At 44.5% G+C, this 72,089-nt stretch overlaps 2 protein-coding genes and 2 pseudogenes across 2 annotated transcripts; 2 read left to right on the forward strand and 2 right to left on the reverse strand.

Annotated features, from left to right (window-relative positions):
• The first annotated feature begins 16,955 nt into the window (after positions 1-16,955).
• LOC146199864 (alpha-(1,3)-fucosyltransferase C-like) lies at positions 16,956-25,527 on the forward strand. Its single transcript, XM_084592820.1, has 2 exons — positions 16,956-17,340; positions 24,744-25,527. The coding sequence occupies exons 1-2, from the start codon at positions 16,964-16,966 to the stop codon at positions 25,423-25,425; spliced, it is 1,059 nt and encodes a 352-aa protein (XP_084448946.1). The 5' UTR covers positions 16,956-16,963; the 3' UTR covers positions 25,426-25,527.
• Positions 25,528-29,449: 3,922 nt separating this feature from the next.
• Positions 29,450-33,439, forward strand: LOC146199865 (uncharacterized; annotated as a pseudogene).
• A 788-nt stretch (positions 33,440-34,227) lies between these two features.
• Positions 34,228-35,215, reverse strand: LOC146199866 (uncharacterized; annotated as a pseudogene).
• Positions 35,216-40,977: 5,762 nt separating this feature from the next.
• LOC146199867 (carbohydrate sulfotransferase 2-like) lies at positions 40,978-59,512 on the reverse strand. The gene is made up of 3 exons (XM_084592211.1): positions 59,476-59,512; positions 49,073-49,566; positions 40,978-42,074 (listed from the first exon to the last, which is right to left on the reverse strand). The coding sequence occupies exons 1-3, from the start codon at positions 59,510-59,512 to the stop codon at positions 41,565-41,567; spliced, it is 1,041 nt and encodes a 346-aa protein (XP_084448337.1). The 3' UTR covers positions 40,978-41,564.
• Between the last annotated feature and the right edge of the window lie 12,577 nt (positions 59,513-72,089).

The following is a 72,089-nucleotide window of genomic DNA, read 5'->3' on the forward strand; positions in this document are numbered from 1 at the left end:
CGGAGAAAAACTTCAGCACCGTATGAAACAGTGGGTGCTTGACAAAAGTCTAAATTACAGCGCCCGCCTGTCTCTGTCAGACGTAAGAACGCCCAACTGGTTTGCGATAAATTTGTTGGCTTTCTTCGGTGTTTGCTGCCGTGTTTTGCCACTGCAGTGCGATCATGCGATGCTGATAATGGGGCGATTACGGTGGCAGAACTGAAGTGCTCCAGCCCCGGCTGCTAAAAGCACTCGCTTCACCTATGCAGCTCACGTCGGTTTTCGACAGCATAATCAGGCTGTGGGAGCTGAGATAAATTGGAGTTACAAAATAACGAACGCGAATACACGGAAACAAAACTGATTGCAAACCCTATAAGCACCCGATCTCGAGCGTCAGCAGGCGGGCGGCATTAGCTTCACCTATGACAAGGGGCTCTACTTTTCGCATTTTATTTGCTACTGTTACTAACATCTATTAAATTCATAGTATTTTTTTTATTCCCGGCCAACAGCAGCGGCTTTCAGAAGGTAATTTAAGTTACGAACTTATTTACCATACGTATGAGCAATCAGACCCTGGAATTTACAGGGTCATCCACTTCTAGCTAAAACACGGTCGCTGCTTTCAAAGCAACATTGGGTCGCCAGCAGACGCATATCGATGCCAAACGATGCAAGCACAGAGGGAGCTGGACGCGCTGCTTCACATAGCCTGCCACTTAGCTTTATTGCGCCGCTTCCTCGGAGACAGCAAAAGTGTGTGAGCGTTAACGCTCTATTCCAGACAACGCGGAGTGAGGCTGCTCTCCTGAGTCGATTCACATGCCGCCAGCGGAGCGTCAGAACGCTGCGGATCCTGAGTTCTGGAGGCACGAGCAAGATCACCTCTACAGACATCCCATCGGCATCAATCTTACTTAGCACTTGGGCTATTTACATTATTTGTCATTTGCTTCCTATGGTCAGACAGCATGCTAAGTATCGCTGTTATTTCTTAATTCATCGATTCATCGGCATGCGGGGTTTTTTATTTGTCGGTCATGCATTATTATCCGCTTAGAACCAGCCTTTTCCACTCAGGTATTGTAGTTTTAAACACACCTCTCTGTAATTATTTTTTATTACTCGAGTTGTAGACGGGAAGTGGCAGGTGCTCTAGTTGGGGGGTGTAAGCGACCCACGGTGCCGGCGGCTCGCAAGCCGCACGGGTAATATCTTTCTCCCTCCCCCTATTCGGTCCTACTCTGCTGTGTGCGTCCGATGGGACGCCCCGCGGTGACAGAAAGACCATCGCTCGAATGTTGTGTGCTGGTGTGCGCGACTTAGTCGATAACTGTTAGCCGGCCGCGCGAGCCCTTCGAGTGCTGAGAAGAGACGTGCCTGGTGGCCGTTCAATGATGCGCCGCGCGCAAAATGACCCGGAAATAGAGAGGGAGTGGGGACCGCGATTTCCGCTGCACATGCGGTCCCTGCTACGCGCTGGTATTGTTTGTTTTTTTGTGTCGGTCGGAGGAGCTGCAGCCGTTGCATAAATGCTTAAAAGGCAACTCTGGCAATTTTTTGATGCTCATATATACAAAGAAACTGCATCAAAAGGTTTTAATGTCACGATTACGTATTCCAAACACCACAGTTGAGGACACATTAGCTTTCTCGCTAAGTAATTTTCAAGATAGCACCCCGGGACTCGCGGGATTGTTCGATGTGGGTCACCTGTAAGACCTTAATCGGTACAGGGCCAGGGAGACGGCGTTGCTACTCTAAAATATCCTGGCACAACCCAGACACGATCGACAGCTTGCTTTAAAACGTCATCAATCGTTTAATAACTGTCTTATAGTTTCAGCTCGCACTTAATACATTCTTTACAGTAATGGGTGTATGGTAGCTAGTACTGTATTGATGGACGCAGGAGTTATTCAAAAAAAATCAGTTATATACAACCGATTTCCCATGGACTAGGAGCTTCGCGACAAATTCTATTACGCGATTCAGCGTCCCCGATTCTGAGAGCGCATGTGTACTCAGCACACTTTAAACGGGAAAGTTAGCAACACGAGATGCTTCTGATGGAAGAGTAAGGCCCTGAAAGTACCAGGAGATAGCTTGAATCGAATCTCGTGCCGACGATCTTCCCGCCTGCTTGTCGCAGTCCGTCGATGCCGACACGTCGGATTCTTTGCGCCACTGTCGGAAAGGCACACTAAAATTGGTTGTTCTCTTGGTTAATACGCGGTTAGATAAAGCAATGTCAAAAAATAACCCTTAAATACTGAGCATGGCCGATCTGCAGCGAGTTTCTGGTACGAGTGATTACTACACAAGCAAATTTTTTTATCGCAGCCTCGTATCATCTGCCAGTGTGGTGGAGCTCATATTCAATCTCGTACTCTAGCTCCACTGCTGATCAATTCATTTCTAATCATTTTCTAATCAAGTCATTTCTACTGTCGCCGAAATGTGATTATTTTTTTATATAAATAGATTTACAGTAAAACAGCTCCACAAATAGACCATTTACTATAACGCTTAATCCCAAAGCGCCGTCCGCCGTAGCTTCAAGGTGAAACCATTTGGCCATAGCGACGACTAGAACGTACATACATAACGCACGGCCAGACCGCCGTCGTCCGGGCTCTCGCGGGCAGCACCATTGCGGTACGCTAGCAACATCCTGGGCAGCAAGCGTTGCGAATCAGTCGTGTAGCTTCTTGATGCGGTAAGCTGGGGTATTTTTCGACGTACCGCTTAACAGTGCGTCGAGCAAAGCCATTATGCACGCGAAGACGAGGGAATGAGGTAGCATTGCCGCGAACTGTTTAAATATATATTTGTTCCTGTTCGACAGCCTCTGGCATGCGGCTTTATCATTGTTATTCTGGCGCACTTATCAATTCTGAATCCCGTGTTTGTTCATGCTCGGTTCGCGATACGAGGCGTTATCATTTTCTTTGTCGCGAACGATGCGCCGAGATCTGTCTCGAATATTCCAATCACTCGCGTATGTTTCTACAATGTTCCAGGTTGTGCTACTAGCAGTTTGCGACGTTATCTAGATTGTTCTGAGCAGCCTTTAAGTTGAGCGTTGAGGAGTGCGACGGGCATTCTTTGTTCGACGATTGACGAGCACGTTTGTTGCATTCGGCGTCGCCGAGTTGCTTAGTTCTTTTGCGGGCACAAGTCAGCCCAATAGAGCTTTTTCAGTCCAATCACCGACTCTTCGTTTGTGTCATCGACCTTGTCACCACCACGTGACAGTATGCTGGCCCGTCGGGCGATAATCGAAAGTTATACAAAACCGTCATCGGATGGTACACTACAGTCTGCCCATTTGACGTGTTGCTCTTGAAATTTTATTTAGCCTGCCAACTGTATGCAGCTAAACTGCACATCTCGTTCGCATTTCCAACCCACGGACGCGCCCTTTCCTTCCGTACCGTGCTCTTCCGTAAACAAAAGCCGGCATAGCTGCTCAACTTCGTAATCGATTGTCGTGATCAACAGGTTGGTTACAAGAAATGCAACAATTAAATTCAAAATAGCTTAATAATTTTAGTGAATGCTTCAGCAGCCGCAATTTCGTCGCATTCAATATTGCTCGCTTGTTCTGCCCTCGTTGGTTATGCGCGCCCAGTACTCCTCGTCGTTGTTTTTCTCTCCTGCAACTGAACGGCGAGTCCTGGCTGTCACTGTCCGGTGCCGTCAAGGACGACTTCACGAAACCAAATAAGAGGTTCCACATGCTGCAGTTACAGTGAATGACGTTCGCACACCTCGACAGCATGGCAGCGCGCGTTCGGCTTGCCTGCACGCATGGTCGTTATCATGTGACATCAAGCCAAGCATTGCACTTCGGGACCCGCAGGAAAGTTTCAATTTTGATTGAAGTTCCTTTTCTCATTTATAGTTATTACTCACATTTTATAAAGGAATGATGTCATATACTGTGAATTGGCCAAGTATACAGCGAATATAAATCAACCACTAACTCACTACGGTCGAAAAATCGCCGGAGTTGCCCTTCAACGGCTTTAGAGAAAGCGTGCGGTGCTTGCAAGCAAAAACAATCCTGTCGGCACCGGAGCGCCAGTGACCCATTTATGTTAAACTAAAATCCATTGATTGGCTGTAAGAAGCTTGATGTGAGTGTTGTGTAGAGTGTGCCAAAAACCCTTGCAAAAGCCTTTAAGGGCAGGTTTTGTCGGGAAAAAGATGAGAACGTGCCAATTCTGGGGCGTCTCTTGGTCTGCCTTTCTTTTAACTGCCCTTTACTTGGCTTGATCATCACGAAGTCTGTCTCCAACACCAACGTGTCGCCGGGCAAGCGGACGAAAGAGCCTCGCGCTTTTCGTCCAACTGCCTGTAGATCATTCTGTCCGACCATCATCACCATCCAGGGGTCACCCATTCTGCCATCTCGTTTGAGTTTAACTTGTTCTTTAACAATCGTTCGTTCGATGGGACTATAACTCCACCGTGTACAATGTGCACTGTGTGCGTTCAAACGCGCAGATTTACAGCGAAGCAATAGTTGTTTCTGCGTTCGTGCTGTCACTGGTGCCATGTTTCCCTTTGTCTGGAAGTGCTGTGTATGCATCGAATACGTAGTTTTTTAGTTAGAAAGAAGCGATCGAATGCCTAGAACACCTACAGTCTACTTCCTTGCTGTGCTTCCAGTCCCAAAGTCGAGCAGGCGCGCATGCGAATCGCAAATAAATATATTTTGCAGATGGCTCGGTCATTATTTCTAGCGATAGACGCTTTTGACAGATTTGTAGCACGCGGATTCAGCTGCGGCCTTCACCGCGGTTTACGGGTAACGGAAATCCGCCCTGGGCAGTGTCGGTGGCCGTCGGGTAAGCAGCAAACGCACGCGGCCTGTTTCGCGCGCAGGATGCCGTGGTTATTAGGAAGATGCAGAAGCGGTAAGTCTGGAGTTAGTCTTACTAGTGCTTCAGGCAAATTTTCTGTTCGTTTAAAAGCTGTATTGCTTTCCCTTGCCGAGATTCCGCTTAAAGTGTTCGTCTTCTCGGTACTGTCGATGCGCTAAGATTCAACGCGACTCACCGAAGCGACAGCTTAGGTGGAGTTGCAACAATCCACTTACGTGGTTCCGATTCCTGCGATGTTTATGCGGTTGAGCTGAGAGAGCATCAAAGCACAGTAATCACGAGTGGCCTTGCGCTCGTAAGTTGTGGATGTTTAATCTTCGCATCCTTCTGAGGCAATGACACCCATGGCATCAGCGTACAGCAACACAAAGCCAATAGACTCACTACATCGGCGTCATCGAGTTATTATTCAGCTCCGATCGAGCAGCAGCTGCTATTCGCGAGAAACAAGGCGCATCTGCTCCTTTGTTACCCCGCCGTCGCTGTACTCCAAACACTATATCGAGCGGAATGCACACGGAAAGAATGGGTATGGCGAGCGAAATGCACGCGGCGCGAGCAACGCTGTCTCGTCGCTTTGTACCTGTAGAAACGTGGATGCTCACATAGAGGAAACACGGCAAAAAGCAGTGATCATAGTCCGACCATACGCTAACCAGATTCGTCTTATATGCATGCAAGCTAGATCTGAAATAATAACAGTGAGAAGGAAAGTGCAAGACAAAGGAGACGTAACAGTCGTCCTGCACAGGCTACCCATACCTACAGTCGATACTGTTAGAGTACTCGGGCTCTACATCCAGAGCAATAGGATGCGCATCTTCACTATCAACAGGATGAGAATGACTATGGCAAATATCACTAGACTGATGCACTGTGTAACGGCTAGAAAGAGAGGAATGAAAGAGGCTCGCAACTGTTGTTTTATTCACGCCTTTGTACTGGGCAAATTCACATACTCAGCCCCTATGTCTAACTCATTTAATCTGCAAAGAGAAATTAGACTCATCCCAAGACCTACAAGGCTGCGCTGATCTACACAGAAATAGCTCAACAAAGAAACTTCTCTCGCTCGGGATACACAACACTGTCGAGTAGCTGATCACAACATATAAATTAGTACAGCTACAAAGACTAGCCACAACTCTAAAGGCGGCAGAATAATTCTCAACCGCATAAGAATCAATGCCCAACCACTAGCCAACCAGCCCTGCCTACTACCAAGAGGATTGAGCGACAACATTATCCCCAAACCTTAAAAAAAAAAACATGCATCCTTCTTTTCGTGAAGGCAGGATGAAATCTAGGGCTAGGGCCCTGAGCAGAAAGTACCTCAATCACGACGTGGTGGTGTACACAGACGCACGCCTCGGATTACAATATGGCTTAAGGTGCCTTGGTCATCTGGGTAATTAAGCAGTCCAGTAACTTTGGCAAATATATATCAGCCGTTACGGTCAAAGGCTGCTACTCGGACCAAGTGGAAGAAGCCGCGCTCGCTTGACATCGCTACAACAGACGCGAGCATAATTGTCAGCGATTCAAAAACTGGATACATAACTTCTCACTTGGCAGCATATTGCCGCGAGCCTCTGCACCGAGGACAAAGAGGACGAAGCTGTGTATAGTGCGTGGAACTGATCCGATAAGTGTTCGCTGCCTTGTACTCGTTGCATTATCAACTACCGCCAGAAAAATCCTCGCAGATCATACTGGGCAGAGAGATAGAACTAAATCAAAGCAGCAATGGGGGCTAGTTGGTTTACCATTTTCAAGAATGTTCGCGCTACGATATACATAGATACACACGAACTCGTATACACAGATACACAAGAACAAGATAGAGCTCGTATGGACACCAGCCCACTAAGGGCAATTACATGACACTTCAAACTCTATAGGAGAGTATAGCCATCACTAGACAATTAACTAACAAGACGACACGAAATCGTCTGGAAGAAACTACTGACCAATTCCTTCCTCAAACCTGCGGTTTACGCACGCATATTTGCCGACAACATAACCTCATCCTGCACTAGATGCGGGGTAAGTGAATCAGGAAAAAAAAAATCTGCTGGTGAATGCGGTCAGGCAGTTTCCGGGACTATAGCAGATTTTTCTCTGATGCCAGCTGATTGTAATGATAATTGCGAACAGAAGAACTTTTATAGCAAAACAGCTTAGAGTAGAGAAATTCCTGTGCAGATACCGTTGGATAATTGAGCTTACAAAATGTGTTGCAGAATCAGCATGCTCGGAGGAATTTGGCCATGCAAGATTTTTGTTACCTGACTAGGCATCACAGAAACATTATTAAAACTGGTTCGTGTGGTTCAACTCACTATTCCTCAAAGGCCCAGCGTTCTTACGATCGACACTACCCATGTTATGCTCTCATGTGATCTCTCTTTTTCGCAGGACACCTTACCAGATTCGCGCGATGTCTGAAAGGATCGAGGCTACGGATTAGGCTCTTAGCTGGTGCATGTCTGATTCTGGCTCTGCATGCTTACATCCAGTACTCTCCGTATACCGGCAAAGATTACACTGCACCGGTGCCTATGACAATATGGGATCATGCTGTTGGACCTAGTGTGCAAAATGGATCTGACAACGGCAACGAAGTAAAGGCGACCAGTGATGGTGCGTACAAAATACAAATATGCATCATTAAGGAAACCACTTTGATCAAGAGACCATTTCGAGCCCTTGGTCTTCTTGGGGGTACGCTGTGACGGCTGAGACAGTTGATGCATACTTTTATGTGTGAACAGGTTCTGCATTACCACTTGGATGCAGTGCAAAGGTGCATGATCTCAGATCAAGGCCGCACAATTTTTACGCCATGGACGTGATGCAGTACGACGGCACACGGCCTAAACAGAGAGCAGAAGGAAGAGTAGAAACGGACACAGCATGGCGCTTTACGTTCACCACGCAAAACAAACTGACCCCCAACCGTTAGTTCTTGCTTTAAAACTTCGTTATGTACAAGGAGGTCCCTTTCTTTGTCATTGTTTTCATTGACTTCCTGCAAACTTAAAATTCTGGCTACTGCGTTCGGGAAACATTTCTTCCACCATCGCTAAATTGTATACATTTCTACTTTTTCATTTTCTCTCTATTTAGGTGATAACGTCTTCAGTGCTGTGTTGTGTCCATTTCTGTCAATATATCTGTTCACTTAGGTCTTGTGCCGTTGCGCTCCTTCAAGTCTGTAATGCCAAACGACATCTTCCAGTATTTGTACTTTCAAACCTTTGTGGCACCAGCTGCTATGGTAAAAGTCGGTTGCCAACAAGTTATGGTAGTGGCCTCTGTCGTCAAAAAGAGAGACACTAAAAACAGCGCTTGACAAAGCTGCGCTCGCCAAATTTAAGCGAATCCGAGACGCTTGCATCCCTGATGCTCACTCTACATTGAAGACCACCAATGTTGGCGTTCCCCAAGCTTCCATCCTTACACCACTTCTTTTTCATTATACATTAGTGATCTGCCATCGTGCCTTAAATATTCAGAATTTATATTATACGCCGATGATACCACATTACTGTCATCTCACACTGCATAGTTTTTTAACACATAAATTGAATACCCATGCAGCAACCTTAGCAATCTAGTGTCGAAATAACATTCTTACAAATTAAATCTGGCTTTGTCATCTCATCTTCTCATAAGACTATTCCTGCATCTCCATCTCTACATATTTCCCTCAACTCTCACATACTCCTTGTGACTGATCATGCGAGGTTTCTTTGCATATATTCATCGCCATTAAAAATATAACAGGCATATATATTTCCTTCTAAGAAAAACAGCATACGGCATAAGGGTAGTCGTCAAGATGCGAAATTACTTCAATTTACAAACGCTCTTTTCACTCCACTTTGCTTTCATCCATACTCGTATTAACTTTTGTATTTCTTCTTGGGGAAATACATACAGAACACACATAGCACCGCTACAACCCATAAAAAATCAAGCCATACGCATAATTACATCTAATAGCCATTTGTGATGTGCTGCTCCCTTACTGAAGCTCGTAACAACCTTAGAGTTTCATTAAAGCTTTATTGTTCTATTGGCATCCTCATATTTAAATTCCTAAATAGATCACTTCCCATTTCAATAAAAAAAGCCGTACCCAGGTCCCGCAACGTGGTTTCACTCGGTTTTGATGCCAAAACAATTTTTCTACCATAACCAAGAACTAACTACGCTAAATTCGCAGTTAGTTTCCCTGCCTCATTTTTGTGGAATTCATTACCATTCAGTATAAAGCAAACATCTAACATTGATGCTTTCAAGCGTAGTTTTCGTACTTTTCGGCTATTGCGCTAAATAATTTTTTTTTCATTGATAAGAAATACTTATCGCACATTCAATGGTTTTCCTCTGTTTTGCATTAAAATAACACGTTCCCAAATTATGTTCTGTTTATATTTACGCCATCCTGTATGCCTGCGTATTCTACATTTATATTACATAACAGTTCCAGCTTTCGCCCACTGCAATTTGTATGTCATTATATTTGTTTTGCATGCTTATAACAGGAGGTCCCCTGTACAGCCATTGGCTTAGGGACCTCCTCCTGCATTTACCAAAATATTTGTATTCAATCATTGCGCGTTGAAAAAAAAAATGATTCTGATTCTTAAAAAAAAACTTACAACAAGACAGCATTCTAAATAAAAATGAATAACACCAGAATAAAAAGTAAAGGAGAAAGAGCGCAATCACAAAACAGGGAAGCATTGTATCCAGTTTTCTCTAGCTGAAGGGGCAAGCCATCGCATTACTGTCCGCAAAGGTTTAAATACAACCCCTAATATAAAGCCGATGTTAAATTATAATACTTTGCGCGGTAATACAGATCACTTAGGCGAACGCCTTTTTTTCTGTCATAGAGAAGTTTTCTTCAAATGATCTGTACTTTTCCACAACTTCACGAAATGGTGCCTGAAATTGACAGCGCAGCCTCCCATTTAGACATCACCTATTATCACTGGGATTTTAAGCATTCAACGATAAATAAAAGAGCAATTTCGATGCCATTTTCGTGAAAATTAACTTCAGGGTACTTGAAGAGCATGTTGATGTTGATTCATTATGAAATTTAAAGCCTCCAAAAATAAATACGAAGCACTAAAAGAGCCGACAAGCTAGGGCACCACTCTTAACTGGACAAATTACATGAGATGTATACATCATTATGAGCGCGAAACGTTCACCTATAGTTTAAAACAGCATGCCAGACCAAGCTAAAATTATTTTGTCGCGCACATTGCATAGAACAGGCCTCATCAACACGCAGTTGGCCTTTATTTCAGAGAAAATTGTTTTTCCTGGCTTGAGTTTTGAGCCTTTACTTCTGCCGTGCAACTTTCGTCTCAAGCGAAGGTTATACTAGGAGGACCGTAGCTGAGTACGAACATATACGAAGGCAAGCGGGAAACAGCCGCCGCAGCGAAGACATCGCTTAGCCCGGCTGTGCAGCTAGTCGCTCACCCTGTCAAGCCATGCTTAACTGAACTTTCAAAATTCAATGCACTTATTCTTTCTAAAATATTGGATTTATTGATGCTTTTGATTTTGAGGACATGGCTTTTTACTTCTATATTCCTTTCAGAGCCTACTTGTATAAACTTGTGCGTGGGATTCTTAATTCATCCACGGGTGAAGGCGGGGATTGCGAAAACGAATTTGCGGCAGTTGATTATTGAGCTTAGATGAAGAACACCTTTACTTCCAGAAAATCAGTTCCGCCGATGGCTGCTATACCGGTGACGACCGTATTACTCTGGATAATAATGACGCTTTCGTCATTGACGCCCATCCTGTTACGGAAACTTTCTTCTCATCCCTTCTGGTGACAAGTTGTTGCATGTGGTTGGGAACGAGTGCGTTCCGAGCAGTGGTTGCCATGCTCACGCTATAGTTTCGAGCGATTGTCAACCATGTAGCAACTCCGTCAAAGGCTTACGCGCTTCCATTGCTAATCCCGCGCCATTTTGCAAAACTTCGTCGATGTGAACGGTGCAAACCGCTCGTCGCTCCTGCTGTGTGTCGTAATCGAGAACGGAAACGGTTAGTCCGCGCTTTCCCGCAACGGTGCTCTCTACTTGTTACGAACAACCAGCGGCTGAGAGCTGTATGAACATCTCTGTTTTATTTCAGTGGCTACACGCGATGTTGGTGCACCACAATTTGAAGTGGCCGTGAATTGGCGCCGCATGTGGCGACGGGCTCCTCTCAAAAAACGCTCAATGTGTACGCGCGTACCCTCGCAGCGCTTTTGCTCAGGCTCCCACTGCAAGCAACAAGCATGAACCTTATGAGCTTCTATTGAAATGTCGCATTAACTCTCCGTGCACACCACGCAGACAGCCTAAACGTAACCCCACTGAGTAAACCTGCAGGCAAGACGTAGAATACGTAGCTGCAATATGCATACTTAATGTGCTCTCGGTCACTTTTTCTGCCACCTCATCAGCTTTTATCTAAGTTGGCTGGCCTGGTAGTACCACAACGAACACCGTCTTCCACAGCAACGGGTACATAAAAACTTTAAAACAATCAAGGACGATGGAATTAAAAAGGAACAGGCGAAAGTGTAAAATTAACTAGGCCAACCATTTGTATTCGTGTAGAAACTGAATTTGGACCCACTTCCTAAGGTGCAAAACTGGTAGTTATCCACATTTGAAAACTCCCTGGAATGTCAATATATTTTTTTTTTTTGTGGAGATATGGCACAAGATAGGTTGAAATATTGCACTTCTTTTTCATTTCATAATAAAAAATGAGGAACATAAAACACAATATGCATTAAACTCAATAGAGCCGCGTTTATGAGAAACGCTCAGCTATTACGAAGGAGGGCACTGCGGTCGGCAAAATATTTATTTCGTGTATAATGCTGCGTTTTGAATTCATTGAATAATTATAGGTCGCGCCCTTCACTTGCAGCAAACCAGCTAAAGCAGAAAGGCGCGCCTACGTCGAAAACTTCGCCCTCCCTGTCAATGCAGGGAATAAAGAGCGACCTTGGGCTCCCGTGCTTCCTCCCAGTCAAAGTGGAGAACCGTCAAGAAACCATAAGAAAACAAGGCATTGTAAGCGCAGCTAACCGCTCGCCGAGCCCTCTATCGTTAGGCTACAAGGTCAAACGGTGCGTGTGAGCGTCCCGGCTCAGGAAAGCGTTTATAGGGAAAGCACAGTAAAATCCTGGTCAGTGCGAGACAACGGCAGCTATAAAAGCGGAGCTACTCCGCACGGCCGGTGATGGATGACAGCAGTTTGAGAAGTCTGAAAGCCCGTCGCTATGAAAACCAGGAAGACCCCACCATTAAAGGGGCATGCGTCGCCTTCCCAGTAGGAATTCCTCCTTCTGAGCTGCTGCCGCCTGAATCCAGTCTGAAGGAAGCAAGAAGTATGCGTCGCCCATGAGTAAATACATACATACATACATACATACATACATACATACATACATACATACATACATACATACATACATACATACATACATACATACATACATACATACATACATACATACATACATACATGAACTTTATTGCGAGAAATATACATGCAAAAAAATAGCGGGTGCCCGCAGAAACGCAAGCGCTTGTGGGCGGGCAACGGCAGTCACAGCGGTATGCATTCAATATAAAAACGCTGATAGTACACAGTCAGTCAAAAAAGAGAAACAAACAAAAACTGGTACAATGCATATATAGTTTTCTCAGTACAATCAATAGCTAAAAGACACTGAAACCTGTAGTCAATAAACGTAATGAAATCGGCAAAAAAAGAAGGAAAAAAAAACGAACATAAATTACAAAGAAGCTTGATAGCTTTCTTCGCGACCTGCAATCCACGCTTTCAGTGCAGATTTAGTAGCCTTCATAGAATCGCAACCCAACACATGTGCTGGTAGTTTGTTGAAATAGTAAGGAATATAAAACTGTCGTGTCTTTTTGCCATAATTGGTATAAACCCTTGGTACCTTGTAACGCGCTATGTGCCTAAGGGACTCTGGTTTTTTATCTGGTTGTTTGAACTGGTTTGAAAAGTAATTTCTTAGAATTACCACTTGCACGTACAAGTCATGCAGGGGACTAACACCTGCTTCAACCATCCTGGTGTTGTAGTCAGCCTTCTCATAAGCAGTTCCATACAGCAAATTAGTGGAGATTCTGCACAACAACTTATCAACCTTCCTAATCTTACAGGGCGCACATGATCCATAGACAGAAATGCCGTATCTAAGCATAGATTCTCCCAAAGATTTATACACAGTCTGACGCAACTTTACAGGTGCAGTGTATTTTATACGATACAGCTGCACAGGAAGGGAACGCATTCGCTTTAATAAGTGGTCAATTTGAGACGACCAACACATATTAGAATCAAGATACAGGCCGAGATATTTAACACTGTTCGAGTAGGGCAGCAGCGAACAGTCACAATTGGCACAGTCACTACCATGCAAAAGAATCGACGCGGAAAGATCAACATTCTTGTGCGGATTTCGGAAACATATCAACGCAGTTTTCTTTTTGTTTATGTATATTTGATTTCCAGAAAACCAATCTACTATTTTTTTGACATCGTACTGAAGTAGTTTCAGTGCCTGTGGGCTTGATTCATGGGATATTACTAATGCCGTATCATCAGCATACTGAAATAACCTTGCATTTAATTTTAAGTCAACCATATCGTTTACATAAATATTAAACAAGAAGGGCCCCAAAACAGAACCTTGTGGTACGCCGTACTGAATATCAGAAAAGGTACTAAATCATTCATTAATTTTTACTACTTGTTTACGATTAGACAGATAGCTTGCAAAATATTTTTGATATGGACCACGGAATCCAACACTTTCCAATTTTTTTAACAAAACAGAGTGTTCTACGGTATCGAATGCTTTCGATAAATCCATAAATAACCCAAAAACACATAAATTCTCATCCAAATTACCATTGATAAAATCGCAGCAATCTTCGAGAAGCTCAACCGTACCAATATTACGACGAAAACCATACTGTGTAGTACTCAAACATGAATACTTTTCACAAAAAGATGTCATATATTGGTGGACAATTTTTTCCATCAGGATGCTAATGACCGGCAGTATGGCAATCGGTCTGTAGTTGGTTGGATCCGACTTTTTTCCCGACTTGTAAATTGGTCTTAAAACTGAGATCTTAAGACCTGGCGGTATGTCTCCTGTATTAAAACAACCATTGAGTATATGTAAAAGTACTTCTTTAAGTATGGAGTAATTGCTCCGCAAATCACGCAACCTAATCCTATCGTATCCTGGTGGTTTGCTATCTGGTAGCGTCTGAATAAGGTTCCACAACTCTTCGTCATCAACAGGTGGAAACGCGGCCGAATTGATTGTTTTCTTGCCTTGGTAGGGGATGGTAGAATCATTAGTTCGCGTTTTCAGCTCCCTAATGGATGATAGAAACGCGTCATTAAAAGAATTCGCAACGATCGCAGAATCCACTTCTCCGAAAGTACAACGCAAATTCTCATCCAAATTAGGTTTTTTCTGTCTACCTAATAACTCATTTAATAGATTCCAGGTTTTCCTTTTATTCTTGCTACACCTAGAAAATTCCGCAGAAAAATATTGCTTCTTTGCTAGCCTCAGTGTAGCAGTAAGTTTATTACGATGTGCCCTGTATTGCTCTTTCAAGGCTAGATTCCCGACAGCTTGTTTATACGCACTCCAAAGTTTGTCTTTTTGATGAGATGATTTCAGTATATCCTTCGTTATCCATTTCTTCTCAGGATTCCTTAACCTGATTTTAACCTCCTTTGTGGAACTGGCATACAGCTCATCAAACTTAGCTACTAAAGAGTTATAAGCATCAACGTGACTTTGAGTTAACAGTATCTTCCAGTTAAAAGTTTGAACGAGGTTGTCCAAACAATTGTTATCGATAATTTTTATCGTTCTAACAGTCTGACTTGACGTTTCCCTATCGTGCTTGAGCACACAAAGCACAGTGAAATAATGATCCGCCACTTTTTTTCGTATTACTGCAGCGTTAACGTCAAAATTCGGGAGTCTAACTGCTATATGGTCGATACACGACTGAGTAAGTCTAGTGCCCATTACCTCTTCTCTAGTATAACTACGAATCATATTCTCTATTCCGTATGAGGCAACTAAGTCTAAATAGCACTCAACACCAGGCTTCCTTGTTTCTGAAATGTCAATATTAAGGTCTCCTGCTATTATCAGATTAATTTGATTGTGTCGATTTAACAATTCTGTAAGTTCAGAAAAACATACATCGAGTATTGAATTAGGAGGGCGATATATTGCCAGCACAAAAAATGTCTCGTCTTTGGAAGTGAGTGAAAGGGCCACCACCTCCGCCGCAGAAAAAGCACAGGCGAGTAGAACGCATAAATCAATGGAGCCTCAAATGGGACTCTTTCAGATGGTTTTCAAATAAACTGACACTTTCGGCTTGGTTTCAAGGTTTACGGAACAATACTTTCTAGAATATGCCGCTTCAAGAACCCTGTAATTACAGAGAGATTCACTTTATTTTGTGACGCAATTGAATCATGCTAGTGGATCAAATACTGTATATATTGTGCCTACATTTAAAGTTATACTTTCACCATTGCCCACTTGTCAAGGATCCAAGACGAGGAAGCCGACCGACCACTAATGACAATGATGCTCGAGTCGTCATTGGTGTTATTACGTTTATATATATAACTGATGGTTAGCTGCTAGTGGCTACTTCACGAGCACACGAGAGCTCTATCTCGGCTAACTGGCTTGATACTCCCGGTTCTAAGGCAACACATATGAACAGCGCACCTTTTATCGAGCTTCTGTCACAATTTCTGTGTGTTTGCTGTAATAGGGCCAATCCCCTTAGTACGATATCGGACACGATGAACGCCATCCTCGGAACCGTCAGGTACGTTATAAGTGAGCTCGAATTTATGTGTACGCCGCTACATTGACTGCAGGATGAAAAGGCTAATTTCGTGCAGAACTACAAAACGCATCTTCAACGGCTGCACGCACTTCAGCGTCTTCTGTGTTCGGTCAGTCTTTAGGTCAGTCGCCTAAAGAAATAGCAACAACCGTTATAACACCCGGCGATTGACCAATGCACTTGTTTTTGTAGCCGAAGAGTTCTTTTTGCTTAATTTTACTGTACTTATGAGTAATGCACCCCTTTTGCCACGTTACAGGACAGAACGTAAACATACATGAATCGATTTGCAGTCCAACAATACACTTGTCGAGGAGACCTACGCAATACAAACCAATGAAAACGCACGCACAAAAAGTAAGCATATGAGCACCTAAACGAAGATAACGGGGTGGAAAAACGTTCAGCGGCTACAAACTAGATAAAAATAAACGAAGCCTGTACCCGATGTCACGATTCTTAATCCAGCGTAAATCACAGCGGTTTTTCCTTATATATAAAGTGAATGAAAATACAGTTCCAACTACGACATCAACGTTTAAACTTTAGGAATTTCGACAAAGCGGCTAAGCAAATTGTTTTTTTTTTAATTCTGCGGAGTGCGGGGAAATGCATTTGAATACATTGCACTACAATAATAAGGGATGAGGCACCTACTGTGTATACGACTAGGGTGAGCATTATAGGTGACTAAGTAGCACTTTTATTCTTATTGCCAGGGACATGGCAAAAGTAAAAGGGAAAATTTAAATAGAGTACAGTTTGTGGCTACACGTTCTCTCTAATCAATTCGACTTTGCCGACGCATACGAATACTCGACAAAACTATCTGCAAAGGAAGTAAACCAAACTTTTCTGGCTTTATGTGACGATGCAGTTGCAAGGGGATGTCTTGAATAGGTGAGTCATAGATAGACACATCCGCGTATTTTAATTATTGCCCGGTTGTACTTTGGCAGAGGGCGCACAAGAAACATAAGCAAACAAAAAAGTTGAAGATTGTCGGATTGCGTTTTAAAGCTTCAGGTTATGACGACTGAATCGTAGCCTCACCTCACAAGAAATATTTTTGATGCCCCCAGTAAAAAGTATCATGTAATGTATGATCCTCTCGCAGGCAGTGGGACGGAAACGTGGCCTTGGAAATCGTTTCATCACAGTTTGAAGCCCGATCTGCCGAGGATCCTATTTTGGACTCAAGCCTATGGCATCTGGTTTTGGCCTTTAGAGGAAGAAGATCCTAAGCTCCGGATAACACGTTGCCCCGATCGATGCCATATGAGCAAAGACCGTCGTACTTTAAATATCAGCGATGCCGTGGTCTTCTATGGCTACGACATGAACACAAGCTTCATGCCAGAGCAAAGGAGCCCCTTCCAGAAATGGGTCTTCTGGTCCCTCGAGCCTCCCTGGTCAAATCCTCTGGACACTTTCAGGGGTCTAACGGAAACCTTCAACTGGACATTTACATACCGGTGAGTTCTCTGTGCTTCAGGACTAACTTTAGGAAGAAAACTAAGACGATTTATAGAGTATAAAACATCTGAAATTCCGGAGAGTCGCATGTAGGAGCGGTCCCAGTAAAGAGTCATGCAAGCTTTTATAGTTGAGCGAAGAGGTTTCTGCCCTTGAAGCCGCTACACTGCACCTGGTTGCTGACGGGCTCCCGAGGGAGTTTCTGTAAACCTGTGGCTGCTGCGTAGAGTGATTCGCCATAATATTTAAGCCTACCAAAGATCTTCCACGTGTACATGCCATCATCATCGTCATCTTCCCGCGGCGCCACTGGTGGCACGCACCTCGCTTGTGCATCGAAATAAACGCCAGACACGGCATCCCTTGCCTTGCCGTCTCGACCTTGCCGTCTCGACCTGGCCTTCTTCCACAATATTTAAGCCTTAGTTACGCCTGCGCACTTCAAAGTGCGTGCAGAATAAGGCGCTATGCCATTTTGTTGGCCGCGTCGCCTAAGCATAGTGCATCCCCGTATGTCGCTTCACACCGCGGAGATGGTCGCAAATTCAGGCATAGACCACCCATCTGGCGTCGTTTTATAGCATTTCTGACGCGGTTTGGTGCTGAGGTAAAATTTTCGGACCAGTTAGTTGGTATCTGACCTTTAAAAACTGCTACACGCAGAAAAAAAAACACAGCAACACAGGGCGAGGAAAGGACAGAAGCGCTTCTGTCTTATACCCCCTCAGTTTTCCTGTAATAGTTGTTTCAGCACACAGCTCTTAAAGATGATCAGCGCTATGTCAGTCTCTTTCATTTTCCTTTTGCACATCCCCATCTGCCTTTTTCATGTTCCTCTTGAGGCGCGTTCCTCCTTTTTCGATGCATTTGCCGGAGATGTTCGCGCAATCGCCGCACGCTGGTTGCAGCTTCTGTAGGAGAGGTTGACCATACGTGGATGTACCGCTTGTGCGAAGGCTCGGAGAAAATAACCTAAGGTTCTCTAAATATGCTGTCACTGAGTTCACTGGAACATTTCCCTCGAGTATTAGAAGCCAACAGTTTGTGCATATGGCCAAAGATTCTTCCAAGGATCAACGCGGCAAGCGGTGTGGTGGTGCCCAAGATTTGAAAGCCTGCAAAGCAGGTTATGGTTGTGCCAACTGCGCTGGTGGTGATCTAGCGACTTCCATTGTCTGCTTTCCGTGTGAGTGCCCTACACCGAACAATGCCCTTCAAAATTGTCCCACAACCTAACCAACCGAGCAGCATGTGCCTGGAAGTGGCAGGTTCCCTGCGTTGAAGTTTAATATTTTTGTCCAGTAAACGAACAGTGTCCCTGAAAGACCTGATTCAAGCTAGACGCAAAGGGCCCCTGCACGCGACAAGATTGTTCCAGATGCTTTGAAAAACAGTCCATACTTCTGAACAACTACATCACGACATGAAGGCAGGAAGGACTGCCTCATGCCTCACAAGCGACGAAAAAATCAGCTACCCTGGCCAAGAGCGCGTCCCTGCCCACACCTTTCGTCGTCGTCGTGAGCCAGTGCTTTGTGCAAAATAAGGGGCTCAAAAATCAGTGTGTCCGACTTCCCACTTGTATTAATTGAGAACCCATATACACGCATTCCAATTATACCGCCTGATCACCTAAGAAATCCCTACAGCTAGTGCTTTCCTTGAGTCTACGGTTAGCGCCTTCGATCCATGACGGCTGGTGTTCAAGCTTACAGAGTTGAAACTGCCAACATTTACGTTTATGTTGGAACGGAACTGCGCTTGGAATCAAAGTCGATTAGCAGAAGTGAAAACATTCTTGAAAGGACCTAGTGTTCCAGTAATGGCAGTCTCGAAAGCAGATCTGCCAAGCGGGAGTTCTTCGACTAAAAGCATCACTCATAAAAATGCAGCATAAAGGCTTTTCCTGTGGGCTGTACCATGCTTTGCGCGTGCATGGCAACTATACTTGTTTTTAACACACATGCCTTCGCACGAATGACATTGCAGTCGCGGCTGTTAGGATACAGTTCGGTTTTCGTGTCTCCCGGTATGAGGTGACATTGCATTTTTGCCTGCAGCAGGTTTGTGATGGCTGCCCATCGGTTAGAATAAATTGTGATTTCAACGCCTGTCATTATGTCTGGGGTGACATAAATACGGATTGCAATGGATGCAAGCTCGTAGATGCCATTGACAGTTTTAGCCTTTGTGTTGCCAATGAAGGACGCCTCAATTTCTCCCAACATCCAGCCTCATCCACAGCTATAGAACTGACTGCATGCACCTGACTTCCGGATAAAGTGGTCAACAGTACCTAATGGAATGGAAAATGATCCCTAACTGAGTTTTGTGTTTGCTAGCGACTTCCGTAAGCAGGGTCCGAAAGTCAACCATGCCAACTGGAACAACCGCAGACAGAACTGAGGGTGACTTTCTGTACGTGTCATTGACAAAGCGGTTTCTACTAAGATGGGAGCAGCTACGGCAGTCACTTTACCTGACTATTTCGCGGCTCCGGATTTAAACGTCAGGAACCTTTGCGCTGTGCTGAGAGAGGCGAAGCAACAACTCATGGTGGAAAATGATGACGATTGGCAGTCTTTCCGTCAATATCAATTCTTCCATTCTATGACACACGAACAATGTCTTCAGATCGCAATTGGCCTCTTTCTATGCACGATTAACTGCATTTTCAATGGTGATAAGGTTACGATGGTCATGGCCAGTCGTTTTAGAGAACCTCACCCTCGGAACCCTTTTTGAGCTCTTGCAGTGCGCAAGCAGAAACCTTTACATGCTTGTCAGACACTTTTGCACGTGTTTTTGTACGAGAAAGTTACAGAATCGTCCGCTAATCTCCACCTGTTTTCTCCACGTCTGTTATATTGATGCCTGTATAACGCTCAGAGAGCTTGGGACAGCGCTCAGCGGCTTACGGAGCCGGTGCCCGCCAGGTCCGGATAGCAAAACCCACCAAATGCTGCACAACTTCCCTCTAGAACAAAGTCTATCCAAAGTTACTTCAATCCACTCTGTAAGTCTGGCGACATTTTTTTTTATCGCGTAAGGTAGCATGTCTTGTTCCAGTGTTGAAGCCTGGCATACTGGGCCTGGCCTTGTATCATTCCTGCGTCCTTTACACCCCTGACAAGGCTTTTAACGCTAATCGGGGCGGCTCGAGGTCAACAAAGAGTTCTATAGCATTACCGAAGTGTCATCATCTTCATCAGCCGAACTATACCCACTTCAGGACGAAGGCCTCTCCAATATTCCTCCAATTATCCTGGACCTGTTCTAGCTGCATCCATTTGACCCCTACGAACTTCTCAACCTCAAACACCTACCTGAATTTCTGCCGCCCCTGCAACGCTGTTTTTTCCTTGGTATCGAACTTGTTTCCGTTTTCGACCATTGATTATCTACCTGAATTTCTACCGCCCCTGCAACGCTGTTTTTTCCTTGGTATCGAACTTGTTGCCGTTTTCGACCATCGATTATCCTCTAATGCATTCGCTGCCCATGTCCAAACTTCTTTTTTATTTACACCAGGATGTCATGAACACGAGTAATTTTCTGACACACTCTGCACGCTTCCTATCCCTTAACGTTACACCTATCAGATTTCGTTCCATAGCTGTACGTTGTCCTCAAGTTAAGTACAGCCATTTTCGTCAGCCTCCATGTTCCAGCCCCATGATGAGTACAAGTAAGATGCAACTCTCGGGTGATACTGGCAAGCTGCTAGTCATAATCTGCGAGTACTTTTCAAATACGCTCCATCCCAATCTTTTTTTTCCTGGTAATTGCTCTTTCATTGTCCGGATCTGTGGTTACTACCCGTCCTAAGTAGATATATTGGTTTATAATATCGATACGATCTGGTTTATAGTATGGATATGATCGATAGTGGAGTACCCTTTCCCAAAACCGCTTGATCATTTAGTAGAATAAAGTCTAAGGTTGTCTGATCCTGTTAGCGATTACTTCCGTAACTAGCTTGTAAGAAATATTTGGTAAGCTGATTTGTCTGTAATTTTTCAATTTCTTAATGTGTCTTTTCTTATGCAATCAGATGTTAACCTTCTTTTTTTTCTAATATTCTGGTACCATCGATGACACCTAGCATAGCGTACACATAGTGGCGGGTTTTTCTAGCATGATACCGCCCCCTCCCTTTGTCCTTCAAGAAATCTGTAGTTACCTCAACCTCCCCAGCTGCTTTCTCAAATTTTAATAGTTCTAGACCTTTCTGAACCTCATCCTTCGTAACTCTCGGAACGTAAGACTGCCCTTCACTACTGCCAAACTCATTATTGTCCTGACTACCTTGGCTACTGTATAGATCAGTGTAGAACTCCTAGGCTACTTTGGCCATCTTGTCCATATTAGGGATGACATTACCCATCTTGTTGCTTAGCGCATACTTCTTATTTTAGACTATGCCTAATTTTTTCTTCACTGCTTTATAGCTACCACTGTTCAGCTTGTTCGATTCTCTCTATGTTATGCTTCCTTAAGTCGAAAATTTTGCAACTATTGATTACTTTTGATAATTCTGCCGTTTTTAGCCTGTCTGTTGGGTTGGTAGGTTGCTTTCATACTTCGGGGTGTCTTAATAAAATCTTTCGTCTGCTTAATTTACGGGTGTCCTTTTTGACTATCCTACCACCTAGCGCCGCAGTGCACTCAGTAATGTCTCTGAAGGTATGGTTCCGGAATGAGACGAATACTTCTCTCACCCTGATGCTCCGTGTTCAGAAATGTTTACGTTTTCAACTGATGGGGAAGATCTGTTCTATTCTGTGCTTCATCCTTAGCTTTTTCGAGCAGTAAGGAATTTCACTTACTAAGGTATCTGGCGGCCTTTAATGACAAGACAGTGTTACGAACCGAAAGTTTTTAAAGGTTTTAAGCTCATCTCTCTCATCCGCATTTGTCACCTTTAATAAGCTCCATTTCATCCAAAACAAAGCAGTGTGCATAGGCTCCCGCATAGCGCCACAATGCAAACGAGTAAAACATTTTGAAGTATGCAGACGATTGCCTAGTGACGGCGAATTCGACTGGTGATCAAAATAGAGGTATTCCTGTAAATAAGATTCCTGAAACGTTTGGTAGTGCTAGTGACGCGTTGGGCCTGAAGTGCGCTCACTAATTACAGCAGGAGGTTCCCATCCAGTTCTTTAATATGTGCTTTATAGTTGAATAAACTCGAGTGGGCTGGCAGTACAAGCCATGGTCGAAGAAGCAAATTCTTAACTACCGATCGGCCCATTCCCAGCTCGTAAAAAGAACTATTGCAAACACTTGCGTCTATCTGCTCTTGCAAAGTCGAGCAGGCATCAAGTGCGTGACAACATCCACGCACAACTAAGGAGACTGGAGAAGGCTGGTTCCCCAACAGAAATTGTGGCCTCTGTGCTGGAAAGCCAGATTCGTGAGATGAAATCTGGTGAGCAACACAAGCTAGAAGAAAACGCACGTCCGCAACAGGTGCTTGTCATGCCCTGCTGGCATCAGATCTCACACCGCCTCAAGAAGGTCGGCAGCAAGGGCGTTGTACGGGTTGTAATTTCAGCACCGGAAAAGCTGTCACGCAAATGATGGTAAATGATGTCAAGGAGAGGCATTGAAAAGTTAAGCACATCCAACCACTTGTTAAATGTAAGGTTGGCATGGTGCTCAGAATGTATCTCATCAGACAGGAGGGACGCTGCAATAACGAACCCTTGCTCAAGCATCGCAGGACAGTTCACTCGTTAACTGGTGGTCATCTCGCTGACCACATTCGCTGTTGTTCATGCAAGCCAGTAGTCAAGGCGTTTTTGAAAAGAACACTTGTGATGCGCAGATTAGTACTCAAAAGAGCCGATAAGGCTTTAAAGCTTTCAATATATTTGCCGACATCTTAATAAAGTTATTCATACATACATAACTATTCCAGTGGCCCTTCTGTGGCGCTACGGAAAAAAAGAAACAGATTATCTCAAGGCAAATGTGTTTGGTGAGCCAGGTAGGTGAAGGAAAGTGCACTGAGCTGATGAAAGTGAGTGGTATGGCCATCGTCCCTGCAGCGTGTGTTTCTAATATCGTTAAAAGGTCGCGGAATATTTTTGTGCCACTGCGCCCTTTTTGTACATTAATCACCGTCCATGGAACAAACCTTAATTGAAATTCTGCGTTTCTGGCGTCCTCTTTACCTTTGTACGTTTGTGTTTTAGTGTGCTAGAATAATGTCTCACAATTTTACTGAAGCTAACTGCCCCGGCTTTCCACGCTTATTCAAGCTTGGAAGGAACCACTGAGCTATGTGAAAAACGCGATGTCCAATACGTCAAGCAGCAATGCCTTAAGCTCAGATATGGTGTAAAGGCGACGATGCATTCAACGCCAATTTAGGCACCTTCGTTCTCGGCTGAAGAATCAGAGTAAACGACTGTGCTATGCGACTAGAGTGATATGTCAAGTACTAACGTCTTCAGCTGAGTAGTATCAGGTATTAAGGCTGCAATGTATTCAACGCAAATTTAGGCGCCTTCGTTGTGGCCTTAACTTTTGGAAGAAATGACTGTTCTATGCCACGCGCGTATGAGCCATGTTGTCCAGAAGCAATGATTTCAGCTCAGGTTAGTGCCGAGAGGTGAAATGCTTTCTGGGCAAATTTATCCTTGTTTCCTGGTTGCAAGTTTGGAGGAAACGACAATGCAATAAGCGTGAGGATCAAAATAGCAGCAAAGACTTCAGCTCAGTTTAGTATGTCGTAGTGAAGCCAACAAGCTTTCCGCACTGCATTAGGCGCTTTCGTTCTCAGCTCAAGGTTCGGGGGAACGACCGATCCATACAATGGCAGTGACGGTCAAAAGTAACAACAACCTCAGCTCACTGGTTCCATGTAAGCAAGTAAAATTGCCTTCCATGCCCATTTAAGCTTATTATTAGCTTCGTAACCCAGTTGTTTCAAGCAATGCTGCGAGCAATTTTTTTTTTAATGTGAACTGTAATATAAGGTTTCGCCGGTTGCCTGTTTTTACCCTTGAAACGCTGTCCTGCAGTCAGCTGCGCGCACGATGTCATCTATTTCGCAATGACGAGAACATTATTTCCATTGTTTTTTTTTTATATTCCATATTTCATAGGTGCGCACCGAAGGACACAAAAAGTAACTTTTGAGCAACGATTCTTCACTTCGACGTGCTTCAGCAGAGTTTTATATAGAGCTAATCATGACGTAAAATATGATGTCATCTCCAGATGTGTCCATGTTTGCCTGGATTTTTTTTAGCATCGGTTTATACGTTATGCGTTATTTTAGTCATTGCCGGTTACTGTAATAAAGATATAAAATTATTATGCAAGTAAGCGTAGGTAAAAGAGCTCCCGTTTCATCCACTGTGTCTTTGTCTGGCCATTTCAAACGCAGGCTGGATTCCGACATCCTAGATCCCTACGGCAACTTCACTCTTCAGAATTCCGGTCGCGATATGTACCCCAACGACACCCTGAGGCGTATCTGGCAAAGCAAGTCTAAAATGGCCGCTTGGGCCGTGAGCAACTGCGACACACCCGGCAGACGTGAAGACTATGTGCTCGAGCTGAAGAAGTACATACACATAGATGTGTACGGAGCATGCGGGGACAAGGTGTGCCCTCGCAGCAAGGAGGACTACTGCTACCGTTCTTTCGCCAAAAACTACTACTTCTACTTGTCCTTCGAGAACTGTATCTGTAAGGATTACGTCACAGAGAAGCTCTTCAAGGTACTCAAGTACGATATTGTCCCCGTGGTATTTGGCGGGGCCAACTACAGGCGCGTGGCGCCACCGGGGTCGTTTATCGATGCTCTGAGTTTCAACTCACCCAAGGACCTTGCGCTCTACCTTAAAGAAGTGGCCAATAATTTCAGCCTATACAGTAGGTACTTCGAATGGAAAGGCAAGTATGAAGTGTGGCACTGGACATTCTTCTCATTCTGCGCCCTCTGCCGGAGGCTGCACAGCAAATCCTTCACGGAGAAATCTGTGGTCCCAGACCTACTTCACTGGTGGAACACTTCATCGCATTGCCGGGCTTTTAGCCGGAATACTAAAACTTTTCACGAATGACATTGCTCAATTCAATGACTCTACCTCATCAGCTGCACCTGCACTATACATTTCGCTCGCTGCGTCGAGGAAAAGCAGCATTTACTTCTAAATGCTGGCAGATTGGCCCTACTTCATTGTAGCGTGACCACTGGCTCCAAATCGCAGATTTTCTCAAGAAGATACAGCAGAAAAAAAAAAGGTACACTGACATATAAAGGTTTCCTTTCTGTTCACTTTCTACTTCCATGTACCTTTTTTGCGCTTATGTATGTTCCAAAGTATAGATCAACTTGCTCATCACATGTTCGTGCCGTGTACAATAACTCATTATCATCACTGAAGCTTATCTACAGCAATTGAGCAGTGCGCTGCGAAGCAAGTCAAGTATGATTAGGTATTACCTGGTTCGAATCGAACTGCAGACGTGTGTGTGGCTTGCATTCTCCTTTGTTGATTCGGCGCGCAGGGTATACAAAGGAACTGTATTGGGGAGGGCCATAAATACAAATGCTACAATGAAATATGACTGAAGGATAAAAAAAATTACCAGGGTTCAACGCTGCTGAACCAAATATTGAGCGAAAGCATTAGCTGCGGGTGACAGAGCGTTCTTCTTCGTCTCTTTTTCTTCTTCTTAAGCCCACATATAAAGCCCTGCTTTAGAAAGCCGTATGAGTATGCCTTAGTGGCCTATAGGGGTAACGTGAATGCCAGGGTCCTAGCAGGCTAATTCTGACATAACCGTCCCATGTGAAACGAGAGAACCAAGTTGGCAGCTCTTGCCAGCCCATGTGTCACGTGGGTTGTGACGTCACAGCGCCACGTGGGTAAGACGTAACTGTGGCCGGGTCACACAAAGGCTTGAAAGTGCGAGTAGTGTTGCTGTCGCAATAAAAATGGAGGCGCCAAAAAGAAAAACACTTGGAGGCGTAAGTTGACTCAAAAACGTAGAGCAGGCCGTTCAAATACTCGAGAAACATTTATGCGGACTGTACACACTACCTAACATGTATGTAGCGTAAAGGGCACAGAATTTAATTATGCACTTTGTTCGACATCTGCCGGATTGAAATACCACTGTCTACAAAAGATAGTCTAACAGTTTTGCATGTTCTTGGTTTTCTCAGTGTGTATATAGTGTATTTATATGGCCAACAAACCAGAAAGAATCGGCAGGATGTGCTATACTTGAAGCACGTAACCAATTCGCGGTTTGCTGGCATGCGTTTTGTTCACGATGCCAGCCCATTAGGTTTTGTGGTATAATTGTTATAATTTCAATGTGACGCAGTCGTGAATTGTTGAGGCTAGTTTTGAACGCCACTCTAGTCAACATACGGCACAATGTTTGGTTATGTATTCTGAATGATATGCAGAATTCGCGCCATTGCGGAGAACGTACTGGAACATACGCGATCAATCGGACCCGCTTTGCTTATTAATGAGGTCTGACCGCCAGTGAAATTTCAGGCAAGTTTCTCCAATTCAGACCTGGGCTCAATAGTTTCTCGAAGAATGACTACTTTCGTCCATAGCTGTTTAGACATTGGATCTCTGTGAATGAGACTGCCTATAACGGTTCGAGTTCAAACATCATGTGCAGCAATATATCAACGCCAAATAGAAAACAGTTGCTTCCCTGTGCATAGACCTAATCGATGTTTATTCGTGCGTTATCCTTAAAGTGTATTGTCCCTTCGTTGACTTAATTTACCACCTACTCTGGGGTGAACGTAACTTCTAAACAAAGAAAAGTCCTATGCTAGAAGAAAATAATTATATTATAGTACGTACAGGCATGCCATTTCAGGTTAACAATATTTAATTACAGAACTGAGCTTGACGGCGACACTTGCATGAAGCTTGCGGCTGCGTACTTTATTCATTTCAAATATTAATGCCCAGCGGCCTTTCTTGCTGTCATTAATAAAAGCGCAGTCACTGTCATGTACAAGGGGCCGCAGACTTCGCTCTGGAACAAGAACGCAGCTTTGTCGCCCTTGCGCCTGTTGTAGAAAATTGGTTATGTTTGTGCATGTCGGTATTGATCCATGACGTAAAAAAAAAGTTCAAAACCACGACAACGTAGTAGGGATAGAAACATGCACTACAAGCCCTAATGATGGTGTGCGTTTCGCTTCTTGGTGGTTGGTGGTGTGTTTAGCGCTTGTGGCGTGTGTTTCTGTTCATTCCTTGTTGTCTTTATTTCACGCTCTTTTCTGAGTCGTATAATAGTGTAATTGTTTAGGAACAAAAGAAAAGGAGCTAGCTACGACTGCTAATTCGAATAGCCTTAATAGATTTTGCAGCTGTGAGGAGTATATTATATGATCTATCCCAACAGCCTAAGAAATGATTTATGTTTATGCAACTGCCAAATACAAAAATGTAATGGAACAAAATTAGGCGAGACCTTTAAAAATTATTATTATTATTATTCACGGCGCTCTCTCTACTTGTTCGATAATTCTAGCTTGAAAGTTCCGTTTTGAACCTAAACTTTCACCTGATATCTAAAGTCACTTTGCCGAATGAAATGATGACTGAGTGTTATGAGTTGAATAACTTCAAACATTCCTGTCGACTGAAGACAGCAGAATCAGCTTTGACGGTGTTTATTTGAAGCACATTATGATTACATCAGGACACTGGCCCCTTACAGCTGCTGTCGCTTAAAATATTAAGCCATACAAACCCAACCAGAGAGAGTCAGCAAGGTTATAGCGCTCAATGCAATACCGCAAATACATTAGTCGAATTCATACGCTGTCATATCGTCAGCACACAAGAAACATTCTAAGGAGAAAGCGAGGTATGAATATCGGTGAGGCCGAGTAGGAATATAATCAGATCAAGAAAGCAACCTGAAGGCGGTGTGTTTAATAGTTTGGATGCTGGAAGGAACTAGGAAAGGCTGTCAACTTCAGACCTATGAATGATAAGATCTTTATCAAGTGAAGAGCTGGGGTATATATATTACAACGCCTTCTAGCTTCGAAAATAAGACTGTGTGGTCATTTTTATTATTAGATTTCAATAAATTTGCAAAACGAAAATGAGCTTAATTTTTTTTATCATTGAACGCAAATTTCAGTTGATAATATTCCCTGTGCAAGTTTCTCTGTAGAGGCGGTGCGAAAACAGAACTGACAAACAGGAAAACGTTTTCAAATACCTATGTTTTCTCAGTCTAACTTCTTCGTCAATTGATAACTGGGGTACTTGGAGTGTAAGTGTTAAATTGAAACATCTCCATTATTCTGTACCCTTGAGTAACTATCCACGATCAATTCAATTGGGAAAAATGCGAGTCTTGAGGGCTAGATTAGTCGAGTGCGAAACTATGCTGCAGCAAAGGTGTCAAGTCAGTTTTATATACCTAAGCTGTATTATCAATGACAGATTGCTTCCTCTTCGACTATATATGATATACTTTTTTGAGATGCAGTTAAATATGAACAGCACACATCCAAAGGTTCTTTCTTTTTAGAGCGATTAACAGACTTAGTAACTTCCATACTAGTTACACTTCAAATGCACCAGCAGTTTTCTTTTGCCATGTTTACGAGACGCCACTGCCAACACTTTTAATTTTGCGATCATGTAGGATAATATTGTTGCGGGAAAACTTCACTATTTCTTGATTCTTTTCGGTGCTCATGTCTTGGTTAGTGATAATGAAAACATATTACAGTCTTCTTAAATTATTTCCCTTTAGGTTAAAGGGGCTAATCTTACCTTACTCGTAGAGAGTTTATTTTGAGCATTATATTTATTCAAAAGCGAGGGCATTTTAGACACACTTATCCCGGTTGAACAGCGTCAGCGTTGTCGCCGTTGAGCATGTAACAGCATAAGCTCATCGCGTGTGTAGGGCTGGTGCAATATTAGCCCCGAGAAGTTTGAGTGGCGCCCTCTGGTAGTCAACCCGACGTGACGTCACGGCGAGGACTCTGCGCGCCGACCGCACCGACAGCCCGGCCGGCCTGGCTCTTCCGTGTTGCATAGTGCGGTCTCGGTTGTTCTTCGTCATAAGAGCGTTATGAACGACAGCAGCGATAGAGTCTCAGGTAAGCAAAACTATGAAAGCATGATCCCTATCGCTTTCAAAACACGAAACGGGGCTCGTCGCCGCGAGCGCGTAGATGTAAGCAGACGCACGTGTGCCCAAGCGCTCGCCGCGACGGGCACAGCCGATGCCGTCGCTGAGACGGGAGCCTTCATTTCTTCGTCCCTCTTGATGTGCAGTAATGCCGGTTTTCTTCATGTCACTGTTTGCATGGTTGTATGGTGAATGTATTGTTACATCTGCGATGCGATAATTTTATATCGTTTTGATGTAGACGTTGCTGCGAGCGCGCAGTCGTGCATTCGCCTCGCGCTATCATACTTGTGCAGGAATTTTTCATTCAGAGAGGATACCGAAGAAAGCTTTGCAAGACTAATCTGGCTTGACGAGCATTTCTGAATAGCAATTACACGTTATCTCCCAAAACCAACGTGCATACATTAACATTTTTCACTCGTTGATTGACGAAAACATGATGAATTATTAACCGTACCATCGACATTTCCGCCAATCCGTTCGCATTTGCGTGCTGCGCCGTAGCAGTTTGTGCTTGGACTGTCTTCCGGGTAATGCTAATTTGCGAATGATTTTTTTTTTCAGTTGCCCTTCCACTGAGCAGCATCAATTGCTATGTGGACAAGGCGTGCGAGACGAGTCGCTGCCTCATCGAAGCAGAGGATGTGTATTACGCAGGCCATGTAGTTGAGTGCTGCGTTGAAGCTGCAGAAAATGGTAATGTGAGATTTCTGGCGTTTGTTTTACAAACCACCGCACTCAACAATGCCCCACATGAAGTGAAGATCAGCGTGCGCAACTCGGAGGTTGATCGAGCCTGCTGCTCCTGCAAAGCAGGGTATGATCTCTCTACGGCAGGCTAGATGCACGGAATTTTAGTATCTGGTGGAGGGTAGCCAAACCGACAGTTTCTTGCGTTGTGTATATTATTTATTCGTACAACTTGTAAAAGTTAACAATGGCCGGTGTAACGACCCAAAGTGACACATATGGGCTGTTAGCTGCTCCGTAAAAGAGGGCTGTGGATTAGTAGTAGTAGTAGTAAATCACGATGAGTACTGGGCGCCTTTCGCGTTCCGCCTCCGTCGAAACGAGGCCAAATGAGCTGTGGAAAAAAGCTCAAAGCATTATTTTAAGCAATCGACCCTTCTATGTGCAGGCATGCTCTAATTATTGATTGCCATATCATATTAACAACTGAGTGCCTTTTGCAGTTGAGACAATATGTGGTTAGGCTGAGGCCTCTTCAAAGTGCTGGTTTGAATTTTGTTTTTACAGAAACTACAAATGCAAACACATTGTTGCTGTTTTGCTACATATTAATGCAGCAAGAACATTTGACAAGTTATCATCAACAGATCAGCCACAGAAGTGGGGCAAAGCCCAGAAGGACCGGATAAAAGAAAAATATGAGCCAAGAGTTATAGTCGACCTTCCATGTGCAAAAAAGGTACGTGAAGAGTCATGTTTTTACAAAATTACATGAATTACAAAGAGCTATAAAGTAAGCTGAACTTGTTCTGAGAGAAAGGGCAGTGCTGAGTGGTGCAATATGTACTAGGGTGTTCAAGTTTTACATGGCAAGCCATGTATTTGATGGTTGGCATCAAATCTGTGTAGTCATTTATTACATCTTTCTGGTCTAGACCTTATACCTGGCTCTTTTCGTTTCCAGGCTAAGATCAAAGAGCCTGCTGAATTGAAAGGTGACATCCTTCAAAGACTTCTGAACAATTTAGGCCATGTGTCTGCAGCAAAGATGCATTCGGAGAACGCCGCTGAAATAGGTATGCAAGATTATTTTGGATTTTTCTGGGCATATCAGCACAGTATACTTAGCAACTGAGCCTAGTATGAAATAAATCCTTACAGTCAAAAGTTTAAGTGCTGGAGGTGACTGTCCAGGTACTTCACGCTACTTTGCTACAGCCAAACTTGCTAGTGTTGCACAACAGCTAGACAAAGTAGGGCTGCCTGATATGGCCAAATTATAGTATGTTCTATGCACAGACATTCAACACTAGCAGCAGTAAAATGTCATATTCATAAGTATCATAAATACAGTTCTATATGCAATTAGGATTAGTACCTTAGTGTGCTGGAATGTTTTTCCGATTTAAAATTTGTGCCTGTATTGTAGTTGATGTGTAACTGCATATTTAATGTTTTTAATGATGAACATGCATTAGTGATGCAGCAATGTTAGTTGAAATGTGAACACGCTGTTGAGGAACAAGCAGCTCTCCAGCATACACAACATTCTAGTTCTCGTTCTAGTTGGTGACCTGTGAGCACACACAGCCACCTTTAAATGTCTGTAACTCTGAGCATTTCTAGAGACTTCACCCTTCTGGTTTGGACATTTTCCTCTGCAATCAGAAAAATGTAGCTCATATATTTTCCCGTCAATTTCCTTGATATGTGTGCCAAGCAAGCGCCAGATTTTCATACCTTTGACAGCGTAACAGGTTAATGACGCTTTTGGTTCTGGTAGTATTGATGCCATAGTGGGTTCTCGTTCAGCTGCCACCCTCACCATTTTATCTATTTCCACATGGCACTTGCATTAATAGCAAGAATTAAATCTCTGTCAATATGGACCAAGTGTGCACTGGCGAACACACTCATTGTTACGCGAACTGCTACATAAGTATTCCCAAAAGTTGAAAGCTGGAGAGCTGCTGCCATAGGTTAGTTGGTAGCACATCGCGACACATTGATGCCACTTGCAGAACGGGGTTTTTCCTTTTCAAGCATCTGTCATACTAGAAATGATTAAATTGCATACTGATATTTAAGTAGAAATGCAATTCTTTATTTAAGTTCTCTACTGCTTTCCTAGGTTTTGGGGGCTGTGTGCTTCCTTCATACACATTTCAAATGAGCTTTTGATTTCATCAACCTTGTTTTCTCTGCAGCAATATTTGTGTTTTACTATAACATCCTGTATTTGGGTGTGGGTAGTAAACAAAAATACTAGTAATTAGCAAGAATGTCCATGTGCATTCTATATGTATTACATTAGTGTACTGATGCCATTTCATTTGTCATACCTCTTAGGAGTCGGTAGACTTTCTCAGGTGTTGCAGAGTTTTATATTTGTGTGGCCTGCTTTCTCTGCAGCTGTAGGAGACTGGGCTGAACAGTCTGAAGTCTATGAGACAGAATCAAACGACTTGACTCTGATGGGTACCTTGCATGAACTGAGGAGGTTTCTTGGTGGAAGCTGTGATGTAGAAAAGCTGCTCGAACACCTACACAACGCCAGGACCTGCGAAGATATTGCTGCTATTAAGCTAGCAACAAGAGAACAAGCAAAATCTGGCCTCTGGTGGCACCACAGGGTGGGAATGATTACTGCCTCTATCGCATACAGTGTTTTTACGAGAGTCAAAACACTGCGGACCAAGATGGGCCCACATGACTTGAGACCTCTACTAAAAAAAGGTCATGCGGCAGACTTACGTCCGCACAGCAGCAATGTGTCGTGGCAGCATACTGGAAGACAGCGCAAAACAGTGCTACATTCAACAAAAGCAGTCAGAACACCAGAATTTAGTTGTGAGCAAGTGTGGACTGTTTGTTTTAGAAGGACGACCCTATCTTGGCGCTAGTCCAGATGGACTGGTAGAGTGTCAGTGCTGTTGCAAGCGTGTCCTGGAAGTGAAGTGCCCGGAGTCCTTGGAAAAGTTCTTGCTGGAGAACACTGAGAAGAACACAGACAAATCTGCAGTGAAAGTATTAAAACGTGCAAGCACTTACTTTTGCCAGGTTCAGGTACAAATGGGCTTGACACAGGTTAAGAAAGGGGAGCTATTTGTATATTTGAATGATGAGAGCAACACATGCATCCCAGTTGCATTCAATGAAGAGTTTTTCAGAGATGTAGTTGAGCGGTCCTCCTACTTTTTCGAAGAGTATGTTCTCCCACATATTCTGTGTGCATAATAACACTCCACTGTGTGAGTTAGTCACAGCTTTGAAGCCTCATTATGTGTTTGTTGAAGGAAGGACTGAAGATAGTTTGTTTGTGTATTACTTTCCTGTGAAACATGTGCAATATATGTGCAAATCATAAATGTAGAAGTCAATCATTTATGTATCTGTATTTTATCTACGGCGCATTTTTTGGTGTTCGCCACATTTTTGTGTAATGCAGTCAATCCTGGGTATATCTACCACACATATACCATTGGGAATCCTGTATAAAAGTGTTGGGAGTGCCATTTCACCTGTCATGCACTATATATCGAATCACATGCTGCACTTCTGCAAGTGGCATTTCTAAGAGCGTGGAGACAGGTTGGCAGTATGGCATTGGGCACCTGCTGGTAGTGTTAGCGCTTTAAAACCTTGTGACAAAGTGAGTGTGGGGTACGTGGATATATTCAGGTTTGACTGTATACCTTTTGTGATACATCTGTGATATAACGCAAAACAAAGCAAACACGGTTTGAGGGGTAACTTCAGTCCACTAGGTAATGTTTCTAGAGGAGGAGCTGTCCAGGCATGAAATACAGTCCTTGTTGAAGGGTTGGCTAGTGGGCTGTTCGCTTTGTTTGGTGTTTTCGAGGATCCCATCTTTTTGCCATGGATCTGTGAAAAGCTTTCTTTAAAAAAAAATACCACATACTCAAGGCCAGAAATTTTTACTGGTGACATATTGTTCAAAATGTTACAAATGATGCTGTGATAGAAATAAATATTTTACAAACATGTGCAGCATGCAACATCGATCTGTTTACACAATACAGTCAAGCTGATTGAACTTATGAGCGGAAAAGGAATTTGTTGCCTTTGAACAAAGGCTTTGATAGGTTCACTGTGCCAGCAATTACAGTGAAGATGTTGTCAATGTATGGCAGGAGGTCAAGATCAAACCGATTCCTCAAAATACGAAAGAGTTTCATCCTTTGGATAGCTCTTTCTACATGCACACGAGCACTTGCGATGGACTGATTATCTCTTGCTTCCTCTGTTGTCAACTGTTTTTCCATAAGGAAAGGAGGTCTGATCATCTTGATATTTTTTTTCTCTACAAAGATCACCGATTAAAAAGCCTTTATCCACCATGACACTGTCAACATGTGGTGTACACTTGTCTAGCACTTTGCAGTGTTTTGTGATGTGCGTGTTCGATGCTTTCCCACCATATGCAGGACTTATATAGCTAATTAGACCGCCCGGAGTCTCACTCACCAGCACCTTTGCTGTGTACGTGCGTTTGTAATGGCTGTAAGCAAGCAACCGCGACGTAAGATCTTTTGGTCTTTCGATCTCGATTTTGGTGCAGTCAAGCACCATTCTGGTCTCTCTGTAATCTTTGAAATAGGTTGTGAGGCAGCTGACCACACTAGCCTTTTCTGGCCAAAATACTGCGTGCTTTAGGATGCTGGCCAGTATCACAATTGACTCCCTGAACAAATTCGACACAGTTGTGCGGTGAACTTGAAATAATACAGCTAGCAGTGAGAATGTCAGATCGTGATACAGTTTCATGAATGTAAGCAAGACAGCATCCTCATTACTTAGACAGAAGCTGCGTGTTGTCTGCAAGATGCGTGCCTCTGTAAACAGTTCCGTGATGTTGTAAAACAATTCAAATGACCCGATGCCTGTCAGCACAAGTAAACCACTTTCATCGGTGATTTTTGACACTGTTATCATCTGTTCTCGCTTGAAGATGCCATTTGTGTTGACCTGGATTCCGGCGTCTTTGAAAAGCTTCTGAACTTCATCAGTAAGTTCTGAAAAAAAGTACAAGCTCTGTCAAAAAAAAAAAATACAGCTGCAGGTAAAACAGGAAGACATTGTATAAAGCTGCATCAAATACCTTCAGAGCTTGCTGTGTGTTGGTCAGTGCTCTGTGGTGGAACTGCTGAAGTATTGAAAACAACAGCAGAATTAATACAGGTCATCTAAAATACTCTTTGCATGCACGGGATATAACTGAATTTCCGTCGCACAGCGAATTTTTTTTTTTCCGAAATACTACAAAGACCTCATTGAGCACCATGTGAAGAGGACGAAAAATGGTCCTTGTTTCAAACTGGCCAAATCTTCTTTGTGTCTATTCTAAAGGTAAGATTGTGCCTATTTAGAGTGACAGCCTAGTTTAGCTCAAGTGCAGTATTTTTGGCTACATTTGTTGATGTGGCTAGCTAGACTTTGTATTTCTTGTGTATTACTGATGAATTACTTGTGATTTCATTACTTCAAGGATATGTTGTACGAAGCGCTCAGCTCAGTTACTGCCAGTGACAATTCACTGCTGTGAGGCAGTATTCGGTTTTTGTGGTCAACATTAGTGATGAGGAGGTAAAGCTGATAAATGATAACGTTTTGTGTCTATTCTTGCAGTTCAGTTTCATGGTAAGCACTGAATGCAATGAAGGCAAATATAGTTTGCAATTCTGTTCCTCAACGCTCAACAAAAAAAAGTAAAGAATCATAGCTATGTGATTCATCACATGGCCATAGAGTATCAATATGTAAACACACCATCGCACTCCATAACTTGCACTTCATCCTCTGTTCGTGCAACACGGTCCGCGGAAACGGTGCTCGAATTTTCACTGCTATCCCAGTACTTGTGTGCGCAGAGCTGGTATGGCTTTGCGCGAATGCCTCTTTCACCTGGATTTGGGATACAGTGGTACAGGCCATCACCTCAAAAAAACAGTGAAACAAAGTCCTAATGCAGTTCAGGCATTGTCTCAGAAGAGCGGTGACCAGCTGTACATCACGGACTCTCTAAAGCAAGCCCAGCACACAAGTCGGGCACGTAGCTAAGACAGGGTTCTACGGACTCTGGGCAAACCATTCCATATGACAAATCTTACTGCAATGCTCTCTGGGGACGCGTTATATTACATCTTCGCGCAAAAAAATAACACCCAAGCAAAAATCCTACCTACTTTGTGCCGATTCTGAGCTGCGTAGTTCACCCGCACGCACCGCCACTATGTGGATTGTATCAGATTTCGCACATGAATGAGCACGAGAACACCACTGCCGTGCGACATATGTTACACCAAGTTGAAGCATAGCCTCGGCTGATCCAACTTGGACAATCCGCTACTGCCGAAACTATTTTCCAACGTTTAGCCCGCTTTAATTAACTGTCTGAGCATGCAATGACAAAAATAAATTGAGGAAACAAAAGCTAGAGCAAGGTCTGATTGACTTACGTCTCCGCTTCGACGATCCCGGGAGCGATCGCCTTGCATCGCATGGACGTACAGGAAGGTTGACGGACGGAACAGCTTCAGGCAGCAGCTTCCTATACTTGTACCCTGATAATTATAAAAGACTAGTTGGCAAACAGCATGGAAAAGCGTCGCTACACAGCTTACCTAGTATCTTGTAGACCGGGTACACAAAGTCTTCCTCTTTAAAATGCTTGCTGCACACAACAGACGATGCCGACGGTTGCTTTCCCATTCTTAACTTTATTATCCAAACCTTCTTCATTTTGGATGACTTTGGGTAGAAGTGAAAGCTTATACCGGCTTCTCTCCGTGATTTGCACTGAGGCACTGAGCAGTAAGTAACCATGATTGCGTACTGGCGAGCAAAAACGAACGAAAGCAGCCGGCGCGCTAGCAGAGCAGTGCTAGCAGTCCGGCCGTGCGGCTTCCGGAGAGTCCTCGCCGTGACGTCACACCACGGCGATTGCAGCGGCGCCAGTGTTCGTTCTCGGGGCTAATAAGGCTCACTCGGCAAGCGAGTGGTCAGTCGTCACTGGCGCTGCACCGAGCGCATCGTCGGCTGGGTCGGGAAGTCTCACAGGCCAGTTTCAGTTTCTGCCTGTACAAGCATCTCTCGAGTCGGTGTCGCCGTCTCACAGACGAATTCCCGGCCGGACGTCAACATTTGATCAATATAAACGAAGTTATAAACTATAACATCAACTTGGTCGATGTTCTTATTCGACCTTGAAACTGCTCCGTCCAGAATTGATTGAGGCTGTCGTTTGAGGCGCATATGGTGCATATTCTTTGGCTCGGGGTCATTTTGAGAGAATAATTCTGCGCCCGATATCTCAAAACGCGATGCCGATTTTAAGGTGTTAAAAACTGGGTTAGCTCATCATATTAAATGCTTGCTATTCCTCTTAAAATTATTTTTCTGTAGTTCAGTGGCTTAAAGGCAATCAGTCAGTGAGGGTAAACCAACATTTTTTTTTTTACCACCTAGAGCAAACAATTCTGTTATGCCTTTTAGGATGTATCAGAAAAAAAAATCTGTATAGATTAAAAGATCATCACCCAGCATATAATATTGTCACCTGGCGTCCCTGATGTTCTTAGGTGGCGCCTTGAAGCAAAGGACGCCGAATTTGGCTCGCGTGCTTGTGCGCGGAACTTTGCCTGCTGGTACAGCTTCATTCCGTCGTTTTAGTCACGTCTAGCCCTGTTGTCCGTGACAATATGTTGATCTTTCCTGAAGCTTCGTATTCTAGGCCATTGTTGACAGGTCAGAATTCTGTGCGCCATGCATAAGATTGTACGGAACACAAGAGTATCCAATCAGATGCATATATCGACTGCACAGAAGAGAAGAGTAACGAGCCTGTCGTATAGGAGTCTTGTGTAGACGAATTCTTAAATGGTAGACCCCATGTGAGTATTACGTTTGAACGGCTGTGTCATCTTCTGCCACTGCATTTGGGAAGAGATACAACAGCAAGCGGACAGGAGAGTTTTTAAGAAACAAGCAGCAAGTGTAAAGGGCTAGGGTCTCATGAAAACATGGTGACTTGAGCGACCACAGTTCAGTGCATGATTCGCACGTGTGGGAGTTTTTTTTAACAAACAGGCAACTGATGTAAAGAGCAAGGTTGAAATTAAAACGCTATGCCTAGACCTATCACATTTCCATGTGAGTTCCTTGGGGTGGCGGCTATGGCAGGACTAAACTACCAAATAGTTGTAACTTCTTGGACACCAACCCGCAAGCATGTTGATTGACATTCAGTCCCTTATTTAAAGGGCGCAGGTACAACTACAGACCAGCGTGGTGGCACATGGATGGACTCCCAATGCAGAAACAGCCATGCGCTTTGTGATGTCAACATGCATTATTGAGTGAGAGGTGGTCGATACTAGCCCGGAGACCTCTGCTACTTGGTTTCTTGGTAGAACGAGAGGAAGATGGCTTACACGGTGTGAAAGAGCCCTGAACAAGGGTGGAGTAACTGCGCAGGTCGAGACAACGTTTCGACAAGTGGACAAGTGGCTCGGACGAAGTCAAGTCCATTTGTCGAAACGTTGGCTCGACCTGCGAACTGAGGCTTCCGTTCCTCTACCTTTGTCTATTTCTGTGACGCTCCGTGTGTAACCTGTGTGACCCATCGCATAATTAAATGTTAGCTCTATACTACTACAACTTGTTGAAGACACTGTACCGTTTTATGTATTTCTGTGCAGCTTTCAGTTTCATGTGGCATCCTTGGTCATACACTCAACAGTATACAGATATGAAGCGCGGTGCTAGGGTCCCAACATTTCTAAACGGTGTCCTCGTTCGGGGAGGATTCCCACAGCTGGATGCAAGGCATCGCTTTTTTACATGGGTCCATTTCAAGCAGTCAGAAAGAGAGGTCGGAATTCATTTCTCCTAAGGGACGGCCGCATCTTGAATGCATCTAAATTAGTCCGCCTACCAGAAAACACTCTGACTCTGCACCGCCCTGGGCACTGCCTCGAAACAATGAGCCAACTGGTACCGAAGATTATGCAAAACCAGCACCAGCTGAAACGATGACATCTGAACCGCATTCTACTCCAGTGGTTGAAGCAAGCTCAACTCCTAAGCAAAGAAACGACAAAAGACGAGTGCAAGACAGCGTCGCCCACCTGACATACTTCCATACTGAATTTACTATTTTGCTTCTCGTGCGTACTGTGCTTTTACGTGTGTTTCGTACTTTTTTTAAAGCGGGAGGTGATGTTGTATCCCGCGCAAGTTTCGGTTTCGCTTTCTATACAGCCAGTGCTATCATCATCAGCACTTTCTGCGCCTGTTCATTCCCTCCGTCCCGGAGTGCGTTCCAATACCCCTCGTTCTCTGACAGGCGGCCACAGACGATTCCAAATGGATATACTGCGAGTACGAAGCGGTCTTGTTCTGTGGTCCGGTGTTCGCTCCCTTTTTCTGTCTGCCACAGAACGAACCGAGCTTTTATCATGCGACACTGTACCACATCAGTCTGTTTTTTGCTACATTTTAGCGTCTTTTAGGCCTTAGAATTGCACGTGTATAAAGGACATTTGCGCACATTAGATGTAGGGCATCGCAAAATTACCAAACCAAGGTGAACCTGACTCTCATTACTTGTTTTCTCTACTTATATCATCTGTCGCATTCCGTACGTTGATCACAATGTATGCCGCCATTTACTGCTGATGATGAGCAAGTTCTCACAACAGTAAACAGTGAATCGGACTATGGGATGCCAATATACAGTATAATTTTCATTTTCAAATGTTTTTTATTGGCAAAGCCTTAATATCAGACGTTTCACTGATTTGTTTCAGGAACAAAGTGTTTATAAGTCGTCTTGAAAAACAGTTGTCTGAAATATTTGCTCCAAGGTTTCGTTTTCTTGCATTGATTTCTTTTCATTTCTTGCGTGACACGAATAATAACATACGCAATGAAAAAGCATAGACTTGAGAGATATGTTACATCAGCGTCCCAAAAGACGTCCTTTCCAGAAAAAAAATTGTCTTGGCGAGAAATATGCGCCACTAGCTAGCCAGGTGGTAGCTTGCTTTTAAGGCTTGTAAATAAATGTGCGTAAATGATACCTTTGTACACACCTTTCACCGGCTAGTTTTGGAGATTTTTACCATTTGTTCCCGAAGCCAATAAATAAATGTTAGCCAATTGTTAGCCGGAAACCAAAACAAACTAACATCTAGGTTGCGTTACTCTTAACAGCCTCCAGGGTGTTTGCGACTAGGGTGTTTTATTTATTTTTTTATTTGTTACAGGAATGGCTAGATTCATTCGGACACCTTGTCTATTCGAAGTGACTTCAAAAAATATTGGGAGTTAAATGCTTTCTCCCTCCTCAGTTATGATTCAACCCCATATGTCTTCGTTGTTTATAACATTTACCAATTTTCCGTCTCAGTCTAAGAATTTAGAGCATATCTATGCCAGTTACGCCATTCCGCAAACAGTGCCCTCGCTATGGCGATCTGCTGCAGCGAACCAGGACTGCTGCGAATGGAAATATTCAACACTCACTGAGGGGACTAAAATGTTACATTGAACCCTTATTGATTACTTGTCGGCGGATGTCAAGGACATGTTCTGTAGAGCGCCCATGATCAAAGCAGAGGCACTAATCGTATCCATCCAGCACTCACTGTACCAGAGTGGGATGCTGACATCACGTACGTCGTGTTTGTGTTTATTGATATCTTAATCGTTTTATCGGCCCTGTACGGAACAAGATAACAATAGTGTGCATAATTAACAAGAACTTGAAGGTGCGTGCTTCCGCCTCTACTAGGTCGCTACAGGAACAGCAGCTGTAGCTTTAGATGCCCAGCTTTCGCTCATTTATTTGCTCATCTCGTGTTAATGAGTTCATCAAAGCAGAGTTCTTCGCAGAAGAGAATTCAGAGATGCTGAAAGAGGTAAATCTGGATGTTATAAACGAAGACACTACACTTGACTGCATGGAGGAGCTGGGAAATGCGTGGTACGCTCTAGAGAAAAGAACTCTACGGCTCAATGCTTGTACGGTGGAACTTTCTTCCCAGACTGAAGAGAAACTCTTCAGCCGTAAACGTGATAATAAGGACTAGAATTCCCAATGTGTGAACGAGCTACAATGGTCCACTTTTTCAAACCTCTCTAAAAATTATGCTTGGCCGAGGCACTTATCCCCGGTAATTTTCCCTAACATAACCCAACTGAAATCATCCAAGATGATCGGAAACGAATTTTGAGAGGGAGCAAACAAAGAAATATTGCGTCCCCTAACAACTTACAGCAAATGCGGTGTCTCCATCCAAAACTTGATATAGGTATGCATGAGGTATTCCGCAGCGTTCTACGTCACAGCCTCACTAGTGATTCGTTCGTATCTGAGCCTTCGTAGAACGTCATCGCACGTTCTCTCGATTCCCTCGACCTGTTCCTTAGAAAGCCGTCGCCTCCAACTGTCGACGACTTGCTTCGTATTCCTTTTAGTGGAATGTGCGTTCCGGAGATCGGCGCTAGTAGCTGATGTGTGATTCTTCAAGTACGCTACCACGGACGGCGCGAAATCCAAACCCAATTTTGCAAAGACGCGCGCTGTTTCATTGCCGGGATCAGAGGCCAGGTCTTCGAAACGGAGCCGGTAAGTTCTGTCTGGGCGCATTTTGCTGCTGAGTTCATCGAACTGGTCAAGGTCGAAGCGCATCTGCTCGCAAAGTGCGGCCGCCTTTCCGCAGGCCTCATTGTCCGTGCACCAACGAAGGCCTCGGCGGGAGGAGTATATGGCCCTCGGATCCCGCACTAGGTGGACCACGCGTATAGACGCCGCGAGCTCCGGGTTCCTCTGAATCCAGGCACTCACCTGCACGATCGGCACACATTTAGATAATGTCGACATCCGGTTAATACACTTTACTGTGAGACTACCAGCGAAAAAATTTAGGTTATTTACTTTGCTAAAAACTACAATGTCTCTTACATATGTTTAAGAGGGGAGAGGCGAAAGCCTACTTTTCTTCCTCTTTAATTTCGCCTCTTTCTCACCTCTTCCCTTTACATTCAATGCAATAAAAAGCTGCGCTAATAAGACACGGACGAAGGAAAGGTAGGACGCACACAAACGCAGACTGACAACTTTATTTTTGTGTGCGTCCTACCTTTCCTTCGTCCGTGTCTTATTAGCGCAGCTTTTTATTGCATTGAACTATGAACCAACTAGCCCGACAGATTTTACTCCCTTTACCTCTTTCTTCTTCCTTCTTTTTCTGGGCCTCTCATTTTAGTCATTAGTAGCCAATACTAAGCATTTTTATCATTTCAATATATTGTCGTCGTTACGAGTAGTCTTTAGCCATATTAGTCATTTATAGTCATTAGTATGGTCATCACAAGCCATTTAGTCATTACTTGTCATTACTACTCATTACTAAGCACTTCAGTTATTTCTTATCAATTGTAGTCGTTACAAGTCGCCGTTAGACATATTGGTCATTTGTAGTCATTACTAGTCATTACAATTCATTAGAAGGTAACTTTATTCATTGCAATCAATTATAGTTACTACAATATGCGTTAAAAATATGGTTCATTGCAAGTCCTTAGTAGTTATCATTAGTCCTTATAGCCTGTATCAATCTCTATTATAACCTCTATTAATCAGTATCAAAAGTTTTTCCTTTTTTAATCGGTCATCATAGCATGGCCATTTCCTGATGACATGTCCGGCGGTTACTTCTACCGACGAATCATGAGACTAGAAAGGCTTTCGCCTTAAAAGATTTATCAGCGAAATAGACAACATGACATTAAAGGTGAAGCCAAAAGCCTGGATTTCTCATCCCCTTCTCTACTTTCGCTCCATGCAGAAAGGATGCTTCATTTGTGCGTAAACCTTGGAGCCTAGTCCCTTGCCTCCCGCATTAAATTCTTAGCTTCATGTGCTCCAGCAGATGCAATCATCTGTTCGCGAATACTGGAGAGACCACGACGGAAATGCACATTCATTTTCTCGTATTATAACCGCGTCCTGGTGAACCTAAACGAGGCCGAGGTCCACTCATCGTGTACGTGTGCTATATACAGTCTTCTCCTGGTTTCACCGCGTCACATAACATTTGTCATTTGTACCCTAATCTTCTTATTCATCTCGTGGAAAACAAGCGCGACAGAAATATTGTTTACTTTATTTCAGCTCTGCCAATTCGCCAAGTGATATATTGCTTCCCATCTTTTCAGCATAACTTGCATGTACCTGACTGAGACCCTAATGCAACAACATACTGCAGACATTATGGCATCGCGCTGGATTCTGAAGAGATGGTCCTTTCTTGTTCACTTTATGACGGGCAGCCCTGGTGGAAAAATAATTTACCCGCCAGTGATCAGTCTCTCGAGCGCCAGTCTAGCCCAGAGGGACGCAAAACGAGAGGGTTTGATTTTTCCAGCGCCAAGCACAATTTGTTATTTTGCGACAGATGAAGCATTCTTGATGTGAGAGAAAAACCTACTCTTGTCGTGGACACCGCGACGATAATGCGGGTAGTGAATTCATTCCTTCTTTTTAAAGGGAAATAAAAACTGGCCGCTGCCGCTTACACCAGATGGAGACGACCGCCGCTGTACATAAGCTAATGAGCCATTATCGATATGTCTCGAAAACAGTTAACCACTTTCGGCTTTTTGTAGCGAAAACTACACTCGGCGACCAGTCGAGCATTTCGCGGTGACCGAAAGAGGCCTGCTGTGCGCATGCGCCGTTGCCATGGAAACCGGAGAGAAGCAGCAGGTGCGGTGTGCGCCGCGAGAGCAACCTAGAGGTGTCGCCACCGTCGCTCCGCTAATGGGGATCGGCATCCGGCGGCGTTCGCTGAAACGCACGCGACGTATGTCCGCTTTTGACTTTACGGCAGGTTTGTTGGCCAGAAAAACGTGTCTTATGCGATGCATTACCGATTTACTGTTTAGTGTGTTTCAATATTGCAGAAAAATTCGTGGATTTCGCCAATGCAGCAAAAAAGCCACCCGTCTTTTAGATTTACTGGCATCGCTTCGCACGTTTTTTGCGTTGTACGGCGCTCACGGGCCTGATTCTCGGGCCTGGACATGACATATGACCTTTTCAACACAGTGTGCGCGTCTTGCACGAGTGCGACAAGTAAATTTAGTGTCGAGCCCACGGAGATACAAGGTTCGTACAGTACTTTAGAATGAATCGAGGCAGCCTTGTTCATTATATTTTTACGAATCGGCAAGCCGATGAAGACAGGATACAGAACATGACCGATGACGATGGTAGATGACGTTTAATGAATGTTCGCGGGCCTAGCGCGAGTGCTCCTGCCTGCGCCACTGCCCGCTTCTTCTTCCTTGTCGTCCGTAACATGACCCGGGGCCACCGAGCGATCGTCCCGATCGTGGACGAGGAAGTTTAGTGATGTTAATGATTTTATGGCATGATGATGGGCGTGTCTGGATGCTTGAAGAAGAAGAGGAAGACGGAAGAATAGAACGGCTTGCCGGTACGATGTCTGATGCGTGGGGGATCCGCCTCCCTTGGAGCTGTCGACCATCCGTCACCAGAGTACATGGGACCGATGGCTCGAGGTCACGTCGGGCAGCTTGGGCGGGGGTTGCGTGTTCGTGTCCATCGGTTCCTTCGGGTCATTCAGGTCTTTCGGGTCCTTCATCTCGGTTCTGATCGGTATGTCTGTTCTCCTTGTCTTCAGGTCCGGGCTGGGGGCTGGGCGGTGGTAGTTGTTCAGGTCTGGGCTTGAAGGGCTGGGCGAAGCTGCTCGGCGATGTCCCTGGGCCCTCGGTGACGGTCCCGGCTTGAAGATGGCGTCGATGCTCCAAGGCGAGGATGGGGATGCCGTACGCCGCACCTCCAACCAAATGTTAGGAAGCGGCAAGCCGATGAAGAAAGGATACAGAACATGACCGATGACGATGGTAGATGACGCTTAATGAATGTTCGCGGGCCTAGCGCGAGCGCTCCTGCCCGCGCCACTGCCCGCTTCTTCTTCCTTGTCGTCCGTAACAATATCGTACTTGACTCGAGGATTTAGCTGGTTAAATGTAGCACTAACAGCGTACAGCCCGGCGGGTTGCCGTAGATTGAGTAGACATCAACTCTGGCTAGACAGCCTGTCACAAAGTATTCCCCAAAAATTAGATTACGCCGACACTGTACAGGAAACCTCGCAGCACAGTAAAGCTGACTGGTCACGAGTAGAGCGGTGAGTGGATTGAGTTTGCCGAGCTCACAATAAGGAGGATGCTTCTTGCGGCAGATAATCTGGTAGTGTTGCACTCTGAAATGACTCTAAATTAGTTCCTGAAATCGAGGGAAGTATAAGGAATTTCTGATGCGTGTGATGTTTATAAATGATAAATTAGTGGTGTAATTATATTTTTTCAATGACAATAAATTTCACTGTGTGACAGAAGTTTTACATTCTTCGCAGAATTTAGGACTACCAGTGATTAATTTTTAGTAACGTTAAAGTACAAGCTATGAATCAGTAGCTGCGAAGACGTCGTAAAAACTGCGCTTGGTCGCTGTCATGTTTTGGCAAGGAATTTTGAAGGCTGAAAATGTATTCATCATTGTATTTATTGTTGAGCAGTGACTTGTGGCGGTTCTGTCGTTTACTTCCAAAGCATGCAGGTGTCGGATATAAAACTATCCTGAAAGAAATGGAGTTTATCTTATCATGTGCCTATAATTATGTATTTATTCCCGAACTAAACACCGATGTTTAAGCATGTAGGAAGCTATTTACCCCCCTTATCAGAAACAACTAATTTGCTGGAAAGACTGCTTAGACGAAAAGGCGTTCTAATAATTCTAATGGGCTAGCAGTGTACATTGATCTATGTGTTTTATGTAATATTTAGTGCAACAGGGCTGGGAAGATTTGTTTCTCAAACGTTCGAGCATTTCTCTAAAGCGAAATGTGTTCATATTACCACTGTTACGGATGTGCAGAAGCCTTCAACAGAAAAAAACAAAGAAGAAAAGAAATACATTTATGGGTTTAACGCACCATGCGACATAGCTATATGACGGATGATGTAGGGGTGAGCCCCGGTGTCGTTGACCTCATGGGATTGTCTAACGTGCAATCAAATCCAACAGCCGAGGAGCGCCTCTCGAAACGGCCGTGTCGAACCACCTGTTCTCAAAATGAGCAGTCGAGCGCCCTACCACTAAGACACAGCAACAGCAAAAAAAAAAAAAAAAGACGGCACTACAAACAACAAAAAAACCCCGCCGGGGTGGCGCAGTGGTTACGGCGCTCGACCACTGTTCCCAAGGACGCGGGATCGAATCCCGGCCTCGGCGGCAGCTTTTCGATGGAGGCGAAAAGCAAGGCGCCCGTGTGCTGTGCGATGTCAGTGCACGTTAAAGAACCCCAGGTGGTCGAAATTTCCGGAGTCCTCCACTACGGCGTCTCTCATAGCCTAAGTCGCTTTGGGACGTTAAACCCCACAAACCACAAACCAACAAACAACAAAAAAACAACAAAACCGAAAAAAATGTACTGAGACAACTCTATCGTGGATACAGAAGGTACAGAGTGGCTTTTTCAAATTTCGTTTTGCTAGGCAGCAGTCGGCGGTCGCATGTTTCAGTAGTTGCGGTATTCCAAACAGAAGTGGGAATTCATGATTTTTGACCGTTTGCATTACGTTGTATTGATGGCAGCAACCTATTTTGCAGCGCCTAACAGCATATTTATTTTTTTTTAGACACCACTTATCAAAGAATCTCAAGAACCGAAGACCACGACTGATGTCCTTTGCAGCGTGACATGCTCGATATGGGTAAGTATTTATTTTGAATGGAGCGTGCTGTAATAATCTGTTCATATTTCTTTTGCAACAGGCATATAGGCAAGCAAAAAGCGCACAGGAACCACGAAACAAACAAAAAGCACTCTTGTACACGCCACACACGCGCACATAAATCACTGCGGCGGGCACACGACGCGAACACGCATCCACATCCACACTGGGTAGGGTTCGCCTCTATGCCACTAGGTGGTGACTCTGCTCGATCTCGAGGCGGCGACCGCTCCACCCTCGGAGCCGCGCTTGACGTCAAACGGATAAGCGGTTGTGCGCATACGCCAACACCATGGTAATAGATAGACCCCACAGGTGCGCCGCGAGCTTCGTCGCCGCCTCACGCATGCCGCTTTATCACCCGAACCACGCGTCGCAGGGCAGTTTTGCGTATAAAAAACGGAGATGAAATAAGCGGCTGTATCACAACGTTTGACGCAGATGCAGAAAAATAGAGTCTAATCGCTGCAAGTTTCACCTTACTTTAGCTTCAGACGCTCACTTCCAGAATATACAGTGGGGAACTACTATAGAACTTGTATACGAAAGGGACTCTACCAAATCGAAATACTCTATAGGCAAAAATTGAGACTGCTACATGCCACTTCACAGATCATCGAGCAGTCTTCGTTTCTGTCAATCATAATAAATAAAAGATGTGTGTACCCAATGTCTCTTATTGCTTATCGCTCTTATTGCGCCGGGGTGGCGCAGTGGTTACGGTGCTCGACTACTGTTCCCAAGGATGCGGGACCGAATTCCGGCCTCAGCGGCCGCTTTTCAGTGGAGGCGAAAAGCATGGTGCCCGTGTGCTTTGCAATGTCAGTGCACGTTAAAGAACCCCAGGGGGTCGAAATTTCCGGAGTCCTCCACTACGGCGTCTCTCATAGCCTGAGTTGCTTTGGGACGTTAAACCCCACAAGCCAACAAACCAATCTTATCGCTAAACACACAATGACCAGAACAATCTCAGCCAGAAAAACGTACCTCTCACTACGCATATCCTGGCATAGCCGAGCCACTCCCAATTTGTTTTTATGCGCTGCACATATGTCAAGATCTATAAGCTATAATAATCCATATTGAACAACCGATATTGAAGGCATTAGGTATTACTATTGCAGTAGGGGTAATTTCTTTTCTTGCCACCTATGTCAAGCTAGGCGCAGCGTACAAGTACCGATTACACATCCTCCAATTTGAACTTATGCAGTTTTTGGCCGTTACGTGAGGTAGAGCCTGCCTTTGAACGAATGTGGAAGCGAGCATGTCTATGGCGTATTTGTTACAAACCTCCTCATCGGATGTAGTAGTAGGCAGTTGATTATGATCTTGCGTGTATGGTGAGGTGCATAGGCAGTTATCTGTGTGGACAGTTATCTCTTGATATCTAAAACTGACTGGCTGCTGATTTTGTTTGATGCTACCCTTATGCTAAAGCGAATTGGAATGCAATCGAAAATGTATAATCGGTCGATAAAGTTTACGGCACCAAGATAGAGCACATAGCCACTACTGGATCCATTCCGTGAGCGAGGAAAAGTTCCGGCTGCTTATTTTTATTTTTGAAGATTTGCATGCTTGCAGTCGGATTATTTGAGCATCAATTTTTTTTATTATGTTTTAGGCGTACATTTGGCGATACATATCACTGTTTTTTTGTGTGTGTGTATGCTGGTTAAGCACAGGGTTCCTGGTTATGCTTTAAACAAAGAATAACAGGGAGTGTTACACACCTCTCACATGAATCAATTAGTTTTCCTTTAATGAATAATGATATATTTTATCAGAATAGTTACCCTTAGTATGCGCCAAGGTTATTAGAAAGACACATGAACAGCGCCTCGGTTTCGAACGTATTACGGGCATGCACAAATGTCACATAATAATGATACTCTTACAAGTCCGCGGTAGTTTACCTCACGCATATTATCGCGCGAAATTCGTTCGTTTGGACGCTTCTTCATCTGACTCCTCCTAAAATAACGGTGACAAATTATAATACATCCTCACCTGGCCCACAGAAAGTCTTGTGAACTTGAACACCTGTGTCTTGGCCCGAGAGCAAAGCGCCGACACGTGTCCCGGAGAGGAACACGACTCTCCGTTTCCGCAAAGGTCCGCCAGGAAGTGGTTGTACTTGTAGTAAGGATTATTCTCGGACCACACTGTGTAGAGCGGCACGTTCCGCATCCTGCACCTGACCAGTTCGTCAAGCAGCTGAAATGCGTGGCCCTGTCTTCCCGGACGAACTCTGCCGCTAACAGTGAAGAGCATCAGGGGCTCGAAGTGAAAGAACGTTCGAGGTCCAGAGGAGAGCAGCTCTCCGACGAATGAAGAGCCAGACCTGTAGTAGCCGACAATCAGCACTATTTTGACGTCCGAAATCGGAACAGCGGAATACGTATCCAGGGCCGCCCGGAAATTTCCAGGAAGCTCCCACTCCAAGCTGGAGTCGATGGCATCGACTGCTGAAATTTTGGCCAATCCATTTCCTCCATTGCTTCCTGCGCGATGAGTTGCAAGTGACCCATATGAAACAAAGAGAGCAGCCTTAACTTGATGCGTGTTTTCCATAAGCACTTTTCATTGTATCGGCCCTTTTAGACCGAAATCTCTCGTCAACGCAAAAGTCGAGCACTGGCAGTCTGCGTCCGTATGACCTTCAGCTCAGGATCAATGTCAAGCCTTCGAGTCAATGCTTAGCTTCACAGCTGTTGCAGTATTGCGCAGTTAATCATAACGGTATAATATCAGCACAATATTACATCGTTATTAGCTTATTTAGAGCATAATTACGCTTTACTAATTCTGTGTTGCAATTAAAATTACATTCACACTGCAACGCCAACTAATATTTTGGATAGCTTATGTAAGGTACGATTATACTAATTTTAGATCTTATTAGTTACTGTTAATTAGTTTGTGAATAAGACGAGCTATACGCTGTGGCATCGTCCTATAATATTGGATAGCTTACATGGAGTATGATTTCACAATACAAATTGCAGGTATAATAAATTATCGGTAATTATTTATTAATATTATTATTGAACTTTTTCTACAATGTCTACTGATATATCATTGAAAATATATCTACGAACACATCCAAAAACCAACGCTAAAACTTAAAAACATTACCAGAGCTATGGCTATTCCCGAGCACGGTTATTTTTTTTTTTTTTCAACATTGGGTACTAATGCTCCAGCGATAAAAAAAGTGCTTAGAAGCGAAAAGCTGCACTACTGTGCTGTCTCCAGGATTTAAAATTCTATGCATCGAATATTCCCACGAGTGTCGCACAGAAATATTCTTATTACGGCTGGTACAATAGCATTTACACCAAGCACCCACCAAAACAAATACCGCAATAACAATAAATTAGCTATGATTTTGAACTATTACGCGTAAACTAACCCTCGAAAGTTGAACTATGTTTCCATAACTAGCAGTTGCTGTTTTTTCTTCATACTGCTGACAATTCTTTTTTATAACATTACCTGAAAATGTTTTTATTAACATGTCGTCCCGCGCTTTTCAATGACAGCGGCGTCCTGTATAATGCTTGAGCAGCAATAAAAATTCCGTAGTAGGTCATCGCCTAGACGATATCAACACATAGTCAGAATAGCGCTGCTTTAAAACAGCCTCTTTAAGAGGTCTTCCATAATGCTTCGTTGCTGAACGGGAGTGGTTTATTGTGGATGCGGAAAATAAACTTGCCAGCTCGGTGAAAATTGTCAGTTTCATAAATTTGCTGTTGAACGCTCGTGTCTTGGTCTGCCTTCCGAGGAAAGAATAAAACTGTAATCCTAGGTCACTTTTGGACCTTAATCTCCCAAAACAAACCGAACCATTAAAGCTGTAATACCGAATTTCGAACATATATGATTTTTCTGTGTCTCTTACAGTAATATATTGCGGTCAAATAGACATCGCAAAAGGTCCCATTATGGAGACAATCCGGAGTCGGTGCTATAGTAGTCAGCGCAAGTATATAGCTGGCAGGTAACATTTAGCAAGTGACGTATTTGAGCAGTGATCGGTCGGCATGCTGTGTCACGTGAGGAGACCACATGAAATGGCCGAATTGGCAGGAGCTGATAACACAGGTAGCTACTGCGATATAGAACAATGAGATAAGAAACATAAGCCAAGAAGGGATGAGCTAAGGCATGCTAACCCTACTCCGCGCGGGCATGTTCGTAGGGCTTACTTTAAGCGGGGCTTTTCTATGAGAGCGGTTTTTGAGATAATGTGGTAAAACGTGACTGTATGCTAGTGAGAATACACTGAAAAATTATGGCATAAATAATTAAGCGGATAGAAAGTGCACGTGCGCGGAGGGGGACAGACACGAGAAAGCGCAAATATGTCATCTAGCTCAAATGTTCCAATTTTTTCGCTTTTACATTTTCATTGGTTGTTGTCACTCACGAATTGGGATAAGGGGAAGTATGCAATAATGTGCTCAGTGCTATAGTGTATATGTACAATAGTTATACGGCATTTGTTTTTGTAATAAATGCATATTTTATAAGAGATATACATGCGGGAGTTTAACTTTCATTTCTTGGAATGGTAGGCATCTTGAAGGGCTTTCTCTAATGGCCCTACTGAGCAGAACGGAGCTCAATGGTCTTTCTGACAAAGAACATAGAACTTCCGATAATTGTCTTTAATTTTAAGCAAGCAGGATTGCATTTAGCGAGTGCTAATGGTAACTATCAGTAGATATACCAGCTACCTAAAAACAAGACCAGTTTTTAAATAAACCTAAAATAAATTTCTCTCGTATGTGCGACCAATTTCAATATTATTTATGCGCAATAAAGAATAAATTTTACTTTTTTGAGCCCGCATATGAGTCAGATTTTAAACAAGAAGAATATTCGACGACTTCCGAAGCGACGTCTGAGAACAGAATGCAGACATGGAACCGGCAGCCTAAAGCATTGAAGATCTTTGTAGAACGTGATTGAGGATATCCGTCTATTCCGATGAGCTCACTTCGGTAGCTCGTTCATAGCTTTATTTCATTGAACATTGCAGTGGCAAAGCGCCCATTGCTATATTACAGCCCACGCTCACGTCTGGAAGCTGCAATCCTGACATGTTACTTAGCAGAAACAATACAATGAATAAGATGCCAGTGGTGCCGCTTGATTCGAGAAAATTACGTTTTTCGCTAATTGGAGGATACAGTTTGTTTATTTTAACACTCAAACAACTGCACATTGTACAATAGCTGTACAAGATGCAACAAATATTCGAGCAGTCGATAGATAATTCCATGAACAATGTATCTTCACTGAAATTATACCGATGTCCAGAAAATTGTTTTGAAAAACTGACAAGCGGTCATGCAATCTGATGCAATAATTAGGTGACAGCATCAAGCTTCGTTTCACGGCGTCGCAGCAGCATGTTCCGCTGTTAGGTTCCACAGCCTGTCCATCACTGCCAATTAAGATGGAAAGAATTGCTTACCTCTAAACTCTCCAAAAGCAGAAGCAGTGACAGACTGACGTGACGCAAATGCTATATGCCTAACACGGCAGCGGAGCGTGGCTGCGCTATACGGGCACAGTGGATCCCCGGGCACTGCGGCATAGAGGGCAACGAACGTGCCGACGAGCTCGCGACCGCAGCACATGAACTCCCTCCTAGCGACGAGCAACTCGCTTTGGAGGATGTGCGTGCGGTAATCGACGATCACCTCCGGACGCAGCACCCCGACACACGCATCGCAAGAGGTGAGCGCATTCACAGTGTCAGCGGCCGCTCGCTGACTCGGCTGCAACGCGCAATGATCCTCCGTGCACGCATTGGATGTGTGTGGCCTGGGGAACGACGGATGCGCCACGGACTTGCCAATAGTGACGTGTGTGACGGCTGTGGCGAGGTAGAAACTCTCGAACATCTTCTACTGCGCTGCACCGCGCTAGCCGAACCACGACGTGAGTTGCTGGCGGCTTACAGAGCGCAGGGGTAATCCCGGACAGCGTAGCTGTGCTCCTGTGGCCGCCGGGCTGTGCGCGCGCCCGCGAGCGAGCTCACGTGAGCTTGTGTGAGTACATCGAACAGGCGGGCTTGATGACCCGCCTATTTCACCTCGCCAGATAGTGCGCGCTGGGACTGAACGCTCCACGTGTGCTATTTCCCACAATAACGGCTGATCGCCCACGACAGCCGTCAGTGTTTTGTACAGTGTGCAAGTGCGTGCGTAGTGAACAGTTGCCTGGACGTGGAGCTATTGCGGAGGCCCGCCCGACGTGCCGAGTACTCAGTGACCTAAGACATTTGCGGGTGGGCCTCATGCAAACTACTGTATACTGTACCATAGTGTATATATTTCTTTTATTTTTACCTACTCTTTTCTTTCTCCCTATCACTCACCTCTTTGATTTCCTCTACCTTCTCCTCGCTATCCCTTTATTTCCGCCGCCCCAGTTCAGGTGCTTCAGATATAAGATAGCAGATACCGGGGCTGGCAAACATCTTTTCTTTCCTTTTGTACATACAATAAATAACCACTACAACAACAACAACACGGCATATGCGTCACACCAACATGACAAGCAATCAAGGAGCATTGCGAAAATTTCACATGGTCTCCGCTCCCAGCGGAGACGTATAAGTGCGCGCGTCATACGGAGCTTTTTTGTTGTCATTACTGTTGCACGTGGCGCTAGTGTGTTAGAAGTAGAAAGTACCATAAAAGAAGAGCTGAACTCAAGAACAACCTGATGTCAACAGATCAAGCATGTGCAATACTATCCTTGGAACCATAGGACGACTGATGGTGTAAAGATTTGCTCCTTGAAGCAGTCTGTCACCAGCCTGACTATCATGAATGAAGGCACGTTATAAAATGCTGGTTGGTACGTCGTAACTGTAATATTTAAGGGAAGATGTATACATGCGCAAGCGAGGTATGCCGAAGAAAATGGACGGCGTACTCTAATAGCATTTTCTGAATTCCTTTAGTTCTGCGGTTTTTTGGTGACAGGTACGGACACTGGCCCGAAACAGTTACCTCGAATCAATAGCGACCATCTTAAGCTGCAAAGTAGTTTCTCACAGGGTAACGAATTCAGAAACATTTTGCCTCTCATTGCATTGTGCGTGCTGTCACTTCAAGGTTAAATAATGGTTTCATCAGGCTTTATGCCGAACCTAAAGCGCAATTAATTATACTCAAACTGAAACTTGTTTACTCCCTGATTGCTGAGCGTTAGTTCTCATCTCTTCTTTATAACTTTTAGGTCGAATTTTCAGTTTTACCTTTCAGGTTCGTCCATCATAATATGCTATTCGGTCCATCAGTTACGTATCAAGGCATGTCATCAGCAAATCGAAGCTTACTGGGACATTCTTCACAAGCTTTTACGAACTGTTCCACTTCTCCAGTTATGCAGTTCTCTGCATATCATCCACAAACTCATGGTTGTTAATACTGTTGCCGCCATTCTCCTTGCCTGACTGTTAGACACCCTTCCTCATTGGTTTTATCAATTTGCTTTGGGATTTAGTATGGCCACAGAGTCAACTCGGCCCCTCCTACATGCTGATTAAGCAATGCTCTAATTCTGCGGATGTTTCGACTGGCTCAAATGTTTTCACGTCGTTTATGAAGACTGTAACGCAGAAGTAGTTGACTGCAGTTATGAAAGGTGTATATTATTTGGTGTCCTGCCGCGGCCTTTCGAAATATTGCCTGGTTATTTCATTGACTGAAGTATAAGTTTGGTATATATCTATTAGCAAATAACAGTCGTAAATACCTCCGAAACTGCAGACAGTAAGCCCAAAAGGGCGTAAGGTTCAAGTCCTTGCGGTATGTATGTATGTATGTATGTATGTATGTATGTATGTATGTATGTATGTATGTATGTATGTATGTATGTATGTATGTATGTATGTATGTATGTATGTATGTATGTATGTATGTATGTATGTATGTATGTATGTATGTATGTATGTATGTATGTATGTACGTATGTGTATGTATGTATGTATGTATGTATGTATGTATGTATGTATGTATGTATGTATGTATGTATGTATGTATGTATGTATGTATGTATGTATGTATGTATGTATGTATGTATGTATGTATGTGTGTGTATGTATGTATGTATGTATGTATGTATGTATGTATGTATGTATGTATGTATGTATGTATGTATGTATGTATGTATGTATGTATGTATGTATGTATGTATGTATGTATGTATGTATGTATGTATGTATGTATGTATGTATGTATGTATGTATGTATGTATGTATGTATGTATGTATGTATGTATGTATGTATGTATGTATGTATAACTTTAATGAGATGCCGGCAAACGACGATTTAATGCGTCGTGAAGCTGGCCAAGCGTCGACCCGGGATTATGCTCTACTCCGCATTACCTCATTTTGGCCCGTTTGTGGTGTGCCTTGAGGCTTGTGCTTTTCGAGCGCACCCCGGATACTCATTTTTCTCAATTCAGAATATTTGAAGATTCAGGTAGTGCCGAGGCCATCAGATAATGCATGCACAACCAGTGCGAAAAGATTTTTTTTTTTGCACAACTTTGCCGCAAAGCTTTAAATAAGCTGCGCTACCTGAACCTTACCAGCCGATGTCTCATTTCAATCACATGGAAAGATTTGTTACTTCCTCTTTGTTTACCGAGAGGACGTCCAGTTTTGCCGCCACCCTCTCTGCCCGATTTTCATTGTTTTGTCTTGCTTTTTGCTGCTACGCGCTGACTTGCAGAGTTCTCATGATTTTTTAACTATCTTGTCTAGCATATTGGTGACGACATTGCTGATCTTCCATATCGGGACGAACATGACATTTTTACCAATGATTTATTTCCATTCGGCCGCTTTTAGGCTTTCTTTTCATTAGAGCGAGCCCGAACGCTTTTTATTCAGCATTTCCTTGTTTTTGTCGTTTACCGTAGGTTTATAGGTTACCCTTGAAAGTGCACCCAGATCTGCCCTTCCTATGGAGCTAGTGGCTTTAATGTTCTGACGTTCAGTCTTCTACGGGGCATTGTGCAGTAATAATGGTAAAATAAAACATGTGTTCTTGAACACTACAGCCATTGCTAGGCTGCCGTTCTAGCCAAATATCTGTGCATCAGGGAGATCCTGAATTGCTCTGCTAATTCTCCATAGCTGTTTGCTGAATTCTTGATAGGTTTCTTGGCAACTTGTTTATTTCATTCACTGGTCAAATCTAGATTGACTTGAGAACTCGAAATCCTATACGAAACTTGCAATGTACTTTGCCGCTACCCGTGTCGCCACCTAGTAGCCGTGAGTATCAACCCTGAGGAGGTCAAGAAGTGCGCAGGCTATACGCAACTGCCCTCCTATGGTTAAAACATGAGCACATGCATTGAATTAAACTTGATTGCTTTGTCGTCTTAATCGTCTTTGTAGTGGGAGCAGAATGTGCGCCGCTGCTGCAAAGCATACTGCCACTTTACAACCCCGAATGAAGCCCTAGGTGACAAAAGACTTCCTCGAGAATTGACAGGGGAAACAATTCACCCGATATTTACGTATTTCCTTTTTACGAATGCTAATTGCACCAACTACTGGGTTAGCATGAAGTGTTTAAGCTATTCAAGTGTGGTACACGACGGTTCTGAGACATCACTGATCATGCTGCATTGTGGCACGTGTTGATAGCAGTTATTTTCAACTTCCTGGTTGACAGCTCACTCATTTCTTGCCTTGTGTTCTAACACAGCTGCTAAGGGAAACTTAATGGCACTTCCTGCGGTTTTTCACGGGGTTTAACAGGAATTCATCTTGTTTTCTTGTGTCGACGAAAGGAGTTGTTGCTTAAGCCAGAAAGAATGCGATAGTGCCTGCTAAGTAAGCAATAATTCATAACTCAATTTGCTGTGTTATGTGACGCTTAGCTCGATGCATCACGTTTGTAATGTACACTTCAGTTACTTGCAAGGTTTTGTAAACACATTTCCTGAAGGCAATATGAGTAAAAAGGAGCAGCGAGCGATAACGGAATATAAGCATGACAAGAGGCGATGTGATGCAAAATAAAAATGCCGCACAGAGTGTGGCGGACAGCAGTCTTACGGCAGGTAAAATTAGAACGCCTTGGTAGGACGAGGTAGCTCATCGGTTCGCTAAACCAAGTTTATGATACCGTCAAAGAGCTCTCCAATCAATTATTTATCGTGCAGTTTATGCTTAGCCGCCCAATCCGCGCACGCTTGCTCTCCGCTGATTCAATTAAGGTCCCTTACTAACGAATCACGCTAGGTGCAAGCTGCGATTAAAGTCATCAATTTCAGCCATGCCAGCAGCTGCAGCTTTTTAGTTGCCTCTTACCTGCACGCCGTTTTCGCGAGATACGAGTTTAAAACGCAAATTTTAAGAATTACGCGGAATAACAATCTTGAACAACGAGGAAACTCTATACATGCTGCTGCTCAAGAGAGTAGCAGCTAAAGCCCTTGCAAGCACGTGCTTGTTTTCACTCTTCACAGACAAGCATGGCTTGAATCGATCGATTCAACAATAGACATAAAACGTGTGCACAAAAACAAGTGAAAACAAAAATGAGGGTGACACTTTAGCTCACGGTTAAGGGTATGACGCGATATCGTTTTACACAAGCGGATATTTTTCACTTTTCCAGTCTGTAATATCTATTTATAAGTTTTTTGTTTTCATTTTCATACACTGGTATTCAGCATCACCAAGCAATGGTTTTTCATATCAACAGTCTGACACTTTTTAACTCATTTTTCTTTTCTCGATTGTTTCACTTATTTAGTTCATCACTTACACAGTCGTTTTTATTTATTGGTGTCATCAAGCATTGGCTTTTCATTTTGAGAATTTCAACATCTTTGAACGCCTTTTTTTCTAATTTTTCATTTTTTTTTCATTTATTTATTTCATCAAATAATTAAATGTTTGGTTTTGGTTTTGTGGGCTTTATCGTCCCAAAGCGAGTTAGGCTATGAGAGACGCCGTAGTGGAGGACTCCGGAAATTTCGGCTACCTGGGGTTCTTTAACGTGCACTGACAACGTACAGCACACGGGCGCCTTGCTTTTCGCCTCCACCGAAAAGGGGCCGCCGAGGCCGGGATTCGATCCCGCCTCCTTGAGCACAGTAGTCGAGCGCCGTAACCATTGCGCCATCCCGGCGGGGTCAATTAATTAAATAATTAAAATGTTTTTGTTAACTCGTCATTGCCTATCGCACCCCAATCAGTCGTCAATCACTAGGACCACAAATTACCAGGATACAATTTCTACTACTATTACCGCTACCATTACAAAACAACAAGGCCTACTACTACTACAACTGCTGCTGCTACTACTACTACTACTACTACTACTACTACTACTACTACTACTACTACTACTACTTGTACTACTATTACCACTGCTACTACTACTAATACTACTACTACCACTTCTACTACTAATACTACTGCTACTACTATTACTACTGCCACTTCTACTACTACTGCTACCACTACTACTACTACCACTACTACTACTACTGCTACTACCACTTCTACTACTAATACTACAACTACTACTAATACTACTGCCACTATACTACTAATACTACCACTTCTACTACTACTACTACTACTACTACCACTACTACTACTACTGCTATTACCACTTCCATTATTACTACTACTACTACTACTACTACTACTACTACTACTACTACTACTACTACTGTTACTACTGCTACTACTACTACTACTACTGCTACTACTACTACGGCGACGGCTTTTCGACCGAACTAGCTGGCAATATGCTGTCGCCTAAAGTACTCTGTGCCGTTCGACGTCGTACGCAGACCTAGTTTGTTGCGATAGACGCTTCACTTGAGGTCCTCGCCATTCATTTGCACGCTTATACGCTGGTATCAAAAAAAAACAAATGTCAAAAACAGCCTAAAACACTCGAACATGCCCTAAATAATCTTATAACCGTAAAATTGATCCTATAAGCGCCTTACTGGACTGCCCGGCGGTGCTCCGAAATCTACATGACCGGCGTTGGTAGCGCTGAACGCTGCAATGCAGTGGCGCCGCCTGGTGGTCATTGCAGGTTCCTTATATTCGCTACATCTCAATGGGCCTTTACGCAGTCTACCATACCAGCATGCGCACAATGAAATAACTATTCCGTTTTAGGCTCGCTTTCTGAACTTTCAATCGCACAACGCAGGGCTGCTTTGGGCCGTTGAGAAGAATAAATAACTGCGAAAATATACTTTCGGTTGTGCCGTTTTCAAAAGAAAGTATTCATGATTTGTAAGTCATTGCTTTCTCTGAACTTTATTGAGCACTCCCATTTGCGTTTCCTAAAACTGACGCAGTAGTTCCCTACTTCCTGGTCACTTACCTGCTTTTTCCTTAACCTGGCACTCAAGCTGCGCCATTGAACGACTATTTTGATATCCCTGTCAACCTATAGACTATTTTTCTTCTGTACCGGAACTGAATGCGTAGGCCTGTACAATATTTAACTCGTTGCTTCTTCGTAAGCTTTACTATGGTACGTTTCGCCCTCGTTTCAATACGGCCACATTCATTAACGTTATCAGCCATATCCTTGTTAACTAAATGTCTCACACCTAGTCGTTTGCGATGCGCCGTAAAACGATAGCGCAGTACTTTCTCCCATTCTTTAACAATAAATGGTTCGCCCTCCTAACCTTAGTAAGCATATGCTATGACCATCCTTTGTATTGTCCAGCTTGTTTCTCAAATGACGATAATAACCGCACTGATACAATTTTCAATGGTAACCTTCCCGGAGCCAGAGATGCTTAGCCCTCGGCGACGTTATATGTCTTACAGCCGCCTTGCTCAATTGATCCGCGGCCCCATGGGGACTCACTACATAGGGGCTTTGCTGATTTTTGAATTGCGGGAGGTAATTATACCAGTGGGAGAAAACTCTGCTGGAGGCCGTGAAGCGGAATTTGTGGTTTGTTGGCTGTGGTCACCGGATGCATTCAATTTCTTAGGCTGTCCTTTTCTTTATCAAGTGGACAATCGCGCTGTGCCAAGATCCAAACCGCCGTTCCTTTCCACTCGAGAGAAGGGTTCTGGTTCAACGCCCCTGCTACATGCTCGCTGTTCATTGCCCAGTCGTTTATTTCCCATAGGGCTCTACTTTCCACACGTCTTCTTTCAATCCTTGAAGTTTATGTAGTAAAAGTTGCATTCTTTGCTTGGCGCTTTGCTCATTTTTGAGCACGTCGTACGTGAGGAATTCTTATTTCTTTTGCCTATTAACACTCTATGATGCATATAATCACTACTATATGAAGTGCGTAATTTTAATCGCTCCTTCGTATTTTTTAGTGCCACATATGAGTCTCATTTATACAAATGTGTCGTTCGTGTTGAATTTGAAGCATTTCGCCGTGTTCGTAAACCGATCTGTCACCCACCAAAAAGCACCATAAAGTTAGACAGAGCAGCAAATTTATAGAAAATTTTCTGGGCATTAAAGGCCCACCCACGACGTTGTTATTACTATACTGACATTATTTCTACTGCCCGTTTGCGAAGTTATCGAAAGAATAGGTAGGAGGGAAAAAGTTATGAAAAGCAGCCATACATTACCTTGTCCCTTTTCCCCAGCATCTGACGCTTGCTTTAACTGCAGGCAAGTATTTCCCACCTGTACGTTTCTCCATGCGTACAATACACTGCAGACGAATAGGCATAGTCCTGCCACGAAAATGGTCAAGCTTATTCGCCTTTGCATCAGGCATCTGCAAGGGCCAAATAATACATGGATGATGCTTACTCCTCCTATGGTGGGGCGATTGGTTTGATCTATACGGTTTAACTTTCCAAAGCAACATCGACTATGAGGGACGTGTGGTAGCATATATAGGGCCCCGGGATTTTAGACCACTTGCAGTCTTTTACCATGCACCACTCTCGCACAATACTCGTGCGTCTTTCCTTTCGCTGCCTGCGAAACATGGCCGCAGCGGTCGACTATCGGAATCAGGAGTACAGCGGCATAAGCACTAATATACCGCGGCGGCCTTGGTGAGTTGCGATGAGTCCGGCTAGTGCGCGTAATAGTTAAAAAACCATTACGCGCTATATTACGTCATGCATTCTGACCAGGCAATGACGATCCTCCCCCCCCCCCCCCCCCTCTTTCCTCCCACCGGGCATCCGCGACGAGGGGACGATCACGTGCGAATGGCTACGGGGCCTCGAAAGCGGCCAACACCTTGACCGGAGAGCGACGATATACAGGCTGCTGTTGGGGTCGGAGAGGAGCGGCAGTCCACAGATCCGGGGCTTCGAATCCGTCGGCCATTCTCATCACCTCCGATGCTTGAGCAGTCGTGCCGCGTTTTGCGCTCTTACAGTTTTGTGGAGTACGTTATGTAGTTGTTGTGGAACAGGCAGGGAACGCAGATCAAAACCGTCATCTGCATGTGTGTGTGTGTGTGTGTGTGTGTGTGTGTGTGTGTGTGTGTGTGTGTGTGTGTGTGTGTGTGTGTGTGTGTGTGTGTGTGTGTGTGTGTGTGTGTGTGTGTGTGTGTGTGTGTGTGTGTGTGTGTGTGTGTGTGTGTGTGTGTGCGTGCGTGCGTGCGTGCGTGCGTGCGTGCGTGCGTGCGTGCGTGCGTGCGTGCGTGCGTGCGTGCGTGCGTGCGTGCGTGCGTGCGTGCGTGCGTGCGCGCGTGCGCGCGTGCGTGCGTGCGTGCGTGCGTGCGTGCGTGCGTGCGTGCGTGCGTGTGTGTGTGTGTGTGTGTGTGTGTGTGTGTGTGTGTGTGTGTGTGTGTGTGTGTGTGTGTGTGTGTGTGTGTGTGTGTGTGTGTGTGTGTGTGTGTGTGTGTGTGTGTGTGTGTGTGTGTGTGTGTGTGTGTGTGTGTGTGTGTGCAGTTATGAAAGTCAGCGATATTTTGCCAACATGTAGTCACATGGGGGGTTACACTGAAAGTACTAGCGTTTCTCCGCTAGATAACGCCTCGGTTGTTTTTATGCGATTTTCAATGGCAAATTAAAATTGTAAAGCCTCTTTTCTTTGATACTGTAGTGCTCGATCCGTACTGTATGAGGCAAGATCTTTTCATCTCCACCATAATCTCATGACATATTTTGGCCAGTGTTCTGTTCCTTTAAGGCCGAACCACATGGCAGCGTTTCTCCGGCGCCGCGTCCGTGTCTCTACTATCGGCGTCGCTGAAGGCGCAATTCTGGCTCTTGAAGCGAAGCGACGCTGAAAGACGCAAGTATTTGGCGGTGCCAGATTTCAGCGTCGACGCCAGAAGTTATTAGCAAGCGCGAACCAATGACAAGCAACGCGTGGGCAGCTGATGGTGGTGGTGAAAACGTTTATTGTACATTTGGAGGTTTGACGCGGGGCCTTAAGGGCCTCGGCCTTACAATACTGGGTAGAGACCCTAGTCAGGGACCCCATTGGCGGTTGCCGCGCACGCCGCGTTAAGGCCCTTTGAGCCTGTAGGTCGCAGCAGCCGAGCAGGGTCGCCTCCCAGTCCTCCCGGGAAGGGTTAGGGATAGGGGGAAGGGATGGATTTCGTTGGCAGGCCCATACCATGTTGTGTAGGCAAACTAATGGAGACTATGGTGTACGATCGGCTATCCGAGTATCTTGAACACAGGCACACTTTCGCGGACGCCATGTTCGGATTTCGCCCACACAGATCCGCACAGGATGTCCTTCTCCAACTTAGCAGAGAAATTCTCAACCCATTCGAACGCCCCCACAATGACCGGGTTGTACTCGCCCTAGACTTAAAAGGCGCTTTCGATAACGTCACATACGAAGTCATACTGACCAGTCTAAGTGAAACACACTGTGCCAGCAATATACTTTCAATTATATGGAACAATTGTGAATTGTGTGTGAATATTTGTTGAATTGCTGATGTTTTATATTTTTTATTTCTGATACCTGTGTTAGTGCCTTTGTTTTTGTGTAAAACTACAGATTCGCCTAATTTCTGTGTTAGTGCTTTTGTTTTTGTGTAAAAATATCGATTTGCCATGTTTTGTATATTATAACCTTTCGCTAACTTTGCTGTTATTATTTATTTTGTTGTAGTGATATATCGAGGGTCCCGGTGCAGTCTTATGACTATGGGACCCTCGTTTGTATTTTTATACATTTTTTAAATATGTTCGATCTAATAAACTTTCACTTTAAACTTTCAATTTCTTACAGATCGACAATCCTACATCAAAATACAAGACAAAGAGCACGGACCATTCATGCTCGGCACGCGGGGCACACCTCAGGGCGCAGTTCTCTCCCCGCTGCTTTTTAACATTGCCATGAGGACGTCTGCCGGCCCAGCTGGCTGAGGTCGAAGGCGTGCAGCACGCGCTCTACGCCGACCACAGACGAAACTCGAAAGCAAGAGCTCCTCTTTTGTCCACGCGCGTGCCTGCGCCTTTGTTCCCCTTGTCTCCCCCACCCTCCCCAGTAAGCTACCGTCGTCGCTGAACAGCACAATTTTAGCTAGGGACGGGGGACAATTGTTCGAACTTCCAGGATTCCTTCATGCTTTGGCTTGCAGACGACAGTTCGTGCGCCGTCATGTGTTTGGTCACCCTCTCCGGCGCGCGCCGAGCTACGACGCGCGTAGACGAGGCGCTGACACAACGCCGAAGAAACGCTGTCATGTGGTCGGGCCTTTATCATATGCTAATTTGGTTCTCTACTTTTTTTATCAATTATCTTTCGCCTAAAAGCTATTGCAGCACACATTTATCCTTGAGCAAAGCCACACAAAAAGCACTGTTCATATGCTATTCTCTAGTATAGAAATGCTAGTTTTTTTCAGCTTCGAAGATGGTTGTTGGTGATGGTGTGCTGTTCGTGTGCAGCATGATTGCATAACAAATGCCACAGCGGAGTAGGTCCTCGTTACAGGCATTCGTCTAAAACATAAATACGTACGGATGTGGAAAAAAGTAAACGGAGCACGCAATTTCCTTTCAAACTTTTTACGCATTGCACAATTGAAACTGGCAGTCGTGGTATATGCGAACCGGTAGTAGACGCCAGTGTGTTTTTACTAGGACAAATAATATTTTCTTACCTCCAATACAGAAGACGCGATTTTAATTTGAACAGAAAAGCATGCTTTGTTTACTTATGTCCGCAACTGTACATGTATAACTTGAGCAGTCCCGTACTTTACATTCGAAGAAACCAAGGCGACGAACAAAACGTGGAAGTAGCGACCTGGAGGTAGGTTTTGTCCCAGTGCGATTCAGGCTATGAGAGATGTTTTAGTGGAGGGCTTTGGAAATTTAGACCACCTGGGCTTCAAAGAAGCATGCACTGACAACGCACAGACCACCAGCGCTTTGTTTTTCGCTTCCATCGAAAGGCGGCCGGGCCGCGGCCGAGATTCTATCCGGCGTCGTTGGGTTCAGCAGCCAAGCTCCCGAACCACTGATCCACCTCGGCGGGACAGGCGACCACAAGAAGGCGCCTACATGCACTGAGTGGCGCATTGCCTGAGGAAGGTGGCAGGCAGGTACGATGTACCGGTAGTGTTCTCTGCGCGGAAAATCTGAGCGCTTTATGCTCACGAATAAGAAAAAGTAAGAACGCCCAGCGCGAGATGTTATAGCGCGTGATCGCGTGACGACATCTACTGCGATATATAAACCTTATTGATACAGATTGACACAGGGGCAGCTGCTACAATTTAGTCCGAGGGTATGTACGAGTCCCCCTTCATGGATCACTGCCTTGTCGTGGCGGAGGGGCTTGCGAAACTCGATGAAGTCGTGAGCTCTGCTGTGTAGAGTCACCCAAGATAGACAGGTCACGGCAGAGAGTTCTGACAAAGTGTGATTCACTGGAGAAGGTAATGGCAACCCACTGCAGTATTTCCTGCCAAGAAAACCCTATGGCCAGTCACAATACCATTAATGATATGGAGCCGGAAGATGAGCCCCCCAGGTTGGAAGGCGTCCCACATGTTACTGGGGATGAACAAAGGGCGATTCCTAGTAGCTCCAGGACGAACGAAGCGGCTGGGCTAAAGCCAAAAGGACGCTCAGCTGTGGATGTGTTGGGAAGCGATCGGAAAGTCCGATGTTGCTAGGAGATATATCACATAGCAACATGGAATGTAAGATCTATGACGCAAGGTAAACTGGATGTCGTCAAGCCAGAAATGGGCAGATTGAACATTGATATCCTGGGTATCAGCGAGCTCAAGTGGACCGGAATGGGAAAATTTAACTCCGGCGACCATTATGTCTTTTATTGTGGGCACGAATCCAAGAGAAGGAATGGGGTCGCTCTCATAGTAAACAGAAGAATGGGCAAAGCAGTGCTAGGGTACAACCCCAAATTGCCTAGTAAAGAGCAGAGACATTAGTCTGCCAACCAAGATCCGTATAACTCGTGCTATGGTCTTTCTAGCTGTGATGTATGGATGCGAGAGTTGGACTGTGAAAAAGGCTGACCGCCGAAGCATTAACGCGTTTGAATTGTGGTGCTGGCGAAGGCTCTTGAGATTTCCTTGGACTGCCAGAATCAAATCAGACGATATTGTCGACCATAAACCCTGACTGCTCATTGGAGGGTCAAATTCCAAAGTTAAAGCTCAGCTACTTTGGCCATCTGATGAGAAGAGAGGAGTCGCTGGAGGAAGATTTGATGTTGGGAAAGGTTGAGGGTCGCCGGAGAAAGGGTAGGCAGCGAACGCGATGTTTAGATGGCATCCTCGAGGCGCTGCAGATGAAGTTATGTGATGTTAGGAAGATAATGAGAGACCGGAAAGCGTGGCGTGGCATGGTCCATAGGGTCACGAAGAGTCGGACACGACTGAACGATTGAACTGAACTGATGTACGAGTCCCTTTTACCGCATGTAAAATGCGAATCATCCACAATCTCTCTCCGCACATATACTAGAGACCGAATGCGTCTTAACGGTCACGAATGAGATATTTGTGACTTACAGAAACCAAATAGTCGCTTTACCGTAGATAGTTGTAATCGATAACGGCCAAAAACTTCCAGTGCTCCTGGCGCGAATTTGTCTTCAATGCTTAAAGCTTGATTGGCCGGAAATTGGCTGAATTACGGCTGAAGGTCGGGTGCGAGACCTGCAAAACAGCTATCCTTCGATAATTACGGACGCAATAAGAACCATACTGAAGTTTGAAGCGCCGGTAGTGCTGAAAGCTGGTACAGCCCTAGGTTTTTTCCGTGCAGTAGACCTCTTCCATTTGCACTTCGACAGCAGGTAACATAGCAGTTGAACAGCATGGCAGAAAAAAATTATTCGCGAAGTCTCGGGCAGTGACTGGGCAACGCCATCAGTGGTCGTTCCGAAAAACGATGGTAGTCTCAGGTTCTGTGGGGATTAGAAAATGACCGTAAACTCGGTCATAAAAACCGATCATTATCCCGTACCCAGGCCGGAGGCCCTGTATTCAATAATTGCTGGAGGCAAGGTGTTTTGTGTCTAACCTATCTACCGCATATCAACAGGGGCCTCTCACACCCACGTCATGGCCATTTTTGATCATTATTAACCACTTGGGTGTTTTCGAGTTTCAGCGCCTTCCCTATGGGGGATTGGGGAGGGGGGGGGGGGGATGTGCCCCAGTGATATTTCAGTCAATGATAGATGTGATGAAGGGCGTTCCGCACGTCGTATGCTACATTGATGATGTAATCGTTGCGGGGTTCGATATAGCAGACTGCCAAATAACACTCGAACGTGTCTTAGACAGGTTGCGTGAGTATGGTATCGCGCTCAAAATGGCGAATGTATTTTCTTTCAAAACAGCGCGACATACACGTACTTGAGCCACACTGTGACCGCTGAGGGAATTTATTCCACAGAGGCCAAGACCGCCATTTTGAAAGCGCCTGAGCCCACCAAAGTGACGGAACTGAGGGCTTATTTAGGCATGCTGAACTTCTATTCTAAGTTCCTAAAGAATAGTTCCATCATCACAGAGTCGCTGCATCGGCAACTAATAAAGGGTCAAAAATGGTCATGGACGCCGGAATGCAGTTAGGCTTTTACCGCGACAAAACAGCTGCCGGCTAACAGCCAGGTACAGACATTTTACGATATAAATAAGCTGATGGGAATGCTATGTGACGCGTCGGCGTATTTTTGGGGGCTGTTATCTTTCATGAAACAGCTGAAGGCCAAGAAAGGCCGATCGCATTCGCGTCCAGAAAGCTCCCAGCAGCTGAGAAAAAGTATGCGCAGTGTAAGCGCAAAGGATACCTTTGCTTTTTGGGCTTAAAAAGTTTAATCGCTACCTGTATGGAAGAATTTTCATAATATACGCGACCATCATCCGCTACTAGAAACCAACGCCCACGTCAGCCGCAGCGCGAATTCAGCAGTTGGCTATGATTGTGGCCGCATACCAGTACCGTCTCAGGTACTGATACGCAGGAAAAGATGTTGAAGCGCCCACCACATTTTCCGGATTACCGCAGCCTGTCACTGCTGAGGAAATTTCAGAGGAATGTCTCGCGGTGTTCGAATGCCTTCTGATAACTACCGATGAGATTTCGAAGGCGACAAGGCGAAATAGGACCCTGTCTCGTGTGGCAGAGTTCACTTTGAATGGCTGGCCTAGACAGTATACGGAAAACCTCGGAGCCTATTAAGGCATCGCGACGAGCTTTCACTGAAACAGGGGTGCTTAACCTGGTGTATTAGAGTGGTGATTCCGGAACAATTGAGAGATCGCTTACTGAACTTGCTGCATAAGTAGCGTCCAGGCACCAGTGGCATGAAGATGCCGGCTAGGAGTTTGGTATGGTGGCCTGACAGTTCTCTCAATATAGCAACACATATACCGAGATGCAAAATCTGCCAATCGGCTCGGCCAGCCGCCCCACCCATACCACTGTGTCCTTGGAACTGTCCGATAGAGTGTTGGTCACGCGAGCATGTAGCTTTTGCCTCCAAAGGTTCTTATGTGCTTCTAGTGTTAGTCGATTCATTTTCTAAATGAATCGAAGTGTGCCTGATGTCGTCGACATCCACCTCCAAAACAGTTGAGAAACTCCGCAACAGCTTTGCAGCCTATGGCTTACCTGAGGTTCTAGTGAGCGATAACAGACCCCAGTTCACGTCCTCGCTCTTTACCGGATTCTCGTATCGGAATGGAATCAGGCACATTCGCTCCCTCCCCCCTCATGATACAGCATTAAACGGCGCAGCAGAACTCACGGTGTAGACACTAAAGAAAGCACTGCTCAAGCAGGTGCTTGAAAGTCAGGCTTCTGGGGTTTCATGTTCTATCCAGGAGAGTTTATTAATTGCCTGCCGCAACACTCCAAGCAGCGTGACTGGACGTACACCTGCAGCGCTTTTCCTCAATATCGCGACATCGTCGCACGAAAATGTGCATGCAGATCCCATCGCAAGTCCTGCGCGTCCAGTGCTGCAAGAGCAACGAACACAGCCTTCCACAGATGTCCCTGTACAGGCGCCGTCAGCCGCGACTGCATCGAAAACGTCCACGACTGCACCCCCAAATACCAAGCCACTGCAAGACTCAATGGGTGTGCGCCGGACATAGGATCGGCGACTCCTACTGGTGACTTGACTTACAAGTCGCCACAATCTACCGAGACGGCACTTTTGCCAGCCACAACAGTGGAAAAGCAACCGCTTCAACGAAGCTCTCGTGTACGAAAACCCCCGTACCATTTTAAGCACGAGGACTTCCGTGGGAAGGACGGAAATGTTATAGCACGTGATGGCGTAACGTCACCTTCTGTTATATATAAATCTTCTGCGCATGAATAAATGGCTTTTGAAGCGAAAAGCTTCACTAGGCTAGTCAGCTCCGAGTCTTGCGTGTGCTCCGTCGTTAGATACACATATAAAGCCCCTCTTTAACCAAGCCGTATGAACGTGCCTTAGTGGCCTATAGGGGTAACGTGAATGCAAGGGTCCTAGCAGGCTGAGTCTGAAATAACCGTCCCATATGAAACGAGAGACCCGAGTTGGCAGCTCCTGCAGCGGACCACGGTAATGGAAACGGACACGGACACGGCACACAGCGACGAGCGGTTAGACCTGGCATAATATTGCTTTCGCAATAAAAGCCACAGCTGCGCACGTGCAAACCACATGACGTCACAGGGGAGGCGCAGGTGGTCGGAGCCGCCGCTGCCACCGCCGCGACTTCGCCGGTTCACCTTTAGCTGGTGCCGCGCGCTTTCGCTGGGCTATGTTTATGTCTATACAGAAGTATAGCGGTAATGATGATGTGGAATTGTAATAAAGTTTATTACTATGCGATGTACTGCTGTAATCAATGTTTCACCGTGATGATAAGATATGGAATATCTATAAGGTGCAACCGTGAACAACAAGGTAAGCCACAACTACGCCAAAGAACCACAAGATAAGCCATGGTATTGCATAAGCTTTTCGCCTCTCATATCCAAGCTTAACCCAGCTAAGCAACCACCAAATTTTTTGTTCCTAGGACGTCATCATGATAGTTAATTCACGAGAAGAGATGAGTCAGGCGTTGTCGCCTGCGGGGCTGTAGTGGTTTATGAAATCTTACTTACGTGTGAGTAGGTATATGCCGGCCAGACTGGGCGTTGAGTTAAGAAAGGGCAAGAGAACATGAAAGGTCTTTAGAAAATCGTAAGGGGTGAAATTGTCCTCCTCATTGCCAAGAATGCAAATGTGAGCATTTGCTAAGCATTATTAGGGCCCTAAGCAAGAGTCGGAATCAGTTTGCTAGCAATATCTCAGAGGCGTATTTCATAAAATGAAAGGTAGGTTCTGTGCCAGCGATGTCTTGCTTTCCATAGGCAGAAATAAATATTTCTCCTTATATAATTTTTATGAATAGTTATATTGTTGAGGCATGTATTGTAGTTTTGTATGTTTTGCTTTGTGTTAGAATTTGTGAGTACTTTTGGTGTCATGGTGTGACAGGTTTTGCTGCTTGTAGTTGACACTGACTTGGATTCGTTGGTTTGTCACTTCGTGTGTTTATCTAGGACTTGGTTTTTGGGTTGGACATTGCCTTGCATAAAACAATCGCTATTCTTTAAAGGGACACTAAAGACACCCAAATATGCTATCAAAATCTAATAAACAGCATTTGGTGACACTGTAACACCGCATATCCGGCAGCAAAACATCGAATTATTGCTGAGATATTGCGATAAGCAGCTGAGGTGTTTTTCTTTTTGTTTTTGTTTTTCTGTTCCCGCCGGTGGAATTCAAACTGTTTTCTCCTACTACGTAGTCGGGTAGGATGACGCACACTACGCAAGAGGAGACTCCGTGATTGCTTGCACGCGGGGAGCAGAGAATACTTCCCAGGTGCGTGCCAAATCATGATCTTCATTCGATACGCACTGAGGGTAGGCGCATCTGCTGCTCTGAACTCGTATTTCAGGCGCCACAGGCCCAAACCAAACTATCTGAGCCCGTACGAAGTGCCTGAGCCGGAACATAACTGAAACTGAAGTGGACGCCTGTAGCGCCATGTTAACTTAGAGACTAGCGGCATCTACCGACAAGCGGACGAAATTAGTATATTTTATATTTGCCTTGCAACATTTGCGTTGTCTTTTCGTCTTTTCGCCGTCGTTTACGTGTGATAAAAGCATGTTATCATATTCGAGACAAACCCGACTACCGCATTCAAAGGGTTAACGTAATTTGCATTTGTCAGCCTCCGGGTCTCCGGGATCCCTTGTGCGTCACGTTATTTGTAGTTGCGAGCCTCGGCCGATTCGGCTGTGGTGGCGATACCTATATTCCTGTCCTCCCTCTTTTTACTACGTTATAACAGCTCTGTTTTCAGTATGAGTAGCTTTTTTGTAACCAGGAACTAGCATTCTGTTGATGCAAGCCCACTTCATTTTTCTCTTTAGTGTCCCTTTCAGAGAAAAAGTTCATTATTGTAGAGCCTTAATTTATAGCGGACGAGGGAGGGATGTGTGAGATAGATGTCGATCAGGTGATCGTGTGTCCTTAAATGTGAAGGAAGAAGTTCGGGACTTCGGGTTCGGTTAAACAGTTTTTTGCGTGAGCCTGTATCGTGTTCTCCTTTGTACTATTTTCGTTGCGCCGCTTATACCAGGTATCATGCACCAATTAGCCCCACACTCTGTTGTTTTGAAACCAGCCTCCTTGAGGCAAACATATTCGCTTTTCTCCTGCACGACGAAGGTCACATTGCCGTCAGCATTCTCGAAAAAATGTGCAGACTGATTGGAAGTTCACGAAGCACAATGAACTTCTACAGTGTTTAGGCAGACCCCTCAGAATAAAATTCTTCTTTTTTAATAGTTGAACACTTACTGATTACATTTGCCCCAAGCGAGCCGTACCGTCAAAAATACAAAAAACTACATTACCCTGGTCCCAAGTTCTAACCAGGCGACCACATATTATCCCGAACCATTGCTTTATCGACTGGGCTAACGAGAAAGTGTGCCAAATCAGATCGTATATAGGACAGCAGCGAACAGATCAAATACTCAAAGTGTGAGCGGCTTTTGTTTAATGTTTAGGGAAACCCCACAAACGCAGAGGTAGAGTTGTGCTAATGATAATCCCCCCAAGGTAAACATCGCGGCTATAAAAGAAAGGAATGCAGATATTTTCAGCACTTGCGTAGCTGAAGAAGCCTTGCCTACAGCGCCGCCGCCGCTTTGCTGTATGAAAGCCCTGCTTGGGTGAATTTCAATTCATAATTACTTCCTCAATACAAAGTTGCACAATAGTGCTCACAACTGTATGGTTTTATAAAATGAGCTGCTTTCCGCGGAATGACTCTTGCTAAACTAAATACGATTACGTTTTTTTTTTACTTTGCGAGATCTATTTTCTTAGTTTACTCGCAAAGATCACGTACTATCCTCCACTGTGCATTTCAAGAGACATTATTCTTATGTCTGGTAGACTGGAGCACCCATGTTTAGTACAAGGAACCTATGCTTAGGTCTGGGCAGTCTCTTAAATAA

Source organism: Amblyomma maculatum, chromosome 2 (genome assembly GCF_055883805.1).
Source record: "Amblyomma maculatum isolate TAMU_Amacu chromosome 2, ASM5588380v1, whole genome shotgun sequence".
Taxonomy (NCBI): domain Eukaryota; kingdom Metazoa; phylum Arthropoda; class Arachnida; order Ixodida; family Ixodidae; genus Amblyomma; species Amblyomma maculatum.

Bases quoted from the DNA above. Each gene is read 5' to 3' on its own strand.
- LOC146199867 (XM_084592211.1), bottom strand. From the start codon at position 59,512: ATGGCGCAGCTTGAGTGCCAGGTTAAGGAAAAAGCAG. The intron at 49,567-59,475 runs GTAAGTGACCAG...CTCATCGCGCAG, and splicing joins CCAGGTTAAGGAAAAAGCAG to GAAGCAATGGAGGAAATGGA. The intron at 42,075-49,072 runs GTGAGGATGTAT...CCGATCGTGCAG, and splicing joins CAAGACTTTCTGTGGGCCAG to GTGAGTGCCTGGATTCAGAG.
- LOC146199864 (XM_084592820.1), top strand. From the start codon at position 16,964: ATGTATGATCCTCTCGCAGGCAGTGGGACGGAAACGTGGCCTTGGAAA. The intron at 17,341-24,743 runs GTGAGTTCTCTG...TTTCAAACGCAG, and splicing joins AACTGGACATTTACATACCG to GCTGGATTCCGACATCCTAG.